Raw genomic sequence first — 69944 nt, forward strand, 5'->3', positions numbered from 1 at the left:
CACAGGTAGGTGAAAAGGAGAAAACATTTCCAAACAAGTGTTTGGCCACACAGAAACAGAAGAACACAGAAGGGAACCCTCTAGCATTCTAGGGGAGCCTAGAAACAGGCTTTTCTAGGTTCCTCCCTGTCTACCACCAACTTCATGTTATTAAGGGAATAGCTTGCTTCCTGAGACAGGTTTTTTTTTCAATTTGAATTCTTTTAGGCAGTTAAGGGGGAGCTAACAAGAAAAAGTTTGTCTTTTGTTTCCTAAAAATAGTCAGCCTAAAATAATCCTGGTGTTATAGAGAGACATTTCGGGGTGGCAAATTTCGTTCCCCTTCAGTACACTCTGTGAAGTTTGAACAACAATGAAATCACCTAACAATACATTTCTCAGAATGTGTCCCTGTCATTAACTGATGCATAACTGTATGTATAAACTCCTAGGGAGCAAAGTATGTTTTTGTATGATCTATACAACATATTGCACATTGATGTTCAATAAAAATAAAACTGGTTGTCATCTTCTAAACACAAAGCTATTGATACAAATGTGGACAGCCCATTTTATAATTGTGTGACATTAAAGTCATGAGAATGAGTCATTTTCTGAAGGTCAGAGATAGGATAAGGTCCTAGACCTGATTTATTCTTCCTTTCTCTTTCCCCTTTCCTTCTGTGTCCTCAAAAGCTGACAGTTGAAAACTAGTTAATTATAATATCTTCTGTTGTTTTCACTGTAATAACCATGTTGTTTTATGTGGTAATAAAATCGACAGCAGAATGCTATTTAAATTACCACAGTTGTCCAAATCTGAGGATCTCTGAATTGGGTTTTCTTTTTCATGAGCCGACAGTGGGAAGTTCTGTTGTATTTATCAAAAATAGAGACACATTTTCCCTACTTAGACTCTTTAAAAGGAAAAATAATGCTAAAATGTAAGCCCCTCGAAGGCAAGGACTTTGTCTTATTTTCTGTGGTATCTCTGGCACCTATTCCTGGTCATTGGATCTCAATACATCTTTGTTGAATGATCTCTTTCTCTCCTGTAAACTAGAATCAAGTCAGAATTTTTTTTTCTCTAATTCTTCTGTTTTAATGAATGCTATTTCATTAGCTTGCTCTTACATAATTAGAAGTGGAAAAGACACACAGAGTACACTTTGTTCTTTTAAGTTATGATTCAATATCTGTAACTGTGTGAGACAGAAACTTACTAAGAGATATCTAAGACCTATTTAAGACCTAGAAAAGGATGAAGGAGCAGTTACTGACAGGAAGCAGCAGACCAGTTAGACAACATGCTCATTAAGTCATCGAATAACTTACTTTACTTTTTTTTTTTAAAGATTTTATTTTTTCCCTTTTTCTCCCCAAAGCCCCCCGGTACATAGTTGTATATTCTCAGTTGTGGGTCCTTCTAGTTGTGGCATGTGGAATGCTGCCTCAGCGTGGCTTGATGAGCGGTGCCATGTCCGTGCCCAGGATTTGAACCGACCAAACACTGGGCCACCTGCAGCGGAGCATATGAACTTAACCGCTCGGCCATGGGGCCGGCCCCTAAATTACTTTTATTTTAATGAGAGAATATGGTTAGAGCCTCTGAGACCTCTTCTGAATGCTTTATACAGATAAGTTGTGGGATATTAGCACTGTGACATTGTTAGCAAGAAAACCAATCACCTTTCCTAGTCATAGTTAATTTATGTACTATAATCTTATTGGTTAAATTTCAAAAGTATTCCTTTTTAATTGAAAATAAAATTTAATCTGATTTTTGTTTCGTTTTGTTTTTTGCAGGGAAAGAGTCGTCCTGAGCTAACATCTGTTGCCAATCTTCCTTTTTCTTTCCTCCCTAAAGCCGTAGTACATAGTTGTATATCCTAGTTGTAAGTCATTCTAGTTCTATGTGAGCCACTGCCACAGCATGGCAACCTACAGACCGGTGGTGTGGTTCCACCACCAGGAAGCAAACCCAGGCTGCCAAAACGGTGAGCACCAAACTTTAACCACTTGGCCATCAGGGCTGGCTCTGATTTTTGTTTTTATAGCTACATAACTATGCAACATACTGATTTCTTTAGGGGGGAAATTCCTTTCAATAATAGATTACCTCCAAATATAATTGATTGTAGTTAGCAAATATAAAATGCCACATAAATACTAAATTAGCCATCATCAATGTAAAAAATTGAAGTAAACTAATATAATAGTCATATTTAACAAATTAAGGAATAAATTTTGAACTAATTTGGAGGCAACTAATTAAAACAGCAAATCTACAATTTAATGTTAGAGGAGGCTCCACCTACACTACACAAATAACTAGATTGCTTGCTAAATATAAAATTAACTTGAACATCTGACCCCTGCCTATTTCTGCAATACTCAGATTTTTACTTGAAAATACAACAGAATAGAAAGGCAGATTTTAATTCCTTTTTTTCACTCACTAAACAATATAGAGAGAACATCAGAATTAGAAACTAAGGGGCCAGCTCTGTGGCCAAGTGGTTAAGTTCACGTGCTCTGCTTCGGCAGCCCAGGGTTTCACCAGTTTGGATCCTGGACGCTGACATGGCACCACTCATCAGGGCACGTTGAGGCAGCATCCCACATGCCACAGCTAGAAGGACCCACAACCAGAGTATACATGTATGTACTGGGGGGATTTGGGGAGAAAAAGCAAAAAAGAAAAAGAAACTAAGCATTTTGTTTTTTAAATCTTAGATTTTGAACAGCAGTTTCAAAGGTCTGCTTAGTTTTTAAATGACTCAAGCTCTCAGTAGGATATTAAACCTTGATATAGCCATAGTTTTATTAAGTTAGACTAGGTACTTGATGACTTTCTCACTAGTTCTCTTTCCCCTTAATATGGAGATGAGGCATGCCTGATATGGCCCCTGCCTCTCTAGCTCATTACCCAGGCTCTTTTCTGAGCTCCAGCCTTTCCAAGGTGTGCTAGGTTCCCTCCCAACTCAGGACCTTTGCTGAGGGATTCATCCTTCCCAGATTTCTCTCTGCTGTGTACCCCTCCCTTACTATCACCTGCTGCCCCCCACTCCCCTCTAGCTCATCAGACACATGAACATTAACTCCTCATCCCATCCGTCAGCTCTAGCTCAGAAAAATAATCACATGTGGGGAAAACTGAGTTGACTAGGTCACTTTTTTTCTTCCTGAGGAAGATTCACCCTGAGCTAACATCTGTTGTCAATCTACTTTTTTTTTGAAGAAGAAGATTAGCCCTGAGCTAACATCTGCTGCCAATCCTCCTCTTTTTGCTGAGGGAGACTGTCCCTGAGCTAACATCCATGCCCATCTTCCTCTACTTTATATGTGGGACACCTGCCACAGTATGGCTTGCCAAGCAGTACATAGGTCTACACTGGGGATCTGAATTGGCGAACCCCGGGCTACTTAAGTGGAAGGTGCAAACTTAACTGCTGCGCCACTGGGCCAGCCCCTCTTACTCTTTTTTTTTTTTTGCCTGAGGAAGATTTTCCCTAAGCTAATACCTGTGCCAGTCTTCTTCTGTTTTGTATGTGGGTTGCCACCACAGCATGTCTGCTGACGTGTGGTGCAGATCCGTGCCTGGCGACCAAACCCCAGGCCACCAAAGCAGAGCACTCCAAACTTAACCACTAGGCCACAGGGCAGGCCTCCTAGGTCACTCCTTGATTTAACACTCACAGCAACCTATACTTCATTACTTAACGCAGTTTATAACAGTTGTTTAATGTTTCCCCATTAGATTGCAAGCTCTAAGATAGCAGGAAACTTGCTTATCATCCCTAGCACAGAGTAGGTTAAAAAAATGAACTAGAGGGGCTGGCCCTGTGGCCAAGTGGTTAAGTGTGCGTGCTCCACTGCAGGCGGCCCAGTGTTTCATTGGTTGGAATCCTGGGCGCGGACATGGCACTGCTCATCAAACCACGCTGAGGCAGCATCCCACATGCCACAACTAGGACCCACAATGAAGAATATTCAACTATGTACTGGGGGGCTTTGGGGAGAAAAAGGAAAAAAATAAAATCTTTAAAAAATAAAAAAGAAATAAAAAATGAACTAGACCCAAGGCAAAAACTATTGCCTCATAATATGCCTACATCATACAATTCAGTCTATTCTTTGGAGCATTTAACTGTTTTCTGACTTTATTGTATATAAGTATTTGATTTAGAACACTTATTTTTTCTCCTTCTTCTGCCCAAAGCCCCCCAGCACATAGCTGTATATTCTAGTTGTAGGTCCTTCTCGTTCTGCTGTGTGGGACGCTGCCTCAGCACAGCTTGATGAGTGATGCTAGGTCTGCGCCCAGGATCCAAACCTGCAAAACCCTGAGCCGCCAAAGCAGAGCACACAAACCCAATCACTAGGCCACGGGGCTGGCCCCTAAACACTTTCTTATACTTAGGCTTTTTTAAAAGATTAAAATTGAAAAGAAAAGAAGCATTGACAATTCCACAGTTCACACTGAGGTGTTTTAATGTACCCTATTATATATAAAAGTAATACATACCAAAGAAGTACAGAATGGTGTAAGGTGTATAAGGTAGAAAGTAAAAATCCTCCTCCCCACCCTCCAATCTTCCAGTGTCACAACTATAAACACAAGTTTCCTTAAAATACTTCAATAAATATCTAACAAGTCATAAGGCTCTTTTTCTTCTCTATTGGTTTGTTTTATATAGTGCTGAGACGCATTAAAATATTGAGCATCACTACTGTTATAGAGGAGTATTGAAACTCTTATAATAAGATATAGTTAATACTGGGTTGCCAAAAGCCCAATTTCTTCACATTTAATATTTATTCTTCCTCATTAATAGTGCTCAAACAGATACACACTACCCCCACTGATCACCAAAATTTTATAGTCTTATCTTGCAAGTGTAGCACATATATAACTAAACAGTTGGTAAACATATAGAGATTGAGCACAAATAAGGCCCACAAGGTACTGCTGTGTAATGTATCTACCAACAGGTTGACCAGGCCAGTTGTTACATTTGACAGCAAGAAAAAAATTAACTGGTTTCTGTTCATAGCTGTAATTAGACAAAGACTGGGTTCCCTTCTTTCAGCTTCAGAGACTAGAGATTCTGAATGCTTTTTATTTGTAGCAGGTGACTGGATAAGTTTCCAAGAACATGGTACTTGAGCCCCTTTAATTAGAAATTTGGCAAAACTCAAAATTATATCAACTAGTAATAAACTACTAAGAAGGATCAGGCTAGAAGCAACTATCCAAATACAAAAGGCTAAATTGGCCATTCTGCGAGATGCTACTTCTACATTTACCTGAACTATGTAAAGAGATATGAAGAGGCTAATAGCTGTCAGTAGAATACAATATGCTACTTTTATCCAGTCTTTGATATGTGACCTTTTTTTAAGCACATATGATCCTGTTTGTACACCAGCCATGTGTATTGCCACATACCCCAAGGTAGAGATTATTCCTTCTCGGTTGGCATTTAATAAACCAACCCTTGTGCCACTGCCATCAGTGCCATACAAAATTAACTTTCTCAGTGGGGTAAAGTCAAGGGCTAGCTGGTATAATACAGTAATGCTGATGGCCACAATCCAGGATTTATTTAGGGGAAAAATAATCAAAAGTAGTGATGTTATCAATTTCACAACTATTAAGGTAAAGAAAAAGTTCCAGTGAACCCCATACTCAGTTAAATGTTCCTGATAATCTATGGATTTTATAACGACTAATCGGCCTATTCCCAAGAAGACTAATGGCCAGACAGAGTACAATGACTTTGTAAGATGATAAAATGTGGACCCTTTCATGTATTTTCTCCTAACCTCTGGAGAAACCATTGCAGTACCAAAAACAAAGCCTCCTACTCCAAAATCCATTGCTCCTGTCCCATAGAGCTCAGTTTTGGCAAATCTTCTGGGAAAAAGTGGAAAGTCCACAGCCAAAATGGCAACAGCAGTAAATGCACTGTTAATTACACGAAAACAAGAGATAGCTGGAATGTATTCTGATTCTACACTGATTTTCAAGAATTTTTCAAGGATTTTTTGGACAGGTATTCTGGCATAGCAAGTTCTCCTGCAGTATATATGATAGAACATTCCTGCCCCAATGATAATTACAGCAAGGTGCTCAAGGAGGACAAATGAAGACAAAATGGTCAACGTGGCCACCAGGGGAACTATCAGGATAACAAAGTCAATGAAGAATCGAGTTCCCCAGGTATGTGAAGAAGAACACAAGTGCTGTGAGAGAATGATCAGGAGCCCTCTGCACAGGACACAGAGCGCAGGCAAGCACAAGCCCTGGGTGATTTCCAGCACGCTGGTTCCATTGTGGTTACTGACAAAAGCTTCCTTCATCTGCTTCTGAGACATTTTTTTCTTCTTCCTGTGAAAACAAGGGCAAAGGAATGCATTTGTGCAATGTTCTTGTGGAATCGGCATGTATGTATACCTGACTTGATTTTATTCTTATCCCTAGGTTTCAGAGCAGAACTCTAGGCCCTAATGTTTTCAAATCAGAGCAAAACCTATGACTTGTGATTCCAAGGATTGTCGGAAGAAGCCTAACACACATCAGGATAAGAATGTGACACTAACACTATGAAATTATTGGTTAAAAAGCTTTGGAATAGTCTCAGTGTAAGGCAGACTCACAAAGAAAGGTGAATTTGGGATATAAACTCTGAGAATGGAATCAGGCGGATAGGAATTCCTATTACCAAGCAGTGTATGTCATGAAGATTATGTAAGCAAATACACTTAACTAATGACTGTAAGTCAAATCCCCGAAGAGATGGAGAGAGGGGCAAGGAGAGAGAAGGTGTTTAAGTTCATTTTGGAGTTTGTTGCCTTGGTTTCTGTTCAGAGCCTCTCTGAACCTATCGCCTCTGGTAGAAAATGCCCAGTCCTCCAGCGGTCTCCTGAGCCCCAGGCTGCTCCTGACTCTATTTACAGACAACTACACTTTCAGGTGAAGGTGTAGTAGGTAGAATGGACGTGGGCGTAGAGCGCATACTAGTGTCAGTTGTTTTAAAAGGATTTAAAACGCGTCTCTGCCACACATCAATGTCTGACAAGTGGCACAAAGGAAGAACACGTTGTTGGCTGAACAAGAACCACCTTGAATAAAGGAACGCATGCACGCATGATGGCCTGTCTCAGCCCAGCAACAATACCTCACGATAACACAGACTCTTGTTCCTGACAGGCACACGCCACGGCGCGCGGGGCCCTACACCTCACGTGCTCCCGGTGGTCCCGGCAGGCCCGCACCCGGGGCGGAGGGCGGTCTACGCGGGCCGGGCCACCCGGCTCCCACCGCAAGGCCACGCGGGAGCAACCCGCTTCCGCCTTCCGAGCGGCGCTTCCGGCCGTCGCGGCGCGGGTGCGTTTCCGGGCCGGCGGGTTCCGCGCGACCCCAGCCCAGGAGGAGGCCTGCTTCCCGCGCCTGTCCTCCCCTCAGGGGCTCGCCCAGCCCAGGTCCTCTCGGGTCGTGGCCGTGGGCCGGCCATCAGAGAGCCCGGAGCGGGAAGGGCGCATGGCGCGCCCCACCGACTCCGGGGCGAGGCCCTGTCAGAGCGCTGGGGTCAGAGGGCTCGGCGCAAACTTTCGGCCGCGGCGTCCCCTACGGGAAGCCCCCACGGTGCTGTGAGGCCCGTCGGCCCAGGAAGCCCGGCCTCCCGCGCCCCTCCCGTCACACGACTGGAGGCTGCCGTTTCACCGCCGTCTTACCCCAAACTCGCAAAACACTTGGTCCCAAATGGAGCCCCCAACTCAGGATCCGGAGTCCCGGGCGGGCCACGTGCGCCCCGCGCCGCTTGTGCGCGCCCCGCCCCGGGGAGGAGCCAGCCGGCTCCCAGCCCCTGGGCCAGAGCCGCCGCTGCCGGCCGGGTGTGATCTGCGGCCCCGGCTTTCCCTCCCGCCTCCTCCTCCCTCCCCTCCCCGGCCTCTTCCCGCCGCCTCGCCCGGCCCGCCCGCCTTTCCAGTCGGGCCCGGTGGGGGCCGCATGCTCGGCGGCTCAGGTCGTGGGACCGGTGAGTGACACCCCAGCCCAGGTCCGAAGCCCTTGGCGACCCCGAAGGGACAAGAGAGGCCGGTTTGCCGCCAGAGCGCTGAGGAAGAAGGGGGTGTCTCCCGCTCCCGTTTCCAAAGCGCCGTTTCTCTTCCCTTTTCCCTCTGACCCTCTCTTATCCCAAAACAAGGACCTTTCACGGTCACTCTTCACCTCTCTACCTTGCCGACAGGGGGCGGCCCGAGGTGGGGGAAGGGTCCCAGTTGGCAGGCTGGGTCCCGGCTCCCGCTCCTCTCCTCGCCCTACCTAGGGACCGGGAAGGGAGAGGCTGCGCCCTTAGCCGGGTCACATTCACCTTCCCGGGAAGGATACACTCTCCCCGTGCCAGGTGCTGCTGGAGTGGCATCCCAGCCCTGGGCCCGGCAGGCACCTCGCCGGGACAGGGCGTCCCCGGTTCCCGCCAGGACGTGGGGGCGGGGTCGGCGGGACTCCCAGGACCCTAACCCGGCTCTTCTGGTCTGCCCTCCCACTGTCCTCCAAGCCAAGAAAGAACCTGAGGCTGGAGAAGAGGAGGAGCTGGGGGTCAGGTTGCCGCTTGCCTTGCCTTGCCTCGACGTTTCGCCTATTCATTACCATCTCTCTTCTGCCCACAGTGGTCACACCCTTTCCAGAAATTCTCGGTTGGTAACCGCGAAGACGACGGGGAGAACTGGAGAAAACCGCTCTAATCTGACTTAACTGGCTGGGAGCTGACGCTGCATCCTAATAACCAACATTTGCAAAGCGTTCTCAGAGGTACTAGCCCATCTGATCCTTAACTCAGCATTGTGAGGTCTGGATATTAGTATTTGTTTTAGAAAACGAGGAAATGGAATAAGGCTTATAGAGCTCTTCTGCTCTGAGTTTAAGGGCTTGTGTGCTTTGGATTCTAACCCCGCAGCCTGTTGTGCTCCTGCTCTGGTCCTCTCTTTTTTTTTTTTTTTGAGGAAGATCAGCCCTCAGCTAACATCTGCCGCCAATCCTCCTCTTTTTCCTGAGGAAGCCTGGCCGTGAGCTAACATCCGTGCCCATCTTCCTCTACTTTATATGTGGGACGCCTGTCACAGCATGACTTGACAAGCAGTGTGTAGGTCTGCCCTCGGGATCCTGGCCAGGGAACCCCCGCCGCCCAGGCAGAACCTGCGAACTTAACCGCTGCACCACGGGGCTAGCCCGTGGTCCTCTCTCTTAAGATGAGCCTCCAGTTGAGAAAGCTTTGTTCTCCTTGAGTCTCAGGAGCCCTCTGCAAGGCTGTCCCTTGGATGAGGTACAGTCAGTGTCCAGGGTGAATGTGTCCAACACAGTCCTGATGCCCTTCTCTGCCTGAATTGTCCTTCCAGTTTCTATGGAAGTCCCTATCCCTGAGTTCTGTCAAAGGCTAGATGTATTCAGAGCCCCGAGAAAGTCTCTACCAGGGTTAATCCAATACACACACCCCTCATCCTCGTCCCTCCTTGTTGGGGAGGGTAGAGGCCTGGGAAATTCCAGGTCTGAGGGTCATTTACAATTTTCCAGAGATTGGTCTGGGCCCAGCCTCACAACACTCCTTCTCAGACAGATTCCCCTCCTCTGAAATCCTTGCCTTAAACTGACACTGACTGTTCCACCTGACTAGTGCTCCCAAATGGATTATCCATCCTTAGTAGGGGCATTAACAATATTCCCCCTGAGTGAATATTCAGATTTGTACTTCATGGGGTGCTTTCAATCCATGATCTCATTGACCTTCACAACCACTCCTTGTGAGGTAGGTTTTACTATCCCCATTTTCAAGATGAGGAATCAGGGTGGGCCAGGAAGGTGATATGGCTTACCAGTGAATGACTGAGCTGTGATTTCCCTCCCACACAGCAGCTTTCCTGGAGCATCAAGAGCTGACTTCAGCCTAGCTGCTCCACCAGTTACTGGCTAAACTAAACTAGGCGATTTCTGTCTAGTGGAGAGGATAGGGCATGAGGCTTCTCTGTCTCCCAGTGTCTTCATCCCCCACAGCACACTGACCCAGAAGATTTGCAGCCCCATCCCAAACCCCTGTAGCAAGACTGGCCCTGAAGGAGCCCAGGGAGCCTCTGGAGGTTCTCATTAACGTTTCCCCTGCTCTCTAATTGGCGGAGAACAGGACAGACTCTCCCTCTCTGCCCTGGCTCCCCCTGGTTCTCATTTTGATTCCTCCTGCTTGGTGGGAGGAGCAGGAGTGAGTCACCTTGGAGAAGCCCTCACTTGTGTGTGGCCCTTGTCTTCTCTCTCATGCTGCAGGCTCACGGGTGACTCGTCTCAGATTCCTCCAGAACTGAGGCCTTTGTTGGACCCAGGCTCCAGCCTGTGCCCCCATGACCAAGTGGACAGTACTCTTTGTGCCTGTGACCCAGAACCCTGGCTGACCACACTGAAGGAGGATGCTCCAGCAGGTAAAACCTCACCCTTAGATAACCCAGGCCCTCAAGCACTTGAGGCACCTTCCCATCTTTCACTTGCCTAAATGAAGGTTACATTGCCCTGACCTGGAAGGAAGGGAAAGACTCCGTAAAGGTCTTTTTTTTTCCTCTCTTCAGATAGTTACTCCAGTGCCTTTCACCTGTTCTCAAGGAGCTCTTCCTAATGCCTGATTTGAATCTCTTCTGTTGTGGTTTTAGCTCTTCCCTGGGATGGATAAGATGGGAGGAGTAAGGGAATCCTTAGGGTACTGTGGTGACCTTACAAGCCTGAACCAGTGAGGCAGTCCTGAGGGGTGTCCCTGCCAGCCTGGATTTTACAGGCACAGTGGATGCCTGGGCCTTCCAAGAGGAGGTGTTCCTTGAAACTGAGCCTTAAAGTATAAGTAGGAATTAGCCAAGTGGAGAAGGAAAATAAGCAGTCCAGGCAAAGAGGTCAGTCTGTGCAGAAATGTGGGAGAAGATGACCTATGTGGAATAATAGAAAGATTCTGATGAATGGATCATGGGGCGCATATGGGGTTGCTATTGGGACATGAAACCTTACTCTTACTCAAGATCTCTACTTCTCTAAAAAAGGCAATCATGGCCCCAGGGCTGCAGGATTCCAAATCACCCTTCACTGTGGAGCTCCATTACCATCCTTCACATGCAGCTCTTGGTCCAGAGAATACCAGTAGATATTTGCTGGATTTTTATTTCTTAAGTGTTGCCAGGCACTGGGCTGACGCGGATAATTAAGATGATGCCTGCCCTCAAGGAGCTCACACTCTACTGGAGTCCTAGGCAGGAAAGTGCCTGAGACTCAACAGGATGACTGAGTGTGAGGCCAGCCAGCCTCAAGGGAGCCATGGTAGACACTGCTGCTTGACCTTCTTCCAGCCTTTTGGCTCATGAAACAGGCTTGAAGGCTGGAGAGAAGCAGGCAGGACAGTTATCTGCTATGGGCTTTTTTATTGTTTGTTTTTAACTTGGTTTTTTTCTTAATAAAAAAGCATTAATGTTCATCATAACCATACTACCAGCTGCTCTGTGTTGAGTGTTTGCTATATAGTAGGCACAACGCTAAGCGCTTTACTCATATAATTTTGTTTAGTCCTCGAGAAAGATACAGTATTACATATCCAGTGCTGCTATATCCCCATTTCAGAGATAAGGCTCAGAGAGGTTGAGTGACTTACTCAAGGTCACACTCATAAGCAATGTGGAAAATGTACATAAGCAAAAAGAACATTAAAATTACCCATAATTGTGTTACCCAAAGATAATCAACATTTTAGAGAATATCCTAGATTTTTTCCCCATAAATATATATTTTTAAAACATTTAAAGATATATTTTTTGTAACCTTCTTTATTCCATCATCAGGATGTTCTGTAATTTAAGCTGTCTACTATTTGGACATTTGGGTTGTTTTCAGTTTTTTTACAATTATAAATGGCCCCATATACACTGAACATTCTGATGACCTTTACATAGGATCATTTTCTAGAAGCAGAGTTTCAGGCTTAAGGGACATGTAGTTTTAAGGCCCTTAGCATGTGATTGCCTAATTAGAAGAGCCACTTTTAAAAGAATAATAATAGCTAACTTTGGGGGCATATGCCAGGTGCCTTTTCTTGATACTTCATGTGTTTATTAGTATCTATGAGGTAGATACTACCACCGTTTCCATTTTACAGATGAGGAAAATTGAAGCACAAAGAGATTAAGAAACCAACATGAGATTATACAACTAGCAAGTGGTAGAATCAGGATTCAAACTCAGGCAATCTAGCTTTGAAGTCCAGGCTGTTGACTCTTATACTCAGCTGCCTCTCTGATTAGATCAAAGCTGTTGGTAAATTATGGCTGGGTTTGTGAATAATATTTTTTCCCCTAGAGCAGAGGGATTTGCATGGATCCAGCCGTGCTCTGACCTCAGCACTTATCCACAAAGCCAAGAGTCTGCCTTGTGCATTATGGTGGGCCCAAGTTCAGAGGACAGGCAACATCTTTGGAAAGAAACTTGCCACCTTGACTTGAAGGTTTTGAACTTTTGGGGCTCACTAGTCTCATTGGAAACCTAAACACATCATGTCACGGACCCCTTCCTCCAAAAGCAAATTTCAGCCAGGTTACTGTCGTCTACTCCCCACCCCATCTTTCCTGCAGCCCCCAGGGAGACAAGAGGAAAACTAGGACCATGAGAGGAAAATAGGGGAGAGGAAACATGTGGAAAGTGTTAGCATCAAGGATGGGCAAGGGAGAAGGAGAAAGGGCCTGTTCCCCTTGGTGCCCATTCTTGACCTCATCTGACTTCTGAGCTAGGCTTCCTATCAAGAAGACCCAGGACAGAAGAAACTAATTAATTAGCCAGGCTAAATTTAAGCCCCAAGAGACAGGTGATGAAGGCATGGGGCTACCTCACAGCTGATTTTTCACAGCTGAATGGTCTCTTTAAAAAAGGCCCAAACCATGGTCCTTGTCCTTTCAGATACTGCTATAGCAGGCCCCCATCTTGGGCCACAGCCCTGCCGGGCCTAGTAAGGCTGGAAGCTGTAGCTCATGGCAGAGGAGAGGGGATAGCATTCATTGACTTATTGAGTACATACTATGTTGGGCACTGACTAACTGCTTTGTCTGTCTCTTATTTTTCTTCCCAATAGCCCTTTGAACTGGTTTTGTTTTCCTTTATTTACAAATAAAGGTCTGTGCCTCAGAGGGGTTAAGTAACTTACCCCCAGTCACAGGGCTAGTAAGTGGCAGAACTGAAATTTGAACCCAACCAGACTGTGATACTAGAGGCTTGTTCTCTTTCTACTCTACGGGCCCTCATCCCTACACAGCTGCCAACTAGTCCGAGTCCCAGCTCTCACGGCCCTGTCATTCCCTCCCAGGTTAATGGCCACAGTTCAGTCTCTGATGCCCAAGGCGGGGAATCCTTCAGAGAAGACCTGCAGGAGTTCCTGAGTGGGGAGGCCCCACTGCACCAGCTAGATGACCTCACCAAGGTGAATCCTGTGACTCTGGAGACAGGTATGGGCCTCCCTCTCAAGAGCACCATCTCTAAGAGGGTGGAGGTGTGATCTCAGCATTCAGCACAGCTTCCCCTGGCCAGACTGAGGCAGGCAGGACTCCTGACCTGGAGCCAAATGGGCTGCTCCAGATCTCTGCCTGGCAGCTGTCCTTGAGTTCCCCAGCGCAGACTTTGCTCCAGATTTGGGGCTCATCTTAATTAGATCTTGTACCTATTCATCAGGGAGCTGCTGGGATCTAATGACACTTGGCTAATTGCAGAGGGAACACTGTTAGGCGATGTTTGTCTGTGTGTGCGATTGTGTCTACATTTGAGCCAGAGTTTGCTAAAGGCACATCTGCCTCAGTCCTGAGGTGTCTGCAGGCTCGGTACATGGCAGACACGTTCTACACCAATGCTGGCTGCACCCTGGTGGCTCTGAACCCCTTCAAGCCTGTCCCTCAGCTCTACTCGCCAGAGCTGATGAGAGAGTACCACGCGGCTCCTCAGCCCCAGGTAAGACTCAGCTGCTTCCTGGGCCTCGGGGCACCCCTACCTCCCCCTAGGCCTCCTCGCAGCCTCTCCTTATCCATCTATTTACTAGCCATGCAGTCATTCAGAGTGTGCTGGTGCCATGGCCCTGCTCACCGGGAGCCTGCAGAATTTTGGACACTTGAGAGTAGGTGCAAAGTGGGAGATAAATAAATATGTGTTTAACTGAGTTTGGGACCTAAAATAGGGGCATAGGACAAAGGAGTTTTTGTTTGTTTCTGAATTTAGTAATAGGAAAGGATTTACAAAGGTATTTTTGTGTATTTAACAAATCACTTTTTTGGAAAAGAATAAAATTACATGCGATAAGGATTGTCCCAGAAAATTCAGCACATGTTCATCTCTACTGAGAGGAATAAATTCTTATGGGGGTGGGGGTGGTGCAGGCAGGGAATAGACTAGTTGATGTTAAAATGTATGATGTGTTCAGGAAGAGGCAAGAGCAAACTTGCTGGTGGGATGGGGGGATGTTGGGGAGGGAAGCAGTAGATGAGGTAGGAAGATGAGATAAGGTGGGCTGTTGGTGAAGGGTCTGGAGCACCACAGGAGGCAGAGAGAGTCCCCAAAGATTCTTCACCTGGAGTGGAGGTGGGACTGTGTGGAGGCCACCATGGGATAATTACTCTGGAAGTTGGGGGAGTCAGATTCAGGAAGGTGAGACAGGAGGCAGGGAGAACAGCTGGAGGCTTTGTAACAGTCCAGGTGAGAGGTGGTTGGGGCGAGGGCAGGTGGAGAGAGGGATAGCTCTGGCACCATCTAGAACAATGCTTTCTCCCGTCAGGAAGCTGTGGGTAAGTGATCACTGCTGGATGGGCATTGTGCAGATGGCCTAGCCTTCCAGATGCTCATACATGGTTAAGTGTCCAAGTGGAATCCATGGAAAGTCTGTCCTGAGTGTCCATCTCTGACTGTCTGGCTGTGTCCTGTCTATCTGCCTGTGTCCTAAAGTCTGTCTCTGCTTATATGCCTCCTCAAAGGCAAAAGCCATATCATGGTCCCCTCTGTTTCCCCAGTGCCCAGCTTGATGCCCAGCAAATTGAGGACAGTTAATATCTGTTGACAGAAAGGAGAACAGTGGCCTTGGAATTCAAATCACATGGTTGCACTTACTTGCTGAGTGGCCTTGGGAAGATTATTTAACCCCTCTGAACCTCAGATTTCTCGTCTATGACATAGAGTTAGCTATCCAACTAATGCACAAATTTCTTAGGCAGTGACTTGTAAGAACGTTCTTCGCAAAGTCCAATAACAAAGTAATAAACAGCAGAATAAGACTATTAAGGTAAGATACGATGGCAGATGGGAGGATAAAGTGTTAATGCCATAGACTGGTCGAGGCCAGCACTGCTTCCAGACAGAAGATGAGTGGGTAAAGCCACATGGGGGTCCCCACAGTTGGGCCTAACACTGTTACATCCAGGACATTTTTCTAGAAGAAGCCTCCTGACACTGCTTTTGGCAGCCTCCCCATCTCAGCCATCATTGGATCAACTACTCCTTGAAGACAGGCATTCTCTCATGTGACCCTTCACCCCTTGATGTTTCAGAAACTGAAGCCACACATCTTCACTGTGGGCGAGCAGACCTACAGGAATGTCAAGAGCCTGATTGAGCCAGTCAACCAGTCTATCATTGTCAGTGGAGAGAGTGGTGCTGGAAAGGTAGGAAGGCCTCTTTCCCACTCTGTCAACTTCGTGACTGTCTAGGTGGGCAGAGAGGCAGGGGGTCATTCCTTGTGGAGTCATTTGCTGCCTAGTCATTCCCAGGTAGGCTAGCTCAAGCAGGGAGTCAGGGTGCAGTAGTAGGCAAGCACTGGGCAAGGACTCAAGATGGGGGGTTCTAGTCCAGGCTCTTCACCAGCTCTGATGGAAGCCTGGGTGAGACACTCCTCTCTGAGCCTTCATTTTCTCATCAAAGGTCTCTTCCAGCTCTGACACCTCTGGGAACAAAAGTCAGCTGCTGGGGGTTCCAGCATAGTGGTTAAGAGCACATCAGAAAGATATTTAGTTTCTGCAAACCTCAGTTGTTTTACTTGTAAAATGGCAGGGAGGGGAGGACTAATGCATGGGACTTCTGTGAGAGTTAAATGAACCAGTGCATATAAGGCACTTGGTGGCATGCTTGGCACATGACAGCAGTCCTCTAAAAGTAGCTGCAGTTACTTGTGGGAAAGGGTTTACTGGAGTAGCCTACTCATACCCTCTGGGTTGCCCTTGATGGCATAGGCAGCGTATTGGGCCAGCTGTGGGGAAGGACAGAAGCTCCTGGTATGGTCATGTGGCCCCCTGGGAGGCAAAACCATGACAGATGAGACAGAACGTTGCACAAGGATGGGTGAGGAGGTGCACAGCTGGTCAGAGGAGGCTACTGGTCCAGGCCTCACCATCTTCTTGCCAAGCCTCATGCACCACCCCACCCTTTCCACAAGATTACCTTCACCAGGGATTCTTTGGACCATAAACCCCCTCTACCTACACTCATGTATGAGAGAATTGCGGAGCACTGAGCACCTGCCAGGTTGTAGGCCCTGAGCTAGCCACTTAAGAGTGGCAGAGGGAGGAACAGAAATGAAAAATGCAACATCTGGCTTTCGGGGATCTCTTAGTCCACTAGGGAAGGCAAACAAGGAAGCACATGAAAACAGTAAGCTGCAGGGTTGAGGGCTTGGACTTGGGTGAGAAGGAGATCTTTGAGAGCTATGTCAAGGTGGCCAGTGCAGTGGCTGATGCCCATCTCCTGGTTGAAGCCCACTGTCCCCAGAATTGCTCTGGGGAGCTGAAACTGGACATGGCCCAAGATCCATGCAACCAGACCCGTACAATCCTTAATTGTGCAGCTGCTGTGATCTTGGGCTGGGTCTGGTGTGTTTTTTAAGTTTATTTTTAATAAGTAGTAATATAGTTACATTGTTCAAAAATCAAGCAATAGCATGACTTACAAAGAAAAACAGCAACTGTGCCCCATATCTCTCAAGCCTATTCCCTCTCTCCAGAGGCAGCTACTTTCACATTGTTTAGTAGTTTATTTGGGTATTTGCATCCATATTTCTAAACAACATGCTTATACTGTTAGTTACTGATTTTTCGGTTTTGGACCTTAGCTGTTTATTTCCTACTTTGATGAAGATTTAGCCCTATTTCCCTGCCCCCAAATATAATTACATATAATACAATTATATCACAATTTCTAATTGTTAATATTGCAGTATTTATATTACAACCATGTATATATTGTTCACAGCAGAGCTGTGTAATATACTATGATTATATTTCCTTGTGTAATTGTTGCTTGCCCTCTACTTACTAATTGCCCCAGTTTTTCTTTTGTTTATTTCTATATACCTATTATTAATTTACTACTAAACTTGTCACCAAAGCTGGAAAACACTTATCCAACTGGCAAGTACATCAAGTCCTTTTTTTTCTTGGCGACACCCTTCCTGGAGCTCTCAGATCTCCTGCTCCCATCCAGCTATTGCCTGGGAGCTCTCTGCCTCACTCTGGGGATCCAGACTGCCCTCTGTCCTGTGATAAAGTCCCTGTTGCTAGAGCCCCCTGGCTTCTGCCTCTTCCTTTACTGCCTTGTTTTTATGGACCACATTCTTTAGTAGCTTACTGACAAAGGTACATGGAGGGCAAATTTTTGAATTGTTGCACTTCTGAAAATATTTATTTGGCTTCAAATTTGATATGTTGGCTGGGTTTTATAATTCCAGGTTGGAAATCATTTTCTTTCCAAATTTAAAAGTTTTTTTCGTATCTGTTTTTTGAATATTGCTAAAGAGAGTCCCAGTCCATACTGGTGATTTGGTTTTTCTTTTCAAAAGCTTTTAGAGTTCATTTTTATCCATAGCCATTAAAATTCACAATGCTGTGTCTTGGTGTGGTCTTTTTTCACTTACTATGCTGGATACTTCGTGTGGGTCTTTTTAACTGGGAAACTCATGTTCTTTTGTTCAAAGAAATGTTTTTGTATTGTATCTAATAATTTAATACTTTTCTCCCCTCTGTTTTCTGTTTCTGGAACTCCTATTAGTAGGATGTTTGTTTAATAGTCCTATTTTTCTCACTTATTCTTCCATCTCTTCATATTTTGTTCTATCTTCTAGGAGATATTCTCTACTTTACCTTCCAGTTCTTTTGAGTTTTGAATTTTTGTCAAAAATTTTAATTATAAGAGTTCTTTCTTGTTCTCTGAATATTATTCCACCCCCTACGTCACCCTCCGCGCCCCCCCCCCCCCCCCCGCCCCCCAGCTTCCTGGTCTTATTTCATAAGTTCAATATTTTCTTTTATCATTGAGGCTATTTCATGATTTTTGTTTGTCTTCTGCTCCTTGCATTGACTGTTTCCTTCTGGTTCCTTTTCCTCTATTTGTTGTGATATTTGACATTCATGTAAAAGACGTTTATCAAATAGTTAGTAATCCTTAAGTTTCTGTTCGTATTTAAGAATAAGGCATTAAGCTACTGATTAGAATCTCTGTGTTTACGGACAGGGTTGTCCACCAGGGGGCCTCACTATAGGTAGCTTTTTAAACTTGTGGGACCCTAAATGTCCATAATTTTTCTCATGAGCTTCTCAGTGTCTCCAGAAAAGATTCTTCCAGTCTCTTCAGCAGAGAGATGGAAACTATAAAGAGTTAAATGGAAATGATAAAAACTTAAAACATAATGAACAATTCCTTTATGTTTATCAGCAGACTAGACCTGCAGAAGAATACATCAGTAAACTTGACAATAAGTCACTAGAAATCCAAATTGAAAATCAAAGAGAACAGCACATTTAAGAGCTGTAGTACAATAGCAGATGGTCTACCATACTTGTACTTGGTGTTCCAGGAAAAGAGAGAGAATGTGGGTCAGAACTAATATCTTACAAAATTAACAAAAGATGGCAAGCACAGATCCAAGAAATTCAGGAAACACCAAGCAGATGGATAGAAACAAAACACACCTAGGCACATTATAGTCAAATTGCTGAAAACCAAACATAAGGAGAAAACCTTTTTTTAAAAATTAATTTTTTTAATTGAGGTAACATTGGTTTATAACATTATATAAATTTCAGGTGTGCATCATATTTCAGTTTCTGTGTAGACTACATCATGTTCACCATCCAAAGACTAATTACTATCTGTGACCATACACATGTGCCCTATTACCTCTTTTGCCCACCTCCCTCCCCTCTTCCTCTCTGGTATCCACCAATCTAACTATTTGTTTGTTTGTTGTTATTATTGTTCTTCTACTTATGAGTGAAATCATATAGTATTTAACTTTGTCTGACTTATTTTGCTTAGCATAATACCCTCAAGGTCCATCCACGTTGTCACAAATGGCAAGATTTCATCTTTTTTTTATGGCTGAGTATTATTCCATTGTATATACATACCACATCTTCTTTATCCATTCATACCTTGATGGGCACTTAGGTTGTTTCCAAGTCTTGGCTATTGTGAATAATGCTGCAATGAACATAGAGGTGCAAATATCTTTTCACATTTGTGTTTTCATGTTCTTTGGATAAATACCCAGGAATGGAGAAGCTGGATCTTATGGTAGTTCTATTTTTAATTTTTTGAGGAATCTCCATACTGTTTTCCATAGTGGCTGTCTACATTCCCAAGAGCAGTGTATGAAAGTTCCCTTTTCTCCACACCCTCTCCAACACTTGTTATTTATAGTCTTGTTAATTATAGTCATTCTGATGAGCATGAGTGATATCTTATTGTAGTTTTGATTTGCATTTCCCTAATAATTAGTAATGTTGAATATCTTTTCATGTGCCTGTTGGCCATCTGTATATCTTCTTAGGAGAGATGTCTGTTCAGATCTTTCGCCCATTTTTTAATTGGGTTGTTTGTTTTTTTGTTGTTGAGTTGTATGAGTTCTGTATAAATTTTGGCTGTTAAGCTCTTATCAGATATATAATTGCAAATATCTTCTCCCAATTTGTAGGTTGTCTGTTTGTTTGTTTTTTAATTTCTTTTTTCTGCTTTTTCTCCCCAAATCCTCCCAGTACATAGTAGTATATTTTTTAGTTGTGAGTCCTTCTAGTTGTGGCATGTGGGACACCGCCTCAGCGTAGCCTGACGGCAGTGCCATGGCTACACCCAGGATCCGAACCAGCGAAATCCTGGGCCGCCAAAGCGGAGTGTGCAAACTTAACCACTTGGCCACAAGGCTGGCCCCATGTCTTTTCATTTTGTTGATGGTTTCCTTTGCTGTGCAGAAGTTTTATAGTTTGATGTAGTCCCATTTGTTTATTCTTTTCTTTTGTTTCCCTTGCCTGGGGACACACAGTATTCAAAAAGATACTGCTGAGACCAATGTCGAAGAGCATACTGCTATGTTTTCTTCTACAAGTTTCATGGTTTCAGGTCTTACATTCAAGTCTTTAATCCATTTTGAGTTAATTTTTGTGTATGGTGTAAGATAATGGTCTACTTTCATTCTTTTGCATGTGGCTGTCCAGTTTTCCCAACACCATTTATTGAAGCGACTTTCCCTTCTCCGTTGTATGTTCTTAGCTCCCTTGTCAAAAATTAGCTCTCCACAGGTGTGTGGGTTTATTTCTGGACTCTTGATTCTCTTCCATTGATCTGTTTTTGTGTCAGCACCATGCTGTTCTGATTACTATAGCTTTGTAGTATATTTTGAAATCAGAGAGTATACCTTCAGCTTTGTTCTTTTTCTCAGGATTCCTTTGGCTATTCAAGGTGTTTTGTTGTTCCACATAAATTTTAGCATTCTTTGTTCTATTTCTATGAAAAATGTCCTTGGGACTTAAATAGAAATTGCATTGAATCTGTAGGTGGGTTTGGGAAGTACAAACTTTTTTTTTTTTTTTGAGGAAGATTAGCCCTGAGCTAACTACTGCCAATCCTCCTCTTTTTGCTGAGGAAGACTGGCCCTGAGCTAACATCCATGCCCATCTTCTACTTTATATGTGGGATGCCTACCACAGCATGGCGTTCCAAGCGGTGCCATGTCTGCACCCGGGATCCTGGCTGGTGAATCCCGGGCTGCCGAGAAGCGGAACATGCTCACTTAACTACTGCGCCACCGGGCCAGCCTAGGAAGTACAGACATTTTAACTATGTTAATCTTCCAATCCATGAGCACAGAATATCTTTCCATTTCTTTGTGTCTTCAATCTCTTTCAACAATGGTTTATAGTTCTCAGTGTACAGGTCTTTCACTTCTTGGTTAAATTTATTCCTAGGTATTTTATTCTTTTTGTTGTGATTGTAAATGGGATTGTATTCTTAATTTCTCTTTCTGCTATTTCATTGTTAGTATATAGAAATGCAACTGATTTTTGTATGTTGATTTTGTACCCTGCAACTTTACTGTATTAATTTATTATTTCTAATAGTTTTCCGGTGCATTCTTTAGAGTTTTCTATATATAAAATCATGTCATCTGCACATAGTGACGGTTTTACTTCTTCCTTTCCAATTTGGATCCCTTTTATTTCTTTTTCTTTCCTGATGGCTCTAGCTAGGACTTCCAATACTATGTTAAATAAGAGTGGCAAAAGTAGGCATCCTTGTCTTGTTCCTGTTCTTAAAGGGATAGCAGTTTTTCACCATTGAGTATGATGTTAGCTGTGAGTTTGTCATATATAGCCTATGTTATATTGAGGTACTCTCCTTCCATACCCATTTTATTCAGAGTTTTTATCATAAATGGATGCTGTTATCTTGTCAAATGTTTTCTCTGCATCTATTGAGATGATCATGTGATTTTTTTTTTCTTTTTCTTTTTTTTTTCCTGCTTTTTCTCCCCAAGTCCCCCTAGTACATAATTGCATATTTTTTAGTTGTGGGTCCTTCTAGTTGTGACATGTGGGGTGCCACCTCAGCGTGGCCTAATGAATGGTGCCACGACTGCACCCAGAATCCAAACCAGTGAAACCCTGGGCCGCCAAAGTGGAGCACGTGAACTTAACCCCTTGGCCAGGGGCCAGTCCCAATCATGTGATTTTTTAAAAATTTTTATTTGAGTTCATAATAGTTTACATCATTGTGCAATTTCAGTTGTACATTATTTCTTGTCTGTCACCACATATGTGCTCCCCTTCACCTCCTGTGCCCACCCCCAACCCCCCTTCCCCTGGTAACCACTCAACTGTTTTCTTTGTCCATGTGTTTGTTTATATTCCACACATGAGTGAAATCATCTGGTGTTTGTCTTTCTCAGTCTGGCTTATTTTGTTTAGCATAATTCCCTCCAGGTCCGTCCATGTTATTGCAAATGGGATGATTTTGTCTTTTTTTATGGCTGCGTAGTATTCCATTGTGTATATATATATATATATATATATACCACATCTTCTTTATCCAATCATTAGTCGATGGGCACTTGGATTGTTTCCATGTCTTGGCTATTGTGAATAGTGCCACAGTGAACATAGGGGTACATATGTTACTTTGGATTGTTGATTTCAAATTGTTTGGGTAGATACCCAGTATGGGGTAGCTGGGTTATTTGGTATTTCTATTTTTAGTTTTTTGAGGAATCTCCATACTGTTTTCCACAGTGGCTGCACCAGTGTGCATTCCCACCAGCAGTGTATGAGAGTTCCCTTTTCTCCACACCCTCTCCAACATTTGTTATTTTTAGTTTTAGTGATTATAGCCATTTTAACAGGCATAAGGTGGTATCTTAGTATAGTTTTGATTTGCATTTCCCTGATGATTAGTGATGTTGAACATCTTTTCATGTGTTTATTGGCCGTCTGTATATCTTTGGAAAAAGTCTGTTCATCTCCTCTGCCCATTTATTGATCAGGCTGTTTGTTTTTTGTTCAGTTGTGTGAGTTCCTTATATATTACGGGGATTAACCCCTTGTCGGATATCTGATTTGCAAATATTTTCTCCCTATTGGTAGGTTGTCCTTTTGTTTCGATCCTAGTTTCTTTTGCCTTGCAAAATCTCTTTAGTCTGATGAAGTTCCACTTGTTTATTTTTTCTTTTGTTTCCCTTGTCTGAGAAGACATGGTATTCAAAAAGATCATTTTAAGTTCAGTGTCCAAGAGTGTACTACCTATATCATCTTCCAGGAGTTTTATGGTTTCAGGACTTATCTTCAAGTCTTTGATCCATTTTGAATTTATTTTTGTGTACGACATGAGATAATGGTCTATTTTCATTCTCTTGCATGTGGCTGTCCAGTTTTCCCGACACTATTTATTGAAGAGACTGTCTTTTCTCCATTGTATGTTCTTGGCACCTTTGTCAAAGATTAGCTGTCCATTTATGTGCGATTTTATTTCTGGCCTTTCAGTTCTGTTCTATTGATCTGTGTGTCTGTTTTTGTGCCAGTACCATGCTATTTTGATCACTATGGCTTTGTAGTACATTTTGAAGTCAAGGAATTATGATGCCTCCAGCTTTGTTCTTTTTCTCAGGATTACTTTAACGATTCGAGGTCTTTTGTTGCCCCAAATGAATTTTAGGATTCTTTCTTCTGTTTCCGTGAAGAATGTCATTGGGATTCTGATTGGGATTGCATTGAATCTGTAGATTGCTTTGGGTAGTATGGACATTTTATCCATGTTTATTCTTCCAATCCATGTGCATGGAATTTCTTTCCATCTCTTTATGTCATTATCTATTTGTTTCAATAATGTCTTATAGTTTTCTTTGTATAACTCCCTCACCTCCTTAGTTAAATTTATTCCTAGGTCCTTTATTCTTTCTGTTGCAATTGTAAATGGGATTGTATTCTTGAGTTCTCTTTCTGTAAGTTCGTTATTAGAGTACAGAAATGCAACTGATTTTTGTAAGTTGATTTTGTACCGCGCAACTTTACTGTAGTTGTTAATTATTTCTAAAAGTTTTATGATGGATTCTTTAGAGTTTTCTATATATAAGATCATGTCATCTGCAAACAGTGAGAGTTTCACTTCTTCCCTCCCTATTTGGGTTCCTTTTATTCCTTTCTCTTGCCTGATTGCTCTGGCCAAATCCTCCAGTACTATGTTGAATAGGAGTGATGACAGTGGGCATCCTTGTCTTGTCTTGTCTTGTTCCTCTTCTCAGAGGGATGGCGCTCAGTTTTTTCCCCACTGAGTATGATGTTGGCTGTGGGTTTGTCATATATGGTCTTTATTATGTTGAGGTAATTTCCTACTATCCCCATTTTGTTAAGACTTTTTATCATAAATGGCTGCTGGATCTTGTCAGATGCTTTCTCTGCATCTATTGAGATGATCATGTGGTTTTTATTCCTCAATTTGTTAATGTGGTGTATCACATAGATTGATTTGTAGATGTTGAACCATCCCTGTGGCCCTGGTGTAAATCCCACTTGATCGTGATGTATGATCTTTTTGATGTATTGCTGTATTCGAGTTGCCAATGTTTTGTTGAGGATTTTTACATCTATGTTCATCAGTAATATTGGCCTGTAGTTTTCCTTTGTTGTGTTGTCCTTGTCAGGCTTTGGTATCAGAGTGACGTTGGGCTTGTAGAATGCGTTAGGAAGCATTCCATCTTCCCTAAATTTTTGGAGTAGCTTGAGAAGGATAGGTATTAAATCCTCTCTGACAGTTTGGTAGAATTCCGCAGTGAAGCTGTGTGGTCCTGGGCTTTTGTTTTTGGGGATGCTTTTGATTACTGTTTCAATCTCTTTACTTGTGATTGGTCTATTCAGATTCTCTATTTCTTCTTGATTCAGCTTTGGGAGGTTGTAAGAGTCTAAGAATTTATCCATTTCCTCTAGATTGTCCATTTTGTTGGCATATAGCTTTTTGTAGTATTCTTTATAATCCGTTGTATTTCTGCGGAGTCTGTTGTAATTTCTCCTCTTTCATTTCTAATTTTATTTATCTGAGCTTTCTCTCTTTTTTCCTTTGTAAGTCTGGCTTGGGGTTTGTCAATTTTTTTGTCTTCTCAGAGAACCAGCTCTTTGTTTCATTGATCCTTTCTACTGCCTTTTTTGTTTCAATAGCATTTATTTCTTGCTCTAATTTTTATTATTTCTCTCCTTTGACTGACTTTGGGCTTTGTTTGTTGTTCTTTTTCCAATTCAATTAGGTGTAGTTTGAGATTGCTTATTTGGGATTTTTCTTGTTTGTTAAGGTAAGCCTGCGTTGTGATGAATTTCCCTCTTAATACAGCTTTTGCTGCATCCCATATGAGTTGGTATGATGTTTTCATTTTCATTTGTTTCCAGATATTTTTTGATCTCCCCTTTAATTTCTTCAATGATCCATTGGTTGTTCAATAGCATGTTGTTTAGTCTCCACATCTTGTCCCTTTTTCAGCTATTTTCCTCTAATTAATATCTAGCTTCATAGCATTTTGATCAGAAAAGATACTTGTTATTATTTCAATCTTCTTAAATTTATTGAGGCATGCCTTGTTTCCCAACATATGTTCTATTCTTGAGAATGTTCCATGAACACTTGAAAAGAATGTGTATTCTGCTGTTTTTGAATGGAGTGTTCTATATATGTCCATTAAGTCCAACTGGTCTAGCTTTTCATTTAATTCCACTGTTTCCATGTTAATATTCTGTCTGGATGATCTATCCATTGATGTGAGTGGAGTGTAGAGGTCCTGTAATATTATTGTGTTATTATTAATAGCTTCTTTTAGGTTTGTTAGTAGTTGCCTTATGCACTTTGGTGCTCCAGTGTTGGGTGCATAGATATTTATAAGTGTTATGTCTTCTTGGTGGAGTGTCCCTTTCATCATTATATCCTGCCCCTCTTTGTCTCTCTTTACCTGTCTTATCTTGAAGTCTACTTTGTCTGACGTAAGTATTATGACATCTGCTTTCTTTTGTTTGCCATTTGCTTGGAGTATTTTCTTCCGTCCCTCACCCTGAGCCTGTGTTTGTCGTTGGAGCTGAGATGTGTTTCCCGGAGGCAACATATTGTTGGGTCTTGTTCTTTAATCCATCTTACCACTCTGTGTCTGTTTTTTTTTTTTTTTTTTTTTTTGAGGAAGATTCGCCCTGAGCTAACATCTGTGGCCAATCCTTCTCTTTTTTGCTGAGGAAGACTGGCCCTGAGCTAACATCCATGCCCATCTTCCTCTACTTTATATGTGGGACACCTACCACAGCATGGCTTGACAAGCGGTGCATAGGTCCACACCCGGGATCCAAACTGGCAAACCCCAGGCCACCAAAGCGGAACATGTGAACTTAACCACTGTGCCACTGGGCTGGCCCTACTCTGTGTCGTTTCATTGGAGAATTCAATCCATTTACATTTATGGTGATTATAAATATATGAGGGCTTACTGCTGCCATTTTATCACTAGTTTTCTGGTTCTCCTGCATTTCCTTTGTTTCTCGTCCTGTGAATTTTGGTCTACCAGTCAAGTTATGTAGTTTTTTATGTTGTATTTCTTTGTTTTTTCCTTATTTATTATTTGTATCTCTGTTCTGCTTTTTTGTTTAGTGGTTACCATGAGATTTGTATTCAAAATCTCATAGATAAGATAGTCCATTTTCTGATGGCCTCTTATTTCCTTAGACTAAACAAATTCAGTCCCTTTCCTCTTCCCTCCCAAGTTGTTTTTCTCACATCTTATTCCATCTTGTGTTGTGAGTTTGTCATTAAAAGGACAAGATTATCTTTGTTTTTGGTGTTTTCCTTCCCTTTATCTTTTATGTTATTCTTGAGTATTTGCTAACCTATTCTGATGTACAGCTACAATTTTCTGATTTTTGTCTACCTATTTGTCTCCTTACTCAGTGCTTTGTAACCCCTTTCTCCCCTTTTTTTTCAGGTATGAGAGCCTTCTTGAGGATTTCTTGTATTTTGAGGGGGTGGGTCTCATTGCTACGAACTCCCTTAGTTTTTTTTTAATCTGGGAAAGTTTTTATTTCTCCATCATATCTGAAGGATATTTTCACTGGATAGAGTATTCTTGGCTGAAAGTTTTTGTCCTTCAAAGATTTGAGTATGTCATTCCAGTCTCTCCTAGCCTGTAAGGTTTCTGCAGAGAAATCCGCTGAAAGCCTGATAGGGGTTCCTTTATAGGTTATTTTCTTCTGCCTTGCTGCCCTTAATTTTTTTTCTCTGTCATTCAGTTTTGCCAGTTTCACTACTACATGCTTTGCAGTACATCTTTTTACTTTGACATATTTAGGAGATCTGATACCCTATTCCACATGGATTTCCATCTCCTTCCTCAGGTTTGGGAAGTTCTCTGTTATTATTTCTTTGAACATGTTTTCTCTTTGATTCTCCTTCTCTTCTCCCTCTTGAATACCTATAATTCTTATGTTGCATTTTCTAATTGAGTTGGATATATCTCAGAGACTTTCTTCATTTCTTTATAGTCTTAATTCTCTCTCCTCTATCTGGAGCATTTCAACATGTCTATACTGTATTATGCTGAATCGCTCCTCTATGATGTCTGCTCCAGCATTTGGGGAATCCATATTTTATCTCATCGATTGCGTCTTTCATCTCCAATATTTCTGATTGATTCTTCTTTATAGTTTCAATCTCTTTTGTGAACTAGCTCCTAAACTCATTGTTTCTCTTCATTCTCTTTTAACTCGAGTTTTTTGATGATAGCTATTTTGAATTCTCTGTCATTTGGATTACATATTTCTGTGTCTTCAGGACTGATTTCTGGGAACTTGTCATTTTCTGTCTGGTCTGGAGATTTAATATAATTTTTGATACTGCTATAGGCTGTGGCTCTGTTTTTGCACATCATTCTGTTATTTGGTCGCAGTTACTGCCTTTCGCCACTGGGTGGGAGTCAAGAGCCATGTATTCTGAGCCCTCTGCCTACCCCCAAGATCCCAGGCACTGGAGCTGGTGCTTGGCAGGTGGGGGTGAGGGGTGCTTTCTTCTGCCTGCTCTCAGGATTTTCTCACTGTGCCCTCACTCTCTACTCTCCTGGGGTGTTGGCTTGATGAGGTCACTCCCACATTAGTTTTCACTTCAGTAGGGGCTTCCCCTAGACTGCAAGGGCCTTCAGGAATCTTTGATGTCCCCTTGAGCAAATGTCCCCTCCACCATTCCTTCCCTCTCAGTGGCTGCCTGCAGTCCCGGATCGCAGTCTTTTGTGGAAGGAGCAAAGTTTTCTCTTACCCCATTCCACCTCTTCCAAGAGGGGCTCCAGCCTCTCCGCCATCCATCGTATGGCTGCGTGGGTCTCTCAGACATCTTTTGTGTTGTGTTTGGATGTCCTCTGTTGAAGTACAAATGTCTTTTTCTTTTTATGGTGGAGGGAAGAGATTACTGGGAAAGCTAACTCTGCCATGATGCTGATGTCACTGCCTGTTATCATATCTTCATTTCTGATTGGTTCTTTTTTTCATTTTCCAATTCTTTGTTGAAGTTCTCACTGTATTCATCTAATCTTCTCTCAAGATCAGTGAGCATCCTTATGACTGTTAGTTTGTACTCTTTATCAGGTAAATTGTTTATCTCTATTCCCTTTAATGCTTTTTCTGGGGATTTGTTCTGTTCCCTTATTTGGAATATATTCTTTTGTCTCTTCATTTTCCCCACTTCTCTGATCTTATATCTATGTATTAGGTAGATCAGCTATGTCTTCCAATCTTGGAAATATGGCCTTATGTAAGAGAATATGGCTTTATGTAAGAGATGCTTTATGGGGCCCAGCAATATGCTTCCCTCTTTTTTTTTTTCTTTTTGCTTGAGGAAGATTAGCCCTAAGCTACTATCTATGCCAGTCTTTCCTCTATTTTGTGTGTGGTTTGCAGCCACAGCGTGGCTGACAAGTGGTGTCAGTCTACACCTGGAATCTGAACCCACAAACCTGGGCCATGGAAGCAGAGCACACCAAATTTAACCACTATGCCACAGGGCTGGCCCCCTGTGCTTCCCTTTTGTCACCTGTTTCAAATGTTCCAGGAGTGTCCCCTGCATGGGCTATGTGTGCCCTTGTCTACAATGGCATTGCTCTTGTTGTGGGTGCACGGGTAGGCTAATCTGGTCCCCAGGTCAGCTGGTTGTAAGGCTCAGCTGTGTGTGGCTGCTGTGGTCACTTGACCGCACAGTGTAAGCCCTTGCATGTCGGGCTACAAGGTCTAATAGCACTCAAATACTGCAACTAAGCAAGTCAGGCCCCCAGGGTGGCTGGTTGCTAGGCTCAGGGGCTCACAGTTGCTGCAGGCCTCTGGTGTGGTTCCATGCAGCTCTCATCGGCTCTCTCAAAAGTACAGATGGATCGGGCTGGCACCAGACTTGGCAGCACATAATTATTTCAGGCGTTGGAAAGCAGGGCAGATCCCCTGTGTAGCTGTTTGAGGTGGCCAGCAGCACAAGTCTGCTGCAGCCAACATGCCCCACCCATGGGCCCAGACACCCCACTAACACAGGCCCACCCCGTATGCACACCCCACTGAGGTGAGGTAGACCCATTCACTCCCCCGACTGCAGAGGTCCCACACACCTTGTCCACACAAGCCCACAAGTTCACCTCAGGCTTGCGGGTGGGCAGGGCCAGTCCCTGGGGTGGGCTGCCTGCCCTGGCTGTACTCAATTGTCTAGTGGGTAGGGCAAACCCCTGCACTAACAGGCTAGAGGAAGGAATCCAATGGCATCTGGCAGAGTCTGTGTCAGCAGGACTGATCTAGGTCACCGTAATGACGGCTGCCAGTGTCTCAGTCCTTGTAGGGGTGGGCCCAGCTGCCTCTTGCCTCTCTGAGATGTGCTCAGAGCTTAGTAAGTGAGTCTCTTTTATCAACAGAGTATGCACTTTTCTTGTGTTTTTGTGTTGGTTTCCAGAATGGGTGAATCTGTGTGTGTGCCCTTTAAGAGCAGATTTTTCTTTCTCTGAAGTTTAAGGATTTTTCTGAGGATATTCCTCTTTGGTTTTCAAAGCTAGCAAACCCAGGTATTATGGGATCTCATCTCAGTTTGCTGAATCTAAAGACTGGGATGCCTATTGTGGCACAGATCCCACACTCAGATTCCCCCGCCCCTCCAGGAGAATCTTCATACCTTTAAGATTGCTCCTTGCCATGAAGTGCCGTGGCTAGGATGTGGGTTTTTTCCTCCACAGAGGTGTGTTTCTGCCTCTTCCACCCTGTCAGTGTTGTGCCTTGTTGTGAGGGTTCTTTTTATCCAGTGTCCAGATCTCTCTCAGGAAATTGTTCTACAGGTAGTTGTAGATTTGTCATCTCCATGGGAGCAGGTGAGTTCAGAGTCCTCCTATGCCACCATCTTCCCCAAATCCTGGAGAAAACCTTAAAGGAAGCCAGAAAAATAAAGAAACATTACATAAAGAGGAACAAAGTCAAAAGTGAGAATAGGCATCTTTCAAAAACTGCAAGCCCAAAGATAATACAGTGACATCTTTAAAGTGCTAAAAGAAAATATCAACCTAGAATTCTATTACCAGCAAAAATATCCTTCAAAAATGAAAGTGAAATAAAGACTTTCAGACAAAAGTTGAAGGAATTAATTGCCAGCAGACTTGTACTACAAGAAATATTAAAGGAAGTTCTTTAGGCAAAAGGAATATGAAACCAGGGGAATATTTGGATTGATACAAAGGAATAAAGAGCATTGGAGATATGAAATCTTATTTTTTGTCTCTTTAAAAGATAATTCACTTTAAGAGAAAGATAGTAACAATTTATTTTGGAGATACAATGGAATCGTGAAAATTCAACCACGGGCAATAAAAGAAGAAAAAGTAACAAAGATCACATGGGACAAATCAAAAAAAAAAAACCAAGATGGTAGATTTAAACCTAACCATAGTGATTATCACATTAAATGTAGATAGACTAAACGTTCCAATTAAAAGACAATATCAGATTGGATTTTTTTTAAAAGGCAAGACTCAAATTATATGATGTCTTCAAGTAACACACTATAATTTTAAGGCATAGATAGGCCCAAAGTAAAAGGATGGGAAAAGATATGCCATTCCAACACTAATCAAAAGAAAGCAGAAGTAGTTATGTTAATGTGGAACAAAGCAGATGTTAGAACAAGGAATGTTATTAAGGGTAAGATGAGACATTTCATAATGATAAATCGCTGAATTCATTAAGAAGAAAACATAATACTAAATGTGTATGTACCTAATAATGTTTTCAAAATACATGAAGCAAAAACTAATAGAATTGAAAAGAGAAATAGATAAAATCAAAATTATAGTTTGAGATTTGAGCATTCTTTTCAAGTATACATGAAACCATTGTAGAGCATATTCTGAGCCACAACACAAATCTCAATTTGAAAAGATTAAAATCATACAAACTATGATCTCTGTCTTGAGTGGAATTGAACTAGAATAACAAAGACACCTGGAAAATCCCAAAGCATTTACAAATTAAACAACACCCTTCAAATTTCTTACACATCAAAGATGAAATCACAAGATATTAGAAAATACTTTGGAGGGCCCGCCCCATGGCCGAGTGGTTAAGTTCACGCTTTCCACTTCGGCAGCCCAAGATTTCATCAGTTCAGATCTTGGGCACGGACCTTGCACCACTCATCAAGCCACGCTGAGGCGGCATCTCACATGGCAGAACTAGAAGGACCTACAACTAAAATACACAACTATGTACTGACAGGCTTTGGGGAGAAGAAGGAAAAAGAAAAAGATTGGCAATAGATCTCAGGGCCAATCTTAAAAAATAAAACAAAAGAAAATACTTTGAACCAATTGAAAATGGAAGCACAACACATCAAAATGTATGCTTTTAAAAAAAAAGGAGTGCCTTGAGGGAAGTTTGTAGCATTAAATGCATGTATTAGAAAAGAATACAGAAATCAGTGATCCGAGCTTCTACCTTAAGAAACGAGAGGAAAAAAGAATAAAATAAATCCAAAGTAAGCAGAAGAAGGAAATAAAGTGAAAAGTCAATAAAACAGGAACATAATAGAAAAAATAAATCAAAGACTGTTTGAAATGATTAATAAAATCAGTAACTCTCCAGTCAAACTTAGAAAATAAGACACAAATTAACTGTCAGAAATAGAAGAATGGATGTCACTAAAGATCCTACAGATTGATAAGATCATTATGAACAACTTTATTCCAATAAATTCTACCATTTAGGTGATATGGAGAAATATTTTGAAATACACAAACGGCTAAAGCTCACACAAGTAAAAATATATAACCTGAATTGTCTAAATCTATGAAAGAAATTGATGTTATAGTTAAAACCTTTCCACAAAGAAAGCTCCAGGCCCAGGTGGCTGCATTTTTTAATTCCACCAAATATTGAAGGAAATAATGTTACCAATTCTACACAAATTCTTTCAGAAAATAGAAGAGAGGGAACCTCTCCCACCTCATAGAAAAACCTAAAGAATTTACAAAAGAGCTACTACAACTAAAAAGTTGAGGCATAGAGAGTTTAGCAAAGAACAGGATACAGAGTCAATATATAAAGAACCAATCATATTTCTTTGTCCTAGCAACAAACAATTAGAAGTTAAAATGAAAATATACCTGATTTCAGCTAATTTAAAATAAAATAAAAGAATTTCATAATTAGATTGCCTGGGTACAAATCAGAGCCCTATCATTTACTAGATATGTGATCTTCAAAAAATTTAAAATTTGTCTATGCCTCAGTTTCATCATTTTGATAACAGTTATATAATTGCACCTGCATCTATAGGGTTGGTAAGAAAATACACGGACTTTGTCCTTAGCCCAGTGCCTGCCACAGAGTAATCAATATTAGCTGTGAGCACTCAGAGACACTGAGTGGCCTCCTCAGGTCAGGGTGGGATGTCCGTTCTCTACCCCAGCCCCCCTCATTTCTTAAAGGTGTCCTTTGGAGCTAGAAGCAGAAGGGAGCACCCCCATTTCACAGATGGGGGAAGTTGAATTCAGCGTTCAGCCATTTAGTCAGCAACAGGCATGGCGAAGAAGAGGGCTCTAGTGGGCACCATTCCCTCAGGCAGGCGAAGAAGTGGGAGGGAACATAAGCACAGCTCCCACAGGGCTGTTTCTGTCACAGACATGGACATCCCGCTGCCTAATGAAGTTCTACGCTGTGGTGGCTGCCTCACCTACATCCTGGGACAGCCACAAGATTGCAGAGAGGATCGAGCAACGAATCTTGAACTCCAATCCTGTCATGGAAGCCTTTGGTGAGCTCAGTGCCCTCTGCACAGTAACCTCAGTCCCATTTCCTCTGGGATTCGCCACCTCCCAGGGAGACGAGCAGTGCTTTGAGACCCTCTCTGGAGGTTCACTGCCTTGGAGCCCCCAACCTCCTCCCAGGTAGCAACAACCTCTTTCCAGTACAGGTGATGTCATTCAGCCGTCCCCTCCCTCTAGCCCAGGCAGATGTAACAGTGGTGCTGGAGAGGACCTGTGGCTCACCTAGTCCAAATCCTTCTGTACAGTTTCCTCATGGTTCAGAGAAGAAGGAAACTTATCTACAGATTCGCAATAATTCGTGTCCATGTTGGGTCTTTAATCCAGATGTTGTGCCTTACTGTCTAACTCAATAGTGACAGCTTGTTTTGATCTTTTCCCTTCAAAAAAGACAGTCCCTGACTGCCTAGGCTTGCTCATTCCAGTTCATTGCAAGGAAGTTCTTCTAACTCTCCTGAATCGCACTTGCTGAGGCCAAGTGCCTTCTCCCTAGTCCTGTCCCCTGTGATGTGGAAAACAACAAAGGGGCCCTTAGGTGACTTGAGGAGAGGGACATGCCCCCAGCTGACCTGCGGCCACCTTGGCCCATGAGGACTCTAAACGGGAGTGGGATAAATGCAGGTGTGATCTGTAGGGAATGCCTGCACGCTGAGGAATAACAACAGCAGTCGCTTTGGGAAGTTCATCCAGCTCCAGGTGAACAGGTAATCGCTGCTGCCACCCTGGCTGGTGGGAGGATGGGGCAGGGAGTTTGAAAGTGGCTGGGGCAGTCTCCAGCCTGGGCCACCCCTATGGACAGAACCCTGCTCCTTGTGGCACGTGTGTATGTGGGATAAATGAACCTGAGCGTGATCTCTGAACCTGGAAAATTACTGCTACTCCAGCCTTAGGGACCCAGGGGCAGTGTGCTTGTCACAGCCCATGTGTTCCTCCTGGCTTCTACCCATGCTCAGGGACTTCTAGTTAAAATGCTACCTGTCTGGGCCACACCTGTGTACTTGAAGCTGGGACTTCTGCTCCTGCCTTGGGATGGGGCAAAATGATGTACAGAGGCCTTGGCCCTGCCCGTCTGAGCTGGGTGCATGAGAATATCCCAGACCACCCGCAGACTTGCTGAGTGGTCCCTAGTCCTCATGAGCCCTACTGGCTAAGTGGAAGCGCTTGGTGGGAGTTGCTAGGTTGCAGTCTGGCACACAATAAGTGCCTAATAAATGGCTGTGGAATGAATGGACAACTAATGAGCCCTGGCCTGCTTGTGTCCAGTGCCCAGCAGATGACCGGAGCTGCAGTCCAAACCTACCTCCTAGAGAAAACTCGAGTGGCCTGCCAGGCCTCCAGTGAGAGGAACTTCCACATCTTCTACCAGGTTTGTGCTAGGCTGGGCCCAGAGCTGCCCAGGTGCAGGGTAGATATGGGTCTGTGCCTCTAAGCCCTTCCTCCACCGCTCCCCCGCAATGCTTCCTGCCTGCCTCTTCACCTGGCTTTCAGCAACGCCACCACTTACTCCTGCAAACTTTATGCAACACTTCTGCCTCACACTGGACCCTGGCTCCCAGCATGGTTTTGGCAGGGGGTATGTTTTGCCTTCTGTCAGACCAAAAGGTCCTTGAGACTGGGACTGTCATCCTTGTCAGACTGAGAACTCCTGGGATGGCAGCTGTCTCCTCCGACAGAACAAGAACTTCCCTGGAGCTGTGCCTCTTCCATCAGACTGGGGGTCCCCCAAGGCATGGAGAGTATGTCTCCCCGCTCTCAGATTCGGACTGGGGACTCCCAGACAGGAGTTGTGCTTTCCTCAGACTATAGGCCTCAGCAGAGTTTTTTGCATTGAGCTGGAGATATCCAGAACTGTTTGCAGCTTTTTTGCCCCCATGCCTGCCCTGGGCTCTCTACAGGGACCTCTCAGCCTTGTGATGTCACTGGCATTTCTCACTCCTCTCATCCCAGTCCCAGCCTATGCAGGCCTGGGCTTGCCTCGCACTCCTAGCTCAGCCACCCGCCCACCCCTCCCCACAGATGTGCAAAGGAGCCAGTGCGGATGAGAGGCTCCAGTGGCACCTCCCCAAGGGAGCTGCCTTCTCCTGGCTCCCCAACTCAGAGAGGACCTTGGAAGGTAGGGGGAGCACCCTGGGTTGGCCTAACAGCACCCACCTACCCTTGCACAGGGCCTGCCTCCCTCACCCCTCGATGCCCCTGCTGACCTTTGGCCCTGACACTGGGCTGTGACTTGGATTACTTTTCAGAGGATTGTTTCGAGGTGACCAGAGAGGCCATGCTCCATTTGGGCATCGAGACTCCCACCCAGAACAACGTCTTTAAGGTAAGAAGAAGAGCCTGGCCACTTAGATTTGGTGGAGGGGACGGGCAGCCCCTTGTCCACAGGGCCTTCTCGGAACTTGTGAGTCTCTCGCTGAGAATCTAGGACTTTGGGCTCTGCTGCACAGTCTCCAAGGAGTGGACCACCCCTCTGTGCCACTGAGCCTGGAGACAGGGTCAGGGTGGACAGGGGCATAGAGAACAGTGATGGAGCACATGTGGTTTAGAACATGGCAGTGATACACGGAGGTCAGAGGGCAAGGTGCTTAGATCAGCTATTACTGCAATAATCAAAACAGAGAAATAATGCTACCTCATGTTTGTCTAGTGTGTTAAAATTTTAAAGTCATGTTCACACCCCTTAGTTCACTTGGTTTTTACAACAGCCCTGTGTCTATGCAGATTATTCCCCTTTTCTGTGAGGAAGATTGGCCCTGAGCTATATCTTTGGATAATCTTCCTCTTTTTGCTTGAGGAAGAGTGTCACTGAGCTAATATCTGTGCCACTCTTCCTCTGTTTTGTATGTGGGACACCTCCATAGCATGGCTTGATGACCAGTGTGCAGGTCTATGCCCGGGATCCAAACCCACGAACCCAGGGCCACCAAATCGGAGCATGCAAACTTAACCACTACGCCACTGGGCCAGCCCCAAGATTATTCCCATTTTATGCTAGAGAAAACTAGAGAGGCAAAGTGACCTACAAAGGTCCGACATCACTAAGTGATACAGATAGAGTTAGTACCAGATGCAGTAATTCTGACTTCCTACCATTTTTACCCTCCTCTCAGGACATAGTGCTGACCCAGGTGAGCTGGGCCCCTCTCATCCCTACTATGGCCTCCCTTCTCCCATCTGTCTCTGCTGAGAGGGCTGACTCCTCCCTCCCCTGTCACCTCCTCACCCACCCACTAACAGGGCTGGCAACAGAGAGAGGGAAGCCACTGCAGGGAGATGGCAGTACGTGGAAAATTATCTCCACCTCCACATGGGGGCTGCCCAGGCAGGGAAGGGATCACGGCCAGTATGGGCACTGCCAGGCAAGAGCTTGGCCAGAAGGACGGAACATGGGGACAAGTCCAGGGCAAGTGGACAATGCTAGGAGTCCCACCAGGAGTGCTGGTTTGGGGGTGGCATGACTCTCTGCCCTACACTGCCCATTGGCACAGCAGTCTTTTCCTGGGGTGCGTTGTGGCCGAAAAGCCTGTAGCATGTGGAGCCACCCTGCCTGGGACCGGACACAGATGATGGGAGAGGCGCTGCTCTCTCGATACCAGGGTTTCCAAGTTGCTGGACCTGGGGGTCTCTTTTCTACAGCCCCTGGGGGCTCATCCATGTGGATCATTGAGTGCAAAGGCAAGAAGGCACCCATTGTACAGAGACCAAGATCACAGATCCTCCCCAGGCTGGGCTGTCAGAATCCCAACAGTGCTGAGAGAGGGCCAAAGGAAGCCAGAGCCAAATTCCCATCAAACACAGAAGTAACCTGGTCCAGCAGTAACAGGAGTAGTGTTCCCACACAGTCTGCTCCTAGAGAGTGGGAGGCAGAGGGACAGACAGTGAGTAACATGGGGTCCCACTGGCTGCTCTGGGAGGCATCTGAAGTCCACTGCCTGGGTTCTGATCGTACCCTTCACCTTTACCAAGAGTGTGGCCTTAGGCTTGTGACTTAACCTCTCCCCGTCTCATCTCTGTCATGGGCATCATAACAGCACATGCCTCACTGATTGCTGAAAAGATTAAACAAGATGGTGCATATAACTTGCACCAAATCGTGCCTGGCAGAGTCATGTAGTAAGTGGGCAGTCATTGGGAACTGCTATTATTCTGTTATGATTGTATTCAGCAGGAGAGAAGCCCTTCCCAGGCGAGGCTTCAGCCCCTGGGAAGGTGCCCACTTCGTCTCCTCTCCTGCCCCTCAGGTCCTAGCTGGACTGCTGCACCTCGGCAACATCCGGTTTGCTGACTATGAGGACGAAGCCCAACCCTGCCAGCTGATGGACGATGCCAAGTGTGAGGGCAAGGGTCAGGGCCTGCACCTCAGGCTTTGGTCACACTCCAGGGAGCAGGGCAGGCCTTGCCCAGAAAAAGAGCGAGCCTTGGCGGGATTGGGTGGGAGGCCAGAGGGTGAAATTTGGAATCTGATGCCCTTGATGGAACCATCAGCTGTAGGGCCCTGCCCTGGATAAGTTACTCCTCACCCCATCTGTGGTGAGACAGACAACATGGTCCCTGTTTTACAGATGAGAAAACGACAATCAGAGAGTTCGTAAAGTGATTTGTCCCACACGTGGCAGTGTGGACTAGGACATAGAAGTCCTGAGTTCCAGTCCTGCCTCTGCCACTTTGGAGGCTGTCAGTGAGTCTCCGCATCCACCAGAACATAGGTCTCCTCTGTCCAGTTGAGTGGTCATGGTTCCACTGTGACAACTGCACTGTGCCTTGTGAAGAGGGCTGTTTGGATGGAGGGTGATTTGTCCCTCCTAGGCTCTGTCAGGACATCGGCCTTGCTGCTGCTGCTCCCAGAAGACCCACTGCTGGAGACACTGCGGATTAGAACCATCAGGGCAGGCAGGCAGCAGCAGGTGTTCCGGAAGCCCTGCTCCCGAGCCGAGTGTGACACCCGCAGAGACTGTCTGGCCAAACTGGTCTATTCACGGTGAGCAGTGCCCTGCCCCTTGCCCTCCCCCCAAGTTCTCCCTCTCTCTGGGTGTGGACCAGACACCATCAGCAGCAGGCCTAGGGTGAGGTTTGCCAGATAAAGCAGACCCCTGGGGAGGTGGCTCCTGGGTTTTCCCCAAGCAAGGCCCCTGGCCTTGATTCCTAAGTACTCTGCGTGGGGAAGTTGCCACATTCCTGGCCTAGATGCAGTTCATTACGAAAGTACAGGAGCCTACCTTGACATTAGTGATAGGTGAAGAAAACCTGCCTAGCTCTCTGCTGGCAAGGTAGGCCCCAAAGGTGATCTAGGGCCCTCATAGTTCAGGGTCAGACTCATGGGTGAATAGGTTCCTGTCTCCATGTGCCCTGTCCTTCAGGTCTTTGTAGTCACCTGGGGAATTTGATAGATGGTGGCAGAGCCAGCAGCTCAGCTCACAGTCTTGAGCAACACAGTGTATAGCAAGTGGGAGCCCAGAACAGGGCGAAGGTAGGGGTCCTGGCCTTTTCCTGTTGGGTTACATAAGCATCTCTACGCTCTGGCCGTGTGGTTAATGATGGTTTCTCACCCTGGGTTCTGAGAACCTTCAAGATGCCTTGTAAGGGCATCAAGGGGCCCAGAATTCTCTGAAATTATGGGACAGAACCTGTGTATTTCTGTGTGTGCATGAGCACATGGCAACTTAGACACCCTTCTGGGGAGAGGGTCCCCCTGCTTTAATGAACTTCTCAAAGAGCCAAGAGCCTGAGAAGCACTGCTGAGGAAAAACGACCCCAGGGCAGTGGGGCCCAGACTGAACCCATTTCAGTAAGAGATTCAGTTCCTGTTGCCTCGAAGCTAATTTCAGGCCAAAGATTTTTAAAGTCTTTGTGTCAAGTTGCTGCAAAATGAGTAGATAAAATTAAGTGTGATGATCACAGAGTGGACCTCTAACCATAGAACACTTCACACACAGTAAATAACAGGTCACTTGTTTTTAGTACCTCTGATGAGAATTTGAAGCCCTTGTTGCAAAAACAGAAACCAGTTGAAAAGAGTTGCAGAGCAATTACTTTAAGAAAAATTATAAGGAAGAAATCTCTTAATAATGTTGTACATGTCACCATGTTGTACCATAACTACCTCATCTTCTGGGGTAGGGATGGTTCCAGAGTGCAAGATGCCACTCTTGGCCTCAGGTGACTCGGGTTCACTTGTACAGGACTGAGTGGGGGACACGGCGGGGCAGGGCCTTGAGCTCTGGGCTCCACAGGTAGAGTTTTCCTCGAGTCTAGTCAATTTGGTTCTTTACAAATCCCACCCAGGCTTGCCCAATAGCCCCTTCTAGTCAAGACACCAGCCGGCTGTCAGGCCATGTGACTGATGCAGACCCACTCCCTGTCTGGCCCCAGAGTCTCATTGGTCCTGTGCTCAGTCTTGCTGGGAGGACAGGCCATGTTTGTGTGTACCTGGGAACATGCACGACCACAGCGTGCATTTGTAGTAGGTCCAGACAGCATGGGCAGGAAACAGGAGAGGGTTTAGGCCTTGACCCGTCAGGCTCAGAATACAGGCCCTCCAGGGTGTGGCACCCTGGCTGGAGGTGTAATTTTGCCACCCCTCAGGCTCAGCCTCACCTCCTCTCACCAGGTTCCACTCTTCCTCCCACCCCAACAGGCTGTTTGACTGGCTGGTATCAGTGATCAACAGCAGCATCTGCGCAGACCCGAGCTCCTGGAGCACTTTCATAGGTAGCAGGGGTTCACCTTGCTAGGAGCACTCCTTCAGAAAAAGAACAAGAGAGCCCTGGATGAGAGGCAGGAGCACTGTGTGACTCCAGGAGACTCCTTTCCCTTCTCTGCACCCCTCCCTCTTCATCCGTCCACGAGTGTTTGGGAGAGGACATCTCTGTGTACATCTGCCCTGTCCGTAGCTCTCCAGGAAGACTCAGATGGTGCCTTGTCTGTCAGGGCCCTTCTCTCCCTAGAGACTCAGCTCCAGTCTCAGGAGAGTAGTAGGGGAGAGGTAAAAGAGCTGGCTTAGAAGGCACCTGGGGACATGATAACATCGTTGGAACCTGGGTGTGATAGTCAGGTTGGGGAGGAAGTAGAGCTCAAAGGCACCAGTGAAGTTTGCTCATGGAATGGTGGAATCCTGGGCACCAACTGAGCTGGTGAACCAAGGCCCTCCAGACTGGAGTGGACACAGAACATGTTCCCTGGGACCTGGTTCCCTCACAGGAGGGGCCTACCAGGACCAGAGGATTCAGACTCAAAAGTGGACCTGGTGCCCTGGGCTGCCCCTCACTCTTCATTCAGCCTCTCTTCCTGCTCTGAGTTCTGAGGGTCCATGAGGCAGAGATAGGAACCACCCTGGGGTCGTGTGCGGTGGGATGCTCACTCAACCTCATCCCCAGGCTGCCAAGTATGAGGCTTGAGCAGGAGCCTAGCCACCCTGGGCTCCTGTAGTACCCCCGACCCACCCCACCTGTTCCCTGCAGTGGCCCCATGGTTCTTCCCCATCCTCCCAGGCCTGCTGGATGTGTACGGATTTGAGTCATTTCCCCACAATAGTCTGGAACAGTTGTGCATCAACTACGCCAACGAGAAACTGCAGCAGCACTTTGTGGCTCACTACCTAAGGGCTCAGCAGGTGAGGCTGGGGCAGGCCTGCTGTATCCTCTGTCTCTTCCTGACCCCTCAGCCCCATCCCAGGATCTGACCAGGAGCCTTTTGTTCCTTCTTTGATGCTGTTCCGGAATATGCTGTGGTACTGAGACCAGCCATGGGATGGCCCATCTGGGCCTCAGACCATAGCTGCCTTCTACCCCCGCCCCCTGACTTTTGCTCCCTAGGAGGAATACACAGTTGAGGGCCTGGAGTGGTCATTTGTCAACTACCAGGACAACCAGACCTGTTTGGATCTCATCGAGGGAAGCCCCCTCAGCATCTGCTCCCTCATAAATGAGGTGGGGAGGCTCAGCTAGTGTGCTGAGCACCAGAGTTGCGCTTTGGGCTTTTCTGGGGCCTTGAAGACTATCCCTCTCTGTGCCTCTGTCTCCCCATCTGCCACATGGGTTTGCTAATCCCTATATTCCCTCCCTCTCAGAGTCACTGTGATGCTGGTGTGACATCTCTGCTGCCATGGGGGCCACAGGGTGGGGACTGCGAGGGTTGTGGTGAGCCCTCTCATTTTTGTGGCTGACTGCCAATCCTGCCCCACACAGGAATGCCGCCTTAATCGGCCAAGCAGTGCAGCCCAGCTCCAGACACGCATTGAGAGTGCCCTAGCAGGCAGGCCCTGCCTGGGCCACAACAAGCTCAGCCGGGAGCCCAGCTTCATCGTGGTGCATTACGCAGGGCCTGTGCGCTACCACACCGCAGGCCTGGTGGAGAAAAACAAGGTGAGGGCTGGGCCAGGGCCTGTGCGAGCCTGCTTGGAAAGAGATGCTGAGTCATTCTGCATGTACATAGTAGTTTCCTATCGTGTGTCCTCTCCCTCCTGAACATCCTCCCAGAATCCAGGATCACCTCCTGGGCCTACCTGCCTGAGGTCTCTGCTAATCAGACATGACCTGCCCAGAAATGACTCATGTCACACTGGATCTCCTAGTTTCTAGGCATCCAGTGGACCAGCTCTTCTCTCTGTCTTGGGCCCTGCCCTCCCTGGAAGCCCTTCTTCTGGGGCCTGGGTGAGCAGGGCTGGCAAGCCCATGGGCAGCCCAGGGTAGCATTCCATCTGCCCTCACCCACTGCACTTGTCTTTTCCCAACAGGACCCCATCCCCCCTGAGCTGACCAGGCTCCTGCAGCAATCCCAGGACCCTGTGCTCAAGGTGCTGTTTCCTACTGACCCTGAAGAGAAGTCCCAGGAGGAACAGGGACAGAGCAGGGCCCCTGTGTTGACCGTGGTGTCCAAGTTCAAGGTGGGTCTGGTGGTGCTGATGTGATGTGTTTGGTTCACTCATCAATCTCAAATGTTTACTGAGCATCTCCCAGAATTGGTGCTGTTTGCTGAGGAGCCTTGATGAGTCACATAGACATGGCCCTGGTCTGCACAGAGTTGATAGTCCCATGTGGAAGATGAGACAAGAAACAGACAAATAGACTCTCTGGTATAATTGACATGACGGGAAGCCTAGGGGCCTGTGGGTGGTACAGTGGGGGCCTCTCACCCACTACTGATAGGGTGATCATGGAAAAGCAATAGTCACAAGAACCTCGGTGGCCCATTCCCAGTTCTCCACCTTCCTACTCAAACTCCGTCCTCAGCTTGAGCACATTTGTCACCTCCTCCAGTATCTTATGCTTTCTACTGTCTCTCAGCCCTTGCATATTGTGCTTCACCATCCTGGGATGCTCCTCACCACTGCCCCTTCAATTCCACCCTCCATGCCACTTTGCTTAGTTTACCCTTCTCACCCTTCAGACTTTTGTGTTACCATCTCCTCCTTGAGGAGGCCTCCTGGGGTGCCCAGGTTTGAGTAGCACTTTCCTGCCCAGCAGCAGACACATCATTGAGGGGACCCATCCAATATCTGTGTGGCCTGTTAGACCCTGAGCTCTGAGACAGCAGCAGACTGCCTGTGTCACAGCCCTGGCACAGCTTCCAGCACATAAGACAGGCTTAATAATAATAGCTGTTGCCTGAATGGATTGCAGGGGTTTCTGAGATTGTTCTCTTGCAGGAGGATTGCTCTTGTGAGGAAGATGAGTTGGGGGGAGGCTGGGCCAGATGCAGGGAGACCAATCAGGTGGAGGGTCACACATCAAGAAGGTCCCTGGGAGGCAGAGGTGAGGAGCAGTGGGAGGTCAGGAGAGGAGTGTGCTTTGGGCACACTCAGTGAGAGCCTCGAGTGGTCATCCCAGAGCACGTGAGTATCCTGGTCTTGGGGCTGGGAGGGCTGCTGGAGGTGTTTGATGTGGTCACTAACCAGGGCCCCGCTGATGCCCCCAGGCAGCCCCAGTCCCTGCCTGACCCCACGGTCTCTCCCTTCTGCAGGCCTCCCTGGAGCAGCTTCTGCAGGTCCTGCATAGGACCACACCCCACTACATCCGCTGCATCAAGCCCAACGGCCAGGGCCAGGCGCAGACCTTCCTCCGGGAGGAGGTAATTCACACTGAGCCAGAGCTGCTTTGCAGAGAGTCCCATCTGGCCAAGGCCCTGGAGGGATGAAGGGCAGAACATCTGCTCCAAATGGAGTGACCGGAGGGGGCCTCCCAGGTTGGGCCTGACATTAGGGAGGGCTTGTCTACCCTGCTTTGTCTGGACAGTCACGTATGGTTGTGTGGTCTGTGACCTAGTGAAGGAGGCAAAGGGACTCCAGTGCATCTTATTCTCTGCTCACCAAGCCATGTACCCTAATGAGAGACTGAAGCTGCCCAGAGGAACAGGTGACTTTTGTGATTAGCTGAAAGTCTGTGTCACCTTACATTCTGTGCACAGTGTGGCTATTTCTGACTGGAGGTATAGTTTTTTCTAATTTGCACAAAAGCACTCTGTGGCCAGCAGCTGCCCTTTGCTCAGAGTACTGGGCTTCAAGGGATGTGGATGAGGTGTGAGTGGTGGACGATGCTGGAAAGCGCCCCACAGTCAACTGGTAGATGTGGCTTAAGGTTTATAGCCAGGGCCACTTTGCTCTGTGGTAAAGACCTTCATTCAGGTCCCAGAAGAATCTTCACAAAATAATCTCCCCTGCCCCTCAGCTGTGACTCACTCTATTGCCTGCAAAATATAAAATAAATAAAAAAGAGGAATTGGGTTGGGCTGCATTGTGTAGCAGAGCACCTCTGCGCTGCTAGGACTGGTGAGACAGAGCCAGCACCTGCCTCCACTGTCTCAGAAGCCATGCATCAGATGAGGGGACCTGGGGCCTCCAGAAGCCTTTCCAGCAGTGAGATTTTCTCAAGGCCCCTTGATTTCTCACTGCCTCAGAGAGTATACCCCCATCAGCTGAGCCTCAGGAGAGCCTGCAGGTCCACACCAGTCAGGTCACAGGAGTGGCATTTCTGGCCTGCCGGCCCCATGCTGCAGGTACCCACCCTGTCTCCCCACCCTTGCAGGTCCTGAGCCAGCTGGAGGCCTGTGGCCTCGTGGAGACCATTCACATCAGTGCCGCTGGCTTCCCCATCCGGTGAGTGGGCCAAGTACTGCAGGGGGCAGGGCCAATGCCAGGGTGGAGCTTAGCACTCAGGCCCAACCAGAGCCTGCCCAGACCAGAGAAGGATAAGGACGTGAGGAGAAAGAGGTGGATCTGCGAAGTCAACCTGGAACTCAAGGGGCTGCACATGTTCATTTTTCCATTCACTTTCTTTGCACTATTTTGTACCAGGCACTGTTTCTAGTATATATCAGTCAATAAGGAAGGTGAGTCTCTGCCCTCTTGGGGCATACATTCCTGTGGAAACAAGAACGAGAAGTCTAAAGTAAATCAGTGCTAGGAGAGAAACCAAGACTGCTGTTAGGTAGACTGACAGGGGAAGAGGCTCCTTGGGCTGGTCAGGGAGGGGCCCTCAAAGCAGTCAGGCCTCCAGGAAGTGAAAGGGCCAGCCTGGGAAGGTTTGAGGTGGGAGAGCATTGCAGGCCAAGGGAACAGCAACCTCAGAGCTCGCAGGTTAGGAACAGGGAGATGCTAAAGTGACTGGAGCATAGAGAACCAGGAACGGGAAGAGAGGGGCGAGGAGCCAGCATCTCGTAGGGCACGCTGGGACTTTGCAGTTTGTCCTGAGTGCCATGGAAGCCACTGGATATTCTAAGGAGGGAGCACTGTGCTCTCATTCATATTCTAAGAAGATCCCTGTGGCTGCTTTGCGGAGGTTGGACATAGGGTCAGGAGAGAAGGGAGGAGGTGAGTGAGAAGGCTGTGACAGGTGCGCAGGCCAGATGGTGGCCCAGATGAGGGTGGCAGCAGTGAAAAATGGAGAGAAATGTGTAAGATTGGTGTATGGCTTCAACAGAAATAGGACTGTGGATTGATCCACCAGGGGGTATTGGGCAGGGGAGCAGTCAACTTCCAGGCCACAGAAGCAACTTCTAGGCTTCCGTCTGGGCAAATGGATGAATCAGGAGAAAGTTCTCCCAGATAGGATGGTCTGGGGAAGGCCCAGGTTGGACGGTGGGAAGCGAGGGCAGGGTCAGGAGTATGGCCTCATCAGGTTTGAAACGGCTGTGAGACAGGCTCGGGGCTCAGTAGAGCTTTAAGAACTGGAGCACATGCGGGTCTTAACACCATGAGCAAGGAGGAAATCACCTAGGGGGAGAGAGAGGGGGTCTGCAGCCATTCCCTGAAGAATGCCCACATCCTGAGAGGAGGAGACACCAGCAACAACAACTTGCAAGGAGCCATGGGTGAAGGAGGAAGCCAGGATAGTGGGTGTCCTGGAGGCTGAGAGAGAGAGCTCTCCAAGGGAGAGGGGTCAGCTGGGCACCTGCTGCCCACAGGCTGGGCAAGAGGAAGACCGAGCACTGACAACTGGATTTGTGGCACAGCCAATGGCTGTGACGAGAGCCACACTGGTGCAGTAGCACTGTTGGGACAGAAGCCAGACTAAGGAGGAGGAAGTACAGGTATCAGGTGTCACCAGCCATTGAGAGAAGCACCATGAAGGGGAACAGAGAAATCAGGAGGAAGTGGAGGAGACTGTGGGGTCAGAGAGGGCTGGTGGAGATGAGGCTGAGCACGTGTGCGCAGTAGGAATGGTCTAGGCTGGGGAGAGGCCTGCAGGCCCCTTTGGAAGGAAGCAGACTGCAAATCCTCTACTGAAAGGGCAAGACACTGATTGTTTTGGTAGATCAAGGCCACAGGAAGAGCAGGCTCAGTTTAAAAATGGTCTCCACTGACTTCCCGCTGAGTGACCCTAGTAATCTCTCCAGAACCACAACCTCGTCCATTCAGTGGGCACAGTCAGGCAGCCCCTGCTGGGCTGTTGAGCAGATTAAATATGAGATAACTCGTGTTGCACCCCGAGCACTGTGCCTGGCTCATGGATGAAGTAACCGCATTCTCCTCTTCCACCTGCTTTTGCTTCCAGAGTGTCTCACCAGAACTTCGTGGAACGATATGAATTGCTGAGAAGGCTCCGTCCTCGCACATCCCCTGGTCCCTGCAGCCTGTCTCTTGATGAAGGGCGCTCAGGTGAGAGGGGCACGTCTGTTAGTCATTTGTTCAACCACAGTTTACTAAGCACCTGTGCTGGGCCATCCCAGGGCTAGGGGCGGGGGTTCAGAGATGAATAAAACACAGCCCTGCCTTCATGGTTCTTGGTTCAATAGAGGAAACAGACTCAAAAAACAATTGAAGAGTGGGAAAAGTGGAAAGGGCATAGCTAGGAACAGGATGTTGTGGGTGGTGCTGGGGAGATGTGAATCAGGGAAGACTTCCTGGAAGAGGTGGTGTCTGAGGACAGATGGGATTAGCCAGGTCAAGGGCATTCCACATGAAAGAAGTAATCTGAACAGAGGCCTGCAGGCAGGAGACGGCACTGTGTGAGAGGAGCTCCAGGCCATTCAGTGGTGCTGGCTCATAAAGGACAGAGAATGGGGAGGTGAGGCTGCAGTGACAGGCAGGGCCCAGTCACAGAAGCTGGATTTTATTCTCTGGGCAGATGGGAGGCACTTCTGGGGAAGAACGGAGTGACATGGAGACCACCGTGGGGGCCCCAGGGCAGGCCATGGGAGTGAGGCTGTTAAGCTGGCCAGAGCAGAGAGAAGCTAAGGATGTGGGCAGTCAGGAAATGCTGAGAAGAAACTGGTCAGACCAGCAAGCGTTTGGTTGGATGCAGAGGGACAGGAAAGGAGAAAATTAACTATGCCTGGCCAGTGGGGAAGAGAGGTTTGGGGCAGCTGCTGAGCCCTGCCAGGGCTGACGAGCTCCAGGCCTCAAGTCATCCAGTGGAGACGTCTGCAAGACCCTCGGCAAGCTTTAACCTCAAGGGGACGTCTTGCCTGTGGCCCCAATTTGGGGGTTGTCAGCATGCGGATATCACTGAGGCTGTGGGAGTGAGGGTTGAGGCCAAGGACAGGGTGTGAGACCCCACCCAGGAAGACCCCAGCCCAGCACCAGCTGCTCCCTGCACCCACACAGCCTTACCCTGGGGCCCACCAGACCCAGGTGGGACAATTCTGCTCTGTTTTTTTTTCTCTTCTCTTGAACACAGTTTTGTCACTTTCCTCTCATCCTTTCTCCCTACCTCTTTTCTCCCCCCTCTCTCCATGGTTTGCTCTACTGCTCTGTGCCTCTTGCCCAAAGCCCCCCTGGCCCCTGGTTGATTTTTGCTGCTGTTTCTCATCTGCGGCATCTTCTTTGGCAGCCTCTGTCTCCAGAGAGGCACTGGGCAGCTAAAGGTGGTCAGAGCCCTCAGGTAAATCTTCCCTCTGCAGGAGTCAGCCCTGCAAGATGCGGGAGGGCAGGCAGGGGGACCCACTGGGCCTCCACAGGACTGGGATTTGTTCTCTCTTTTCCCATACATGGCGAGGAGTAAGGGGTCAGGGGCTGAGGGGTGGCCTGGCTGTCCTGCTTGGCCATCAGCATGTTTGGGGCCTTGGAAACAAATGCTGTGTGAGCAGCCTGGGATTCCAGGTTGAAGTCCAGGCATCAAGTGCCTTTTTGGGAGCTGGCCCAACGGGACCCATGGGAATGGAGGGTGCAGGCCAGTCCAGGGCACAGCCACAAGTGGCGATTCCAAGACTCAGAACAGCCAGGGGCCTGAGAGACAATAGAGGGGCTGCTTCTGATCTCCCCATAAAAAAAGGACGAGGTAGAAATGGTTAGAGGCAAGAACAGCAGGAGAGAAGCCTGTGGAATGTTGGGGAGACCAGAACCAGTTTCTTAAGGCCACAGATGTGTATAGATGACCACGCACTGATGGGACCTCTGTCTCCCATCCCCTAGAATGGTCTCCACACACTGAGGAGGCCACGCTGCAACCTCTCCTCCAGGACATCCTCCACACTCTGCCAGCTCTAACTCAGGCAGCAGCCATACCTGGTGACCCAGCGGAGGCTATGCCAGCCCCAGTGTACTGTGGCAGAACCAAGGTGTTCATGACTGACTCCATGGTGAGCTGGTTGGGATGAGGAACGGAGATTATAGAAGCCAGCTGTGTGCTGTCCTCAGCAGGACAGGATCTGGGCCCTCCTCAGGGCAGGGGGAGAGGCTCAGGACCTCAGTGATGTCCCTTCTCCCAGCTAGAGCTTCTGGAACGTGGGCGTGCACAGGTGCTGGAGCAGTGTGCCCGCTGCATCCAGGGTGGCTGGAGGCGACACCGGCACCGCAAGCAGGAGAGGCAGAGGCGGGCTGCTGTGCTCATCCAGGCAGGTAGGAGAGCTGGGGCCCTGGGCAGGCAGCCATCATTCCAGGCCAACAGGCAGGCCTAAATGCAGCCACTGTCAGCGATTGCACACAGACCCCACCTGATACCTGTTTCCTTTGAAATGCTGCTCGCCAAATCCCCAAAGCAAAGCTAACTGTGTCCCAGCCTCAAGTGATGGCACAACCCTATGGTGCCCTGGGATTCAAATTTCCTGTCCACCTCACTGAGAGCATCTCTCCAGTTCAGTGGAAACCAGGTCACACCATGAGTAAGGGTGCACTGTAGGTAACAGGCTAAAAATGTGCCTGTAATGCCCCCTTTCCCAGATCTCAATAGCTGTTTATAGCATCTTTTTTTTCCCTTTATGACAACTCAAATCCTTACCTGCTGGGCTGCAGGGCTTCTAATGAGTTTAAGAAGGTAAAAACTGACAAGATTTGATTCATCAAAGGAAGAGATGTATGAACCATGTTCGTAGCAGTCTTATTTTGAAAAATAAAAATACTAGGAACAACCCAAATACCTGACAGTGGTGGAGTCATGGCTACATTATGGGCCATCCTTATGATGCAGCTAAGAAGTCTTTTTAAGGAATACTTTAAACTTAATGGAAAACCACTTCCAATATGATGTTCAAACCTGGATACCAAACTACACATCAAAAGTGATGCCACCTCTGTAAGGTGCATTTCTGAGGGGACAGGCATGAAAGACTCATATGAGGAAACGAGAAAACCATGTGGGTTGGTGAGATGACAGGTGAATTTTAGGTTTGTCTTCAAACTTTTTAGTCTTCTAGAATCCAAATGGATTAGTATTTAATGGAATAGCCCCTTTTCTGAATATCATTGTACCAAAAAGAATCAGAAAATGCTGAAATTTCAAGAGAAGAAAATTAAAATTGCCACATGATCAGCCCACCATCCAGCAAGTTATTACCTTAACCAGCATGTGAGTCTATGGCGGTGTCATTCGTGGTTTCATCAAGCAAGCAAGCAATTCAACTGAGGGTTTCCAAAAAATAGAAATAATTTAAAAAGATGCAGACGATTTGATCCCTCTTGTTCCCTGGGCATTGCCCCAGACTGAGCCTGCTCCCGGCTGCCCCCTCACTGTGTAGGTCTCTCCAAGTCTGTGGGCAGTCTGAGAGGGGTTTTCCAGAGCCAGTTTTGCATTATATATTGACTTTGGTACCTTACCTTATGTAGTGGCCCGACGCTGCCATTCATTGAAAAAGTACCTATTTCAAACCTTGACAGCTGCTCTGGTGTCACCACAGAGCCAGGTTACCGATAGCTCTAATGAACATTTTTCTACTCTTTCCTGTTTCTGGGCAAACCCCTTAGCCATTCGTTCCTGGTTAACTCGGAAACACATCCAGAGGCTGCACACAGCTGCCATGGTCATCCAGCGTGCATGGCAGAGGTGGAGAGTGAGTATCTGACTTGAGAAGTGAGGGTGGACAACGGTATTTTGGTACCAGATAGAGCCAGTTGGCATGCTGGCCCTGCCACTGCAAAATGGGTGGCCTCGTGTTCCTCATGTATGAAATGGGCACAACCCCACCTACACTGCAGGGTGGTTGTGACACAGCAAGGAGTGGCATAAGCAACTCTGGGAATATACTAAAAACCATGGAATTGAATACTTTAGAAGGGCGGGCTTATGGTCTATCAGTTAGATCTCAATAAGGCTATTATTTTGTAAAGCAGCATTTGTAGGTAGGGTCTAAGCACTGTTGCCTTGGGTATAAAGTTCTGCCACACAGAGCCCATCTAGTTGAAGGCATCCAGTTGTTCACGGCCAGGTGCCCTTCAGTTCACCTTGTTAAGCTGATTTATTAAAGATAGTTTTGGTTTCCACTTCCATTGAGAGAGCTAATAAATTGAAAGCTATAAAGTGGTGTTCTCTTTTTAAGATCAGAATGGCCTGCCTTGCTTCTAAAGAACTGGATGGTGTGGAAGAAAAACACTTGTCTCAAGCTCCCCATTCCCCAAGCTCCTTCCCGCTGCCCCAGGCACAGACCAGGCTCCTGGGGGCAATAATCCGCCTCTGGCCCCTTGGACTGGTCCTGGCCAACGCAGCGGTGGGCGTACGCGGCTTTCAGAGGAAACTAGTGGTCTGGGCCTGCCTCCAGCTGCCCGTGGGCAGCCCCAGTACCTACACCATCCAGACAGCACAACAAGAACAAGCTGGCGTCATGTCCATCCGAGCACTGCCTCAGGTAAGCTGTGTGGCAGGATGGCACTCCTGACCGTGACAGCTCTGGGTCCTTCAGACCCCACTGTGGAAGGCAGAGGGAAAGCCCAGGAGAGTCTAGCAGGAGCAGGACTGAGGCTGGGACAAGAGCTGTCCTAACCCTGCTGGGGAAACCAGAAGCCTGTGCTCCCCAACTGGCTGTGGGTTTGGATAGTTTCCAGCAATACAACTAGGAATTTTCCAGAGCCCATTCCTATTCCCTTTTTAGAAATTGTCTCTAAGTGTTCTAGCATCTCCTCTGAATCTCCTTTTAACTAGCTCCACTTTCAAAAAGTTAGGGTTGTGATGACAGCTTATTCCCTCCAATGGCACTGGATTTAGCACTATGCTTTCCTCAAATCGTATGACTTGGTTTAACTCCTATTCCAGCTGAGGAAATGACAAGCAGGTGACGTCCAAGTGCCCTTTTTTTTCATTATGGGCAGCCAGGGAAAAATAGTCAGCCAGCACATAAAATGGGCTAATACTCAACCTATTACATGGGGTTACAGCAAGGATTAGTGACACTGACAAGGCAGAGGGAAGGAAACATTGAATTTTCATACCAGAGGAATTACTACAGGCCATAATCTGGATAAAATCTCCCATGATAACCAACACACACGGGCTAGCCAGAGTGTAAACAGAAGTGTAACTGTTTGATCTTCCAGCTTTAGGCAGTCATAAGAATGTGACAGGCGATACTCCTGGTAGGGGAGAGCGCCCTCCTAGTGTCTCCTCACTTGTCTCACAATGAATGGATTTGAAATTTTATATTTTAATACTGCTTTGGACTTGGCCACTATTTTTAGAATAAGGCAAAAAAAATCACTGGGGCCAGCCTGGTGGCATGGTAGTTAAAGTTCAGTGTGCTCCACTTCAGCAGACCCGGGTTCGTGGGTTTGGATCCTGGACGCAAACCTACACACCACTCATCAAGCCATGCTGTGGTGGTATCCCGCATATAAAATAGAATCTTCCTCAAGCAAAAAGAGGAAGATTAGCAACAGATGTTAGCTTAGGGACAGTCTTCCTCACAAGAAAAAAAAATTCATTGATTCACTCAGTCCTGCTCCTGCTGACTCACACCGGTATTTACTTGTGCACACCTCCCTGCATCTCTCTCCCTAGGGCTCGATAAGGTTTCACTGCAGAAAGTCTCCACTGCGCTATGCTGACATCTGCCCTGAACCTTCGCCCTACAGTGTTACTGGCTTTAATCAGATTCTGCTGGAAAGACACAGGCTGAGCCACCCGTGATCTCTTCCCACCTTCTGTCCTCACCTGGCTGGGTGATCCTTGGTGCCTTTGTTTCTCAAGGCCTTTTCCTGCCAGCTGCCTTGCCAAAGACATTTAATCAACACACAGCTGCCAAACGACTGCCACAGCACACGTGACTGTGCCTGCCAGCCAGGGCTGTGGCAGTGACTGTACCAGTGGGCCTGGGGCTCCAATCTACACCTCAGGCCGTGTCGGGGCTGGTAGTTACCAAACAGGATTAAGAATAAGAAATATCAGGGCCACAGAGAACTTCACCACATTTTACTACCTTCACAGATCCAACTCAGTGGTGGTGTCCATCACTATACTTCCCTGCCTCCCGCCCCCCACCCCCTATTCCCCACAAACAGAACAGGCAAAGTCAGCCAGAAATCAGCTCTGAAATTTTGGCTGGGAGAAATTTTGCATTTAGTTCCTTAAAAATGAACAAAACCTTACTACTAAATATGTTGCTGGTTTATTTAACATAATTTCAAGCAATTAGATTATAAACCAAGGATGACAAGCGATGCAATGTACCATAAAACTACATCTTGATTTTATTTAATAACACTGAGCAAGTTTTAACTCAAATGGGTTTGAAACTTGAAAAATGATATCATTCATGATGTCTATCAATAAAACATTTAAAAACAACCATCTTAAGTTTTCTCGAGTTTTCTCTCTATAAACAGTTTGCCACCTTGAGAGTACCCCCATCTGCCTGAAACCCAAGCCCACAGCGATGGAGGTGAAGAGCTGCATGACCTACCCTATGTCAGCTGGTCTGGAACTCACCACCCTTGCTTAGGGCCCCACACTTGCTGGTCTCCTGGGAGAAGGAGCAGACAGGTTCCAAGAGTCAAGCACATCCTTAAGCAGACAGCATAATCATCATCTTAAGAATCCTCGTTCTGGGACGGTTCCACAATCCTTAAACAGCAGTCAGCAAACTCCACAAACAGGGGCTCCTGCATGCAGGCTCTCATGAGCTTTGCCTTGTTGTCTCCCTGATCGAGGCTGACCATCAACTGTCTAAGGTGCGGGTTGAGCAGTAAGCTTCTTAGTGCTGCAGACTCTCCTTAAAAATCAACACGGAAAGAAACGCCATCTGGGTTCAAGTGTGAACATGGAGACAGATGAAAGCTCAATGCTTCAAATGTATTAACATCAGGGATGCTGCAACCTCTTAACCTTTAAACCCACAAATTAACCCAATGAACAAGGTAAGATTAGCCTATTAGATGATTTCCAAGTTAAATGCTATGACAGATTCCTGTTCTTGGTATCTTTGTAAATATCTGAACTTTATGCCATTTCAGCTAAGAAAAAACTATTTTACCAGCACACATACAGAGAACAACAGCATTAAGCCGCTGGCACGTTTCCTTCCTTTACAGACATGAAGGTTCTCAGTTGTGAGGACAGTTATATCAAATACTCTGAATGATGTTGAAGCAAGTGTGTGATCCAGTGTGAAGCAGAATCAGTAGCAGGAACTGACACTAACACCTGTATGGTGCTTTACAGTTTACAAACTTGTTTACACTTATCCCCGCTCAGCTCCAATCTCAGTCTAATCACTACCAGGGGACTGGAGGCAAAGCACCACCTGTCAGCCTGATTCTGAAAGGCGAGGAATGAAAGTGCCCACCTTAGGAAGTACACCGGCCCATTAATTATATAGTAACAGAACTGCTGTAAGGGTTGACAGAGCAGTCCCCCAATAATAATGCTGGGCATTATTAGCACCCACGTCCCTCTAAGAAATCAGATCCTGGGATTGCTCAGTTTGCGTGAATGGCTGGACCATAAATTGAGCACTGGGGACACGGGAATAAATGCAGGCCCCTACCCTACAGATTGATGTGAGAGAAACAAATTACCATAAAATGCAGTGAGTGGTATATTTATTATAAGGCACCACTGAAAAAGTGCCTAATTCTGAGAGAGACAAAAGGTCAAGAAAAGTTTAGCTGAGGAAAGGAAACTTGAACCAAGCCTTGAAGGAGGAGGAGAACTTCTGCCAACCCACAAAGCCAGGAGGATTCCAGGCCAAGAGGATGGCCCTGGTGGCTGGCTGGGAGGCATGGAAGCCCTGTGTGTTCACGGACCCAGGCGGCCGGAGGAAGGGCTCGGCACGTCACACTAAAGCATTTAATAACTTTAAAAAATCACATTCTATACAATAGATTAAATGTATCTCAATGGTTGACAAGTAAACAAAGCACAGACTTACCTAAATTCTTTAAAATCTGCAAAGAAACTCTGTCTTCTTCCTCATCACTATTGAGAAAGTCAGCTACGGAGTCGTCGTCATCATCTAAGGAAGACAGAACACAGCTGCTTACGACTGAAAAGAGAGCCTGGGCGCCAGACGTGAACTACTGCTCCAAGAGATGAAACTGTGTGCACGCGTGATAGGAACAGGTTTGCAAGTAGGGACAAAAGGAACCTCTTCTCTGGACTTTGTGCTATACCCACACTCCTTGTTTAGGAAAGGGAAGGAAAGTGAAATAAAGAACTGGCGACTTAACGAATGCATCCTAGTGGTCACATTCTTACTCTATGTGTTTCCCTGTGGTATTGGGCTTGGAGCCTGATTCTCCAATTCTTACCACCCCACCTCCCTTCACTCTGGCTCCAGCCCTGTCATGGGCCAAAAAAGTAGGTGCTCTGTGAAAACCTGCTAACACAAATCCCCCGTGCTTTCAGCCTAGGCACTGAAATTGCTGGCACTGCCTGAACCCAACAAGGAAGTTTCTCAAAGGGCAGAAGTGGGCCGTCCCCTTGCTGTGAATGTTCAGAGCCTAGCATGGTTCATGATGCCTAGGACGTATCAAAGAAAGGCTGGCTGGCTGGCTGGGACGACAGCTCACTCCTGCTGTAAGCTGTGAGGAACCCCCAGCAGCAGCAAGGTGAGCTAGGCCTAAGGCAGTCCCCTGCCTGGGCCTGGCTCAGGTGAACTGACAGCCCCAGCCAGATCCATAGAGAGAGACCCCAAGCCGTGACCAGCAGGGTCCACCCCTCACTCCCAAACCACGGCTATGGCCTTTCCCCCTTTTGCCTCCTGCTCCCATATTTCTTGTCCTGATCAATGCCTTCAGGTTGCTCTATAATATCACCAGTGACATGTGGCCTCACTCCCAGTGCTCTAAGCTAAGGAAGCTGCTGCTCCCTAATGAAGCCACCGTTCCTGACTCTGCCCCAGCCCAAGTCTCCTCCTCTTTCCTTTCAATTTATTCTGTTTGAAATCCTTTTCTAGGTTTGATTGAAGTCAACCAACTCACCTTTGTTTTCCACAGGCTTTAAAGTTTTTGCAGTAAGAGCTGATCTTATTTTTCTCTCAACAGGACGAGTTTCAGGGTTGCACTGCTCTGAAAGAGACACAAATCTCAGGCACACATCACTTCCATTTCAGTGGCAAGGGTGCACCTCACCCCAAGCCAGCATCTAGGTGGAAGGCATAGGTATGGAATAAGGGATGTGGGTGGGGGTAGAAATGGATGTAGAGGAAATGAGAGATCAAAGCAAGGGGCAGTATAAGGAAAACAACAAGCAATCCTGAGCCTGGCAGAAGGCCTTATGCACCCCTAGGCCTGTCCCCATCCTTCCTCACCCTGCCTAATTAAGTGGCACACTAACTTCAATTAGCATCACACTATTTTCTCAGCAATTTCAGATACTAAATTTGCACATACCATGTGTCCTTGGGAATACACAGATGAAAGTCATCAGGCCCACCTTAGAGGGGTTTAGTCTTGATGACAGCTAGAAATATGGATAAGATAAGGAGAGTCTAATCTATGTCACCTGAGAGGGCCGGGAGACAAGACCAAGAGGAGTCGTGGAGGTGTTGCCAGGTGGGAAGAGCATTCCTGGCAGAGGGAAAGGCTGGACCAGACCCTTGAAAGAATATGGTCAGGTGCAAGGAGATGGTGATGAGCAACTGTCCACTGACAGGTAGGGCAGGCCTGGCAGGTGGCTGGGGCACAAGAAGAGGATGCCAGAGCAAAAGAATGCCACACACCAGAGGCTTGCTTTTCTTCCCAAGACAAGTGTCTGTCAGCAAGGGCACTATTGTGTTCAGGGCAGAAAAGTCTTTAATGATGTAGGATGGCCTCAGAGACTGCAGGATGTTTATCTGGGCCAATACCAGTTACCAGTAGTAGTACCACCAACCCCTCCTCAGCTACCGTGATGACAAAAACATTGCCCTAGGGAGAGCAATATCTGGGTTAAGAATCACTGCCCTCCTTTTCTAGAGAGATGGCGTTTTCAACAAGTGAGTGAATTGCTCAAATTTGCATTTCAGAAAAATCTAAGCTGGGCCACACAGTGATAGAGCTTCTGATGGCCCTCGGGGATCTTAGAGGGACTCCAAAGGGCCACCGAACCAGGAAAGCGTTTGGACCCAGCTCCCCAACCCTATTTCCAAAAGCAATTATTTTTTTTTTTTAAGATTTTACTTTTTTCCTTTTTCTCCCCAAAGCCCCCCAGTACATAGTTGTATATTCTTTGTTGTGGGTCCTTCTAGTTGTGGTATGTGGGATGCTGCCTCAGCGTGGTTTGATGAGCAGTGCCATGTCCGCGCCCAGGATTCGGACCAACGAAACACCGGGCCGCCTGCAGCAGAGCGTGCGAACTTAACCACTGGGCCACGGGGCCAGCCCCTCCAAAAGCAATGCTACTTCTTTCCTAACTTGAGCTGAAAGGCTTCTTTTGAGAATGCTCCAAAGACATTAGGGGGGAAAAAAAGGGGGGGGGGGTGAAACACACTGCTGTAAACCACTTTACAGTGTTTTTTTTAATAAAGTGGTTACTTTCATAAAGAACTTTAATAAATGGTTACTTTCATAAAGAACTTTAATAAATGGTTACTTTCATAAAGAACTTTAACAGAAGAGCCAACCGAGCATGAGGTCGTGGGAAAGGGCCCCTGAGAACAGAGAGGAGAGGACTTAACATGTAGACGACAAGGTTAACAGAACAAGGGCATTGCTCCTGATTGTAAACAGATCTACATCGCTGTTTCTAAAAAGGCGTTATTTAAAAGAAAGAAACCGTTCTTGTTAACCTTAGCCAGAGCAGTGTCTGCCACACGGCGACGGGCTGCGTCAGAAGGCTACGGTGAAGAAACAGCGAGGGCAGACGTCCGCGAAAGCAGTCGAATATTTTTAAAGAAGAAAAAGAGAACAAGACGCAGAAGGAAAGGCGGAGCAGAAGAAAGGTTTCTGATCGTTCAAAATCCCGAGAGGCTTTCACAGGCAGAGGTCCCCCCGGGAGTCCCGACAGGACCGGGCGCGGCAAGGCCGGGAGCAGGCACGGCCAGAGGGGTTCCCGGCCCCGAGACGGTGGCGGGATATGGGGAGGGGGCCGGGGTCTGAGGCGGGGACGCCGGCCTTACCTTTGTGCTTCCGGAAGCAGGTCACGGAGCAGCTGTAACAAGAGGGCCCACACGCCGCGTCAGCCCCGAAGGCCGCGCGGACCACCCCGCGGCGCCGCAGCCCCCGCCCGGCCGGCCGACCCGCGCGCTCCCCCTCCCCACGGCCTCCCGCTCACTAGGGCACGCGGCAGGCGGGGCAGCGGTATTTGGGCTTCTCCAAGCAGATTACGCAGACGATGGTGCTACAGTTGAGCGACGCCATGATCCCCCGCCGACTGTCGCGCACCCAGGCGCCCCAACCTCTAGCCGCGGGTCCCAAGCGCACGCCTTTTTTTCCGTTTCCGTAACCAGGACCAATCAGCGCGCGGCACTTGCCGGCAGTCAAAAGCAATGGATTGATCCTGCTCACTGTTTCAGGCATGATAAGTAGAAAGTCGATACACTCGATGTGCATCCAATAGCTGTATCGTAGGTTTTCCCCGATTAGGTCACATCGTGGAAGAACTTGTTATGTAGCCCTGTCCGTGTCCCAACGCGGCTGTGCGACTTGGAGCAAGTCATCGTTACTCTCCAGTTCTGTTGCCCCGCATGTAAAAAGAATACATGGGACTCGGTGTCCTTTACCTTCTGGAATGGACTTTCTGAATCTTGCGTGGGCGTTGGGTTCTCCCGCACACCTCATTTGCTTACCTCTAGCAAATAAATCCAGACATTGGCCAAACCAGAATCGGTTAGATCACATGACACGCACGTGCCCTGCCCAGCCTAGGCCATTTTTCTCAGAGGAAAGAAAGATGAGGCTTGGCCACTGACAAATGTTTATTAAGCTCTTACTGTGAGCCCTGCATTACCAGACGCTGGGCCGGGGTCACCTGGGATTAGCAGGGACAGTCTCTGTCCTCAGGGAGCTTAAGGCTTAGAGTGAAGGCAGGAGGGAGAGGCGGGAGGGAAGAGACTCTGGTGCTAGCCTGCATTTGCATGACCCTCGAGTGAGCGCTGCCTTGAATTTTGCACCGTAGACTCCTCACTCACCTCACCCTAGTCACAGCCCTGGATGAAATAAATTGGCCAGGGAACAGACAAGTGACTTCTAGCCAAAGGTGGGGATCCCGACCTAATGAGTCCAGATAGGTGAACTGTGATGGGCCTTAAATACCACCTCAGGCTTTAAGAATAGACAAAATCGCATTTTATTGGGAGCCCTGCTCCTCCTTGAAGCCCTGAGCATTGCTCAGACTAACCATTCCCACCCCACATGCATGGTGCCCTCCTAGGGCCCTAAGTCGCCCTCCCACCAAATGCTTCCCCCTTTGTGTTGGCCCATCAGTCCTCAGGATCCCATTACTATAAGGGCCCCCCATGACTGTCACTGTCTGCGAGGATGAATCTACTACAACCAAGGCAGCTTTTCAAGTCTTAGCTCAAACCCCTCCCTGGCTGTGTGACTTGGAGAGATTGGTTACCCTCTCTGAGCTCCCTGATCTGTTAGAGTGGTCTACTTTCCTGCGCTGTTGTGAAGCAAAAGGGAGACCATGTGTAAAAAGGTTTGTAATCTGAAGCACTGCAAATGGTTATTTAGTGATACGTCGAGTCTGTCATTGTCCTGGAGCTCCAGTCCCAACCCCATGAGTGCAGGTCCTAGGCCCCAAGTCCCTGTGGCCAGGGTCCTGAGCTCAGGTTTCTCCAAAAGGGTTCTGCCGTCAGCCTCCGTGTGCCAGGCGGGAGGTGGGCATGAGCAACTATCCATCCCTCCTTTTGCTTTGCCGGACTGTACTGGGACGCTGTCCAGTCCTCAGTGCTGAAGCGGCCCCTCTGGCTGCCTACCTGCGTCGCCATGGAGCTACCCCTGCCTCCAGCCTCCACTCCAAGAGGCGTCCATACTGACCCAATAATCTGCAGTGTTCCTGTATCTCTCAACCGTCGTGACCATCGCCAATTCGAAAACCAGAAGCACCTCAGGAGGTCCATGCTTACCTGGGAAGGCCAGAGATGGTCGGTGACTTTCCAGGTCACTCTTGAACCCTATGTCCTATCTGGCACTGTCAAAAACTCACCCACTGTGGATCACCACTGCCCATTCCAGATTTTTCCTGTGAGTTATGCCTGGATGCTGAGGCCACGGAGAGTCTCCACAATTTTCAGGGGCTCCACCCCACCCCACCCACATCCAAACCACTCTGAATCCCCTACCTTCGGGTCCAGAGATGGCGATTCCAGCAAAAAGAGGCAATTCCTGGAAGTCCTCCCATGCACATTCCATGCAATAAAGATACCTCTTCCTCTACTCCAGGTGACCCCCCCACTTCCATGTACAGCCACACCCCTCCTGCTCCAACATCCAGGAAGGGAGGTGGTTCCGGTGATAGCGATGAGGTTGGGGAACCAAGAAGCCAAGGAAGCGCAGTAAAGCTCCTCTGGCCAGTGGCTAGTTCAGAGAAGAAAGTGAGTCCAGGCCCAGCAACTAGATGGCCACATTGATGCGGCCGCCCCTGGTAGCACCCTGGCTCTCCCTGGACTCTCACCGTGCCAGTTCTAGAGGCTGTCTAAAGCTGCCTCGTGCCTCCTTAGCATCAGCCTGAGGGGCAGTGCCGGAGCTGGAGGGAGGCGAGCTGTTAATTGAGGCAAAATGGTTTCCAGAGCTCTGACGCCTGGCAGGCGCTGTCCAGCGCATTCTAGGCGCGCCCAGCCCGGCGCCAATCTCTAAGCTTGGAGGCGCGCGGCGGGGGTTCCAGGCCCGGCGCCCGGCACCGCCAGAGGGCGCTCCAGAGCGAGATTTGCTTTGTTGTAGCGGACGCTGCGGCTGGATTAGAGCACAGCTCGCGCCAGACCTGGCGCGGGAGGCAAGGCTGTCTCACCACGCAGGGAAGAGTAAACCCGGGCGCTGGCCCTCACCGCGAATATTGACAAGCGGCAGGAAAGAGCGTCGAGGGTGCGGTGCCGAAGCAAGCGACCGGATGGGCAGGGGTGTCTCCTCCATGAAAGCAAGGCCCATGCAAACCGAGGGCTCCAAATGCAACTGGCTGTCCAGGGGCAGTTGCCCGGTGCCCATCGCCCTACACTTCCTGGGAGCCCCAGGAGGTGGAGATCCACTCACATTAGCCTGAAGAAAGTTTAGCCGTACTTCGGGAGCTTTGGGGTTACTAACCAGAGCGAGAGCCACTGTCCTGCACCTTCACCCATGCCACGATGGAGCCGTCAGGTCGAGCTAATCACCCCACGTGGCCTACATGTTGCCCTTATCAGAGGCCAGAGGTTGACAAGGTTGGGCTCTCTGTGCTGCCTTGCTAAATCTCATCTTCTTTCAGCAGCTCTAACACCTCTATCCCTCCCCACGGCATGCGGGACCCAGGACCAGCACCAGGAGAAGTAGGTGTCCACAATGGGGTCTTTAGGGGCCTATACCGTGTTCTCATCTGCTGGTTTCCATTTCCCCTCTGGTGTCTAAGAGAGAGTAGTTCAGATGTTCAAGAGAATGAGGTTGCTGGTTGGAGTCCTTTATTTGACTCTGATGTTCTGGTGGAGTGGACCCAAGTGATGAATAAATGATATTCACTCCCCAGCTCTAGACAATGACAGTCTGACCTGCAGTCAGACTTCAAGGAGAACATCCAAACAACAAAAGAGATAGAGAATAATTGCATTATCCACAGTCCCAGAACTATTGGGAGAGCACAGACGGTAGAGGCCACCGTTGTTTCATGAACACGCGCACCCTACCACCTACATCCCCACACTTTTCTTCTCTCACACCTTCTCCCATTTGCAAATCCACTTGGATCTCCCACCATGTGTTCCCTAGGACAAACAGAGATCAAGGAATCAGGACTTCCCAGCCAGATTCTCCAAGAAGTCTCTAAGGGTCCTGCATGGAGTAGGAGTGGAGCTGGGGCTCTGTACAAACCTCTGAACTCATCTCTACCTCCCACATGGCGGAGATGCATAGGAACTCTGCCCAGTGAGGAACAGGGAAGAGGAACTGAGACCCCAAGTTTCCTTCCTATCTTTTAAAAATGAAGACAAAATAAAGACTTTTAAAACAAACAAAAGCCATGAGAATTCTTCACCAGCAGATCTGCACAACAAAGTTATGTAGGCAAAGGGAAAATGATACCAGATGGAAATTACTTTCACAATATGGTATCATCACATTCCTACAAGAATGACTAAAGTTTAAAAAGACTGGCAATACCCAGTGCTGGCAAGGAGGTTGCTGAGGACTGGATGTTTGTGTCCCCCCAAAATTCGTATGTTGAAATCCTAACCCCCAATGTGACAATGTTAGGAGGTCGGGACTTTGGGAAGTGATTAGGTCGTGAAGGTGGAGCCCTCGTGAATGGGATTAGTGCCTTATAAAAGAGACCCCCAAGAGCACTTTCTTGCCCTCTTTCCACCATGTGAGGATGAAGTCAAGTACCTGAGGGGTACTGTAGATACTCAATAAGAACATGATTGCCTTTTGACCTTGTTCCCAACACGGACATAGATGAATCTTGCCAACTTCCTGTTTTCTTGTTTAACTTGAGGGGTGACTCGGGTCTCAAGGATTTGTGAGTTTGTTTTGCAGAAAAAAAAGAATGCCTGCTGGGAGGTTGCAGGTTGTGATTACCTGATGGCCGGCCCCCAGCAGCCTTTTCAGATTGCCCAGGGGCTTATCAGGGGTGACCCCTTTGTTTCTCTGAAGCTCCTCCTGCCAAGCCCCTTAGCTCTATAAAACCCCCCTGCTTTTTGCTCTGGTTAAGGTAGATTTGAGTGAACCCATGCTCCCATCTTGGCCATCTCAAGGGGGCCCTTTCTCCATCTCCAAGCACTGATGTCTCAGTGTTTGGCTTGCTGCGCTTCAGGCACACAAACTTGAGATTAAGAGGTTCGGTATCAAGGACACAGCAAGAAGATGGCCATCTATGAACCAAGAAGCAGGCTCTCACCAGACACTAAATAGGCCAGTGCCTTGATCTTACACTTCCCAGGTTCCAGAACTATTAGAAAAGAATGTTTGTCATTTAAGCCACCCATTCTGCAGTATTTCTGTTATAGCAGCCCAAGTGGACTAGGATCGAAATTGGTACCAGGAGTAAAGTGCTGCTGTAACAAATAGTTAAAAATGTGGAAGCAGCTTTGGAACCAGATAATGGGTAGCGGCCAGAAGAGTTTTGAAAAAGCCTACATTGCCATGAATGAAACTTTAAAGGTGATTCTGGAGCTCAGAAAGAGAAGAGGAGAACTGTAGAGAAAGCCTCAGTCTCCTTAGAGAATACCTGAGTAATCAGGAACAGAATGTTGGTGGAAATGCAGACCGTCAAGCCCATTCTGGCGAGGTCTCAGAAGAACACGTTACTGGAAACTGGAGGAGAGGCGATCCCTGCACAAAGTGGCAAAGAACTTGGCTGAGCTGTGTTTGCACTGGAATATTTTGTGGAGGCTAGATCATGCAAGTGATGAAACTGGATGTTTCGCTGAAGGCAGTTCTAAGCGAAGTGTTGAAGTTGTGGCTTGGCTCCTTCTGACTGCTTATAGTGAAATGCAAGAAGAGTTAAATGACTTCAACACAGAATTGTTAAAAGGGAAGCAGAAATTAAAATTGCTAAGCAAAAAGGAAGCAGAACTTAAAAATCCTCAGCCTATCCATATTGCAAAAACTGAGAACACTAATGGTGTGGCCAAGTGACCATCCGATCAGATTAGAAGCCAGGCATTATTCTTCAAGACAATGGAACAATGGAAGAATGACTCCAAAGGCTATTCAGAGACCATGAGGGCTGCCACTCAGGCCCAAAGTACAAGGGCCTTCAGGACACAACAGTTTCAAAGGGTCCAGGCTCTCTGGTTCAGGTGGGCCAGAATACCCCCCATGCCTTAGAGGTGCCCCCCCACACACACACTCAGAGCCTCAGGTCACAGACACAGCAGAGCCACAGAGCCCAGGCAGAGAGCCATTATCATCCTACCAAGCCAAGGGGATGATATTGCCACCCCAGTGGGCCTGGAGGGCAGAGCATCAGCCCAGGAGAGCTGTGGAGGAGGGACCACTGCCCCAGGGGGCCTAGCGGGCAGAACTTTGAGCCAAAGAGGGTTATTCTCAAGCCTCAAGGTTTAATGTTTGCCCTGTTAGGGTTTCGACTTGGGACACATGACCCTTCTTTCCTATTTCTCCCTTTTGGTAGTGCATCAGCTCTGCCTCCTTTGACCTTCTGCCAGTCTCAGTTTGATCGATTTCCCTTACAGTGGCCCTGATTTCTTTTTTCTTTTTTTCTTTTTTTGGTGAGGAAGATTGGCCCTGAACTAACATCTGTTGCCAATCTTCCTCTTTTTGCTTGAGGAAGATTGTCACTGAGCTAACATCTGTGCCAGTCTTCCTCTACTCTATTTGTGGGATGCTGCCACAGCGTGGCTTAATGAGTGATGTGTAGGTCCACACCTGGGATCCAAACCCATGAACCCTGGGCCACCAAAGTGGAGCACAAAAACTTAAGCACAACACCAGGTCAGCTCCACGGGGGCCCTGATTTTGATCTTTGATATTTTCCCACATCCATCTCCAGCCCACCCATATCCCTTACCCCATACATATGCTTCTGTTAAAAAAAAAAAAAAAAAGGCAATAGACCCAAAATAGAGTCACTTGTGCTAAGCCCACATCTCCAAACCAAGTCTTAACCCCTAACCTAATTGCAGTTTCAACCTCCTCCCCCAGGAATGCCATCTTGCCCAGTCAGCCTGAAATTTCCTGGCCAGCACTAGTGATGCCATCCACCTGATGGTCTCCTATCATCCCCTAAAGGAACGTGATCTCGCCTGAGGCAAGCCTCTCTTTTCCCCCTTCTGCCCATAAGAGGCTTCCATTTTGTACAGTTTCCTGGAGCTCCTTTCCACTTGCCAGATGGATGCTGCCCAATTCACGAATCATTGAATAAAGCCAATTAGACCTTTAAATTTCCTCAGTTGAATTTTGTTTTCTAACAGTTTTGATGGCAGCAGCAGGATCAAAGGAGACTTCTGACAGCTTCAAGGACAATGAGCAACATGAGTGTGGTACCCATGAACCCCTTGAGTTCTCTGCTCTCCCTGCCATTTCTGAGGGCCGTGGGTAAGTCCCTGTCAGTTCTGAGCTCTGCCCCCTTTGCACTGAGCTCCTGATCTAACTGGCTTTCACGGTGCCCGGTGTGATTGGAATCCCTCCCCAAATTCTTGCCCCAATCTCCCCAGCTTCTACGCTGGGAACTGCTGGTGGTTACTGGACTGGGTCCAGAGTCAGACCAGGTCCATCTTCAAAACCAGACAGGGTCCAGGATCAGACTGGGTCCAACTTAAGCTGGACTGGGTTCAGTGCAAGGCGTTGGGTGAATAAAATTTTAAGTAAAGGATATTGCTAACAGGAATCTCGAAAGCAAAAAAAAAAAAAGCCACAAAATTGGTGAGCACGGGTCAAGCGCTTAAAAGCTGTTGGAGCTCTCGCCACCTGCTTCTAAGACGCTTCTGTTAGGATAAGTTGGTCACCTCAAGAAAACTTCTATGCGGGCTGGCCCGGTGGCGCAGCGGTTAAGTGTGCACGTTCTGCTTTGGCGGCCCAGGGTTCACCAGTTTGGATCCCGGGTGTGGACATGGCACCGCTAGGCAAAAGCCATGCTGTGGCAGGCGTCCCACAGATAGAGTAGAGGAAGATGGGCATGGATGTTAGCTCAGGGCCAGTCTTCCTCATCAAAAAGAGGAGGATTGGCAGTAGATGTTAGCTCAGGGTTAATCTTCCTCAAAAAAAAAAGAAAAGAAAAGAAAAGAAAACTTCTATGCAATGAGGTACACCACACAATCCCCAACCCAGCAAGTCCTTTTAGGAATTAGTTTGGCTCTAAATGACCCAAAAGCTTAACTAAAAGAAACGGAGGGATCGGCCCAGTGGTGCAGTGGTTAAGTTCACATGTTCCTCTTTGGCGGCTCGGGGTTCACCGGTTTGGATCCCAGGTACAGGCATGGCACCGCTTGGCAAGCCATGCTGTGGAAGGCATCCCACATATAAAGTGGAGGAAGATGGGCACGAATGTTAGCTCAGGGCCAGTCTTCCTCAGCAAAAAGAGGAGGATTGGCAGCAGATGTTAGCTCAGGGCTAATCGTCCTCAAAAAAAAAGAAATGGAATCTTTAAATTCTAGAGAGATAAGCATGCCATCTTCCAGCACACCTACTTATTTTATGTCTAAGAACTATAGTCTTGGAAGCACTATCTACAAAAATGGCAAAATCTTATTAAAACAACCTAGAATTACAATAACCATTATGGGGAACATTCCAATGAGACAAGATCATTCATTTAAGAAGTGCACTTGAAAATAAGGGTTCCCAAATTAAACAAATAGAGTAGGATACCTATTTTGATTGATATACAGAAGCTTCCAAAAGTCTTCAAGGTTCCTAAATAGCTTCATTGAAAGATTCATTGCAGAAGGCTAATGAAAAGTTAGAGGGCCAGCCCCAGTGGCCTAGAGGTTAAGTTCAGCGCACTCTGCTTCAGTGGCCTGGGTTCAGTTCCTGAATACAGACCTATATCCCTCATCAGTGGCCATACTATGGTGGTAACCTACATACAAAATAGAGGAAGACTGGAACAGATTTTAGCTCAGGACGAATCTTCCTCAGCAAAAAAAAAAGAAAAGAAAAAAGAAAAAAGAAAAAGAAAAATTAAAGACACGAGAGGCACCTAAAACAAAAGACAGTAAGACCAACGTGACTCCCACTTCTCCGTCTATCCTCCTTTACCTGAGTACTCATGTTACACTAATTCTCTGTCTGAGCTGCCTTTCCACTCTGAAGAGACATTAAAAAGTCACCTTTTAAAATAAAACCATCCGAGGTTGCAGGTGATCCTCCTATCTTTCACTCCTTGGTCAAAGACCAAACTAAGGGCCATAGCTAAAGAATTTCCTAAACCCAGGGAGGAAGGTTAGACGTTTTTTGAAGAATTTAGAATAATTATTGGATCCTATGACCCTGGGTTGCCAGATCTTTATCAGCTTGCACACATGCCAATAGAACTTGGTGAAGCCCAAACAGATGCAAGAAGCAAAATGGCAAAACCCCAAGGATGATATTTGATATCCTTGATCTTCAACATGGTCCCCTCGTGGACCAAAAAAAGCTTGCAGTGGGGCCAGCCCCATGGCATAGTGGTTGGGTTCAGCATGTTCTGCTTTGGCTCCCAGGCGCAGACCTATACCACTCGTCAGCTATGCTGTGGTGGTGACCCATATGTAAAGTAGAGGAAGATGGGCATGGATGTTAGCTCGGGACCAGTCTCCCTCAGCAAAAAGAGGAGGACTGGCAGCAGATGTTAGCTCAGGGCTAATCTTCCTCAAAAATAAATAAAATAAAATAAAATAATGAGAAAACTTGCCAAATTCTAGTGGATACCAGAGCTACATTTTCTACTTTAAACCCCACTCTCGTAGGACAACAAATCCCTCGGAGTGAAAAACAGTTTCCATAGTGGGGGTATCTAATAAAATTCAGAGATTCTATCTCAACCAATACAAATGACTCTGGGACCTTTTACTGATCAACATTCCTTTTTGCCCCGTGATACAGCTCCAGTCAATCCAGTGGGTAGAGCTCTCCTTTCTAAATTGAAAGGGCTAATACATTTTGCCTCCAGTGGAGACCTCACCCTAGAATGCCCTCACCAACCTGAACCCAGCCTTTTATGCTGCTTACAATCTGCTCTTGATATGGAGGAGGAGGAATTGCAGCAGAAGAGCCGAGATGCCTGGAAATCTGTGGCTGCTTCTAATGCCGACACTGGGAGAATAAAAGGTGCAGAGCCCATGAAAATTCAGAGATGTAACTAAACCTCTTCCTAAATGGCCGCAATATCCGTGAAAGCCTGGGGCCATACAAGGCCTCACGCCCTCAGTAGAAGACTTGATGGCCCCGGCGGTGACCATTCCCTGTGCAGCCCCTGCAGTACGCTGATCTTGCCAGTCCAGAAACCTAATGGGCAGGATGGCAATTTGTCCAGCACCGAGAGCTACTAATAAGATAGTCGTGCCCCATTCCTAGTTGTTCTGAACACCTTTTTGTCACAAGTCCCACCAGACTCAAAACGGTTCCCTGTTGTGGAGCTTTGCTCAGCCTTCTTCAGCATCCCTGCAGACCCCAACAGCCAATATCTGTTTGCCTTTACTTGGAGCAATCAACAATATACCTGGACAGTGACACCTCAAGGGTGCACTGAGGCTCCTCCTCTCTCTCCCAAGTGCTCCACCAAGATTCAAGCACCCTCCAGTTCCCCGGGAAACCAACACTTTTACAATACGTTGACAATCTCTTGCTGTGCTCAGTTCCCAAAGAGGCGTCCAGAAAGGATGCCAAGGAAAAGCTATGATTATCTCTCAACACTGTTCATTACCTAGGTCATAATCTAAAAGCTGAAGGAATCCAGCTATCTCTAAAACGAATTAAGCTAATCCAAGAATTCCCTAAACCCACAACTAAGCTACAGCGGCATGGATTCCTAGACCTGGCTGGTTATGGTAGACTATGGGTTCCTTGCTCTTCTCTATTGGTTCCCCCCCTCTATGAACTTATCAAAATTTCCGTCCTTAAATCCCTTCCATGGGAAGATAAACACGAGCAGGCCTTTATAAGACTCAAACACGCACTGCAAGAACCACCCGCCCTACGGCTACCTAACTATTCAAAACCTTTCCCCTTATTTGTGCGCGAAAGAGATAAGCAAACTCTGTGAATGTTCATGCAAGAACATGGCAATAACACAGGCATTGCCCATGACAGCATGCCGCTTGATCCAGTGGCTCGAGCCTGTCCCAACCACCTATGGCTACAGCTGCAGCTGCAAAGTTAGCATAAGCCTCAGGAAATGACCTTTATTCACGAACCCCACACGCTGTCCAAAGTTTTCTTAGCTCTGAATTGACTCAACATTTCTCTGAAAGCAGATTCCCTCCCGTGCAATCCTTCTGCTTTCACCGCCTAATCAAGGGCTTAAATGTTGCCATGTTCTTAATCCTGCCACATTACTACTCCTGCCTGATGAAGGCAAACCGCGTGACTGCGAGGCAATAACATCCCATTTTGTTCCCATGTCCTGATTTATGAGATTCTTTGACTAATCCTGAGCTAATCCTGTTTGTTGATGGGTCATGCTGTAAAAATGGAAGAGGGAATTTCCAAGCTGGTTATACTGGTACCACCCAATCTTGAGAGGGAAAATCTCCCACAAGCTACATCAGCCCAGCTAGCAGAGCCCCAAGCCCTTGCAAGAGTGTGCCAGTTATCAAAAGGACAAAGTGTTTTGCTTTGTAACTCAAACTGCTTACTTTATTTCTTTAACAATGAAATAGCAATAACAGCACAATAATTTAGTTGTAACAAAGACATCAACAGCGCAAAATAAAACCAAAGCTTCAGTTCAAATTAGTTATCTCCTTTAAACAGGAAAAATTACCATTATTAGTCTAATGGTTCTCAAACTTTTCTGCACATTTGAGGAATGGGGGGAAGGAGGCGGATTGGTGCTTTAACAAAACAGGCCCAAGGCCCACCTCACAACAACGATAAATGAGAATCTCTCTAGAGCAGCATGCAGGCAAAGATTTCTGAAGTGTTGTCAGTGTTGAGAACTACAAGTCTCAAGTAATAAACAGGGGCCGGCCCCGTGGCTGAGTGGTTAAGTTCGCGCCCTCTGCTCCGGTGGCCCAGGGTTTCTAGGGTTTGGATCCTGGGTGCGGACATGGCACCACTCTCAGGCCACGCTGAGGTGGTGTCCCACACGCCACAACTAGAAGGACCCACAACTAAAAATACACAACTATGTACTGAGGGGCTTTGGGGAGAAAAAGGAAAAATAAGATCTTAAGAATAAATAAATAAATAATAAAGTAATAAACAGTAAAAGTCATGTCCTCAAAGCAATTCAAAACCAAGAAGTTAAAAAAAGAAATATTCTAAGTTTCTTTCCTTTTATGCTGGGAAAAGGGGGAGGGAAGAGCCTACTCATTTTTCATTGGCCTTTATCCATTTTTGATTGCCCAAAGTAGAGCTTAACAAACACCAAACATTGGAAGTTATGCAAACATGCTACCCAAATTGAAATTCTCACTACTTCCCATTTAGAAAGCTCTTTTAAAACAATACTGGCTTTGAGAAAGAATGCCCCACATTTGAAGTTTGCACAGATATTTAAGTCAGCTATTCGTTCAACTAAGAAGAGTCAATAAAATATATTAGAAAGCACTTAGTAATAACAGTTGTCATAAAACAATATTCATTTCATATACCACGAATTAACTTTTTGGTGCAGATGAGAGGAATATTTGAGTGTGTCCCACCTGTTTCTAAAACTGTCAGAATTCCTTTTTATAAGATCAATATCTTGAACTTTAGACTCTAACATAAGATTTTCGTTAAGAATGCATACACGTGGGCCAGCCTGGTGGTGCAGTGGCTAAGTTACGACATTCTGCTCCAGGGGCCTGGGGTTCACCAGTTCGAATCTGGGGTGGGGACATGGCACAGCTTATCAAGCCATGCTGTGGCAGGCATCCCACATATAAAATAGAGGAAGATGGGCACGGATGTTAGCTCAGGGCCAGTCTTCCTCAGCAAAAAGAGGGGGATTGGTGGCAGATGTTAGCTCAGGGCTAATTGTCCTCAAAAAAAAAAAAAAAAAAAGAATGCAT

General features: G+C 46.9%; 3 protein-coding genes across 8 annotated transcripts; 1 reads left to right on the plus strand and 2 right to left on the minus strand.

The window, feature by feature from the left end:
- Window positions 1-4442: 4442 nt before the first annotated feature.
- On the minus strand, window positions 4443-30107 carry PIGW (phosphatidylinositol glycan anchor biosynthesis class W). 3 transcript variants are annotated; one of them, XM_014862285.3, is made up of 2 exons: window positions 29978-30107; window positions 4443-6373 (listed from the first exon to the last, which is right to left on the minus strand). In XM_014862285.3, exon 2 carries the CDS (start codon window positions 6358-6360, stop codon window positions 4849-4851), a length of 1512 nt encoding a protein of 503 aa, XP_014717771.1. In that variant the 5' UTR covers window positions 6361-6373; window positions 29978-30107; the 3' UTR covers window positions 4443-4848. The 3 variants fall into 3 exon arrangements, with proteins under 3 accessions (XP_014717771.1, XP_014717769.1, XP_014717770.1); XM_014862283.3 differs by lacking the exon at window positions 29978-30107 and adding an exon at window positions 7720-7997; XM_014862284.3 differs by lacking the exon at window positions 29978-30107 and adding an exon at window positions 7164-7299.
- Window positions 7882-52531, plus strand: MYO19 (myosin XIX). Of its 4 annotated transcripts, none has more exons than XR_011493717.1 (27): window positions 7882-8021; window positions 8653-8794; window positions 10295-10446; window positions 13350-13488; window positions 13836-13984; window positions 14073-14147; window positions 15568-15681; window positions 32971-33103; window positions 33748-33817; window positions 34377-34479; window positions 35130-35226; window positions 35357-35433; window positions 37352-37442; window positions 37917-38088; window positions 39745-39818; window positions 40598-40719; window positions 40922-41035; window positions 41294-41470; window positions 41842-41991; window positions 43068-43175; window positions 44129-44199; window positions 46097-46200; window positions 47956-48122; window positions 48256-48381; window positions 49723-49808; window positions 50295-50600; window positions 51746-52531. XR_011493717.1 is itself a non-coding variant. In XM_070482842.1 (27 exons), the coding sequence occupies exons 3-27, from the start codon at window positions 10435-10437 to the stop codon at window positions 51872-51874; spliced, it is 2970 nt and encodes a 989-aa protein (XP_070338943.1). In that variant the 5' UTR covers window positions 7882-8021; window positions 8653-8794; window positions 10295-10434; the 3' UTR covers window positions 51875-52531. The 4 variants fall into 4 exon arrangements, 3 of the variants coding, with proteins under 3 accessions (XP_070338943.1, XP_014717766.2, XP_070338944.1); XM_070482842.1 differs by having other exon boundaries at window positions 48252-48381; XM_014862280.3 differs by lacking the exon at window positions 14073-14147 and having other exon boundaries at window positions 48252-48381.
- ZNHIT3 (zinc finger HIT-type containing 3) lies at window positions 52334-57614 on the minus strand. The gene is made up of 5 exons (XM_014862287.3): window positions 57437-57614; window positions 57282-57313; window positions 55165-55251; window positions 54114-54197; window positions 52334-52955 (listed from the first exon to the last, which is right to left on the minus strand). Exons 1-5 carry the CDS (start codon window positions 57520-57522, stop codon window positions 52774-52776), a joined length of 471 nt encoding a protein of 156 aa, XP_014717773.1. The 5' UTR covers window positions 57523-57614; the 3' UTR covers window positions 52334-52773.
- Window positions 57615-69944: the final 12330 nt, after the last annotated feature.

Source organism: Equus asinus, chromosome 13 (genome assembly GCF_041296235.1).
Source record: "Equus asinus isolate D_3611 breed Donkey chromosome 13, EquAss-T2T_v2, whole genome shotgun sequence".
Lineage (NCBI taxonomy): Eukaryota > Metazoa > Chordata > Mammalia > Perissodactyla > Equidae > Equus > Equus asinus.

Excerpts from the sequence above, each read along its gene's own strand:
- ZNHIT3 (XM_014862287.3), bottom strand. The coding sequence starts at position 57,522 with ATGGCGTCGCTCAACTGTAGCACCATCGTCTGCGTAATCTGCTTGGAG. Across the intron at positions 55,252-57,281 it reads CTGCTTCCGGAAGCACAAAG|AGCAGTGCAACCCTGAAACT; the intron begins GTAAGGCCGGCG and ends TGTCTCTTTCAG. Across the intron at positions 52,956-54,113 it reads GCAGATTTTAAAGAATTTAG|GAGAGTCTGCAGCACTAAGA; the intron begins GTAAGTCTGTGC and ends TTGATTTTTAAG.
- MYO19 (XM_070482842.1), top strand. Across the intron at positions 13,985-14,072 it reads ACGCGGCTCCTCAGCCCCAG|CCATGCAGTCATTCAGAGTG; the intron begins GTAAGACTCAGC and ends TCTATTTACTAG. Across the intron at positions 41,036-41,293 it reads TCTGCTCCCTCATAAATGAG|GAATGCCGCCTTAATCGGCC; the intron begins GTGGGGAGGCTC and ends TGCCCCACACAG.
- PIGW (XM_014862285.3), bottom strand. The coding sequence starts at position 6,360 with ATGTCTCAGAAGCAGATGAAGGAAGCTTTTGTCAGTAACCACAATGGA.